At 46.3% G+C, this 70,167-nt stretch overlaps 2 protein-coding genes and 1 long non-coding RNA gene across 4 annotated transcripts in view; 2 read left to right on the top strand and 1 right to left on the bottom strand.

Annotated features, from left to right (window-relative positions):
• ARL8B (ARF like GTPase 8B) overlaps positions 1 to 4,004 on the top strand; it is a 14,282-nt gene extending 10,278 nt beyond the window's left edge. The window contains exons 5-7 of the mRNA XM_014873892.2: positions 327 to 394; positions 596 to 666; positions 2,061 to 4,004. Of these exons, the coding sequence (XP_014729378.1) occupies positions 327 to 394; positions 596 to 666; positions 2,061 to 2,110 (189 nt within the window). The 3' untranslated portion in view covers positions 2,111 to 4,004. The remainder of the gene's footprint in view (positions 1 to 326; positions 395 to 595; positions 667 to 2,060) is intronic.
• Positions 4,005 to 8,853: 4,849 nt separating this feature from the next.
• EDEM1 (ER degradation enhancing alpha-mannosidase like protein 1) lies at positions 8,854 to 21,687 on the top strand. The gene is made up of 12 exons (XM_014873905.2): positions 8,854 to 9,270; positions 9,930 to 10,002; positions 11,466 to 11,569; positions 12,374 to 12,545; positions 13,617 to 13,800; positions 14,290 to 14,464; positions 14,972 to 15,092; positions 15,475 to 15,645; positions 16,294 to 16,367; positions 17,107 to 17,203; positions 17,912 to 18,097; positions 18,999 to 21,687. Exons 1-12 carry the CDS (start codon positions 8,891 to 8,893, stop codon positions 19,086 to 19,088), a joined length of 1,827 nt encoding a protein of 608 aa, XP_014729391.2. The 5' UTR covers positions 8,854 to 8,890; the 3' UTR covers positions 19,089 to 21,687.
• A 9,823-nt stretch (positions 21,688 to 31,510) lies between these two features.
• Positions 31,511 to 38,538, bottom strand: LOC148222455 (uncharacterized). Of its 2 annotated transcripts, none has more exons than XR_015805918.1 (3): positions 38,150 to 38,538; positions 34,963 to 35,025; positions 31,511 to 32,603 (listed from the first exon to the last, which is right to left on the bottom strand). It is a non-coding gene; the product is annotated as an uncharacterized LOC148222455 (long non-coding RNA). The 2 variants fall into 2 exon arrangements; XR_015805917.1 differs by lacking the exon at positions 38,150 to 38,538 and adding an exon at positions 35,119 to 35,256.
• Positions 38,539 to 70,167: the final 31,629 nt, after the last annotated feature.

Genomic DNA, 70,167 nt, shown 5'->3' with positions numbered 1-70,167 from the left:
TGCAGATTAACCACAGTGGGGTACAGAAGTGTAGAGTAAGTTTGGGGAATCTCAGATGAGTGTCTGCAGATGTTCTCACATTTATCTCCTGATGTATTGTCGTGCTTGCTCTTTGCACAGAGCAGTTTATTTGTACCTCCCCCTTTCCCTGTGACTAGGTCAGTCTTTTTTCTTGATCTGGTTTAACAATGAATATCTCATTCCATTAGATTTAGTAGGCAGATGCAGACTGCTCATGAGACTCCTTTGAAGTTTGTTGGTTTTCTGGTTTTGGTTGGGGTTTTTTTTCAGGCAAAGCCACAACCCTTTCCTTCTCTGGATTTCAGGTTCTAGTACTTGGAAATAAGAGAGACCTTCCTAATGCTTTGGATGAGAAACAGCTAATTGAAAAGATGTAAGTCTAACCCTTGCTAAGAAACATTTCTCTTACTCAATAAATTCATGTACATAGGGTTGTTATTAGATCAGGAAGCTCGCAGTAACTGAATATTGCACAGAACAAGTTGTGTGGGAAAGGGGAAGAGGAGCAGTTCAGATTGTCAGTAAGAGTCCTTGTGTCAGTGAAATGTGCCCTGAAATGTTCTTTCTTTCCTAGGAACCTTGCTGCTATTCAGGACAGAGAAATCTGCTGCTACTCAATTTCGTGCAAAGAGAAAGATAATATAGGTAACTATTAACCCAAAACACAGAATTATGAAGTGCTGTCAGAGGGTGGACTGGGGGGATTGTAACTTCTTAAACACAAACCTCCTGTCTTCAGGAAACCAGGAACAAATCCAAGACCAATGTGTGAGTGCACTGATTACATTCAGCATAACTCCTGATAGCAGTGAGGAAGCCTGACTGGTTTTAAAGCTTTAGGGGTTGTAGTTACCAAAAAATGTCAGTGCCTGTGAAATCTGCTCCTTTCTACAGTCAGCTTGCAGGAGAGAGCTGACTAGTCCATTAGCTTGGCCTGAATGATTTTATACCTCTGCCAGGTGCTCTCACCTCTGCCTCACTTGGTGAAGATGCCAAGTACCTGCAGCAAGTTTTTCCTCAAGTCATTCTCTTGGAATAGTCACCTTCCCTTGCTGTGTTATCAGAGCACTTGGTGTTGTGGCATCTGCCAGTCTCTGTTCCCTGCAGCCAAACAGTGCCTTTTTCTGGCACAGACATCCAGTGCTTCAGAAGTTGGGGAGTTCAAAGCAGGAACCACGTCCTGTGTGATCTCTGGTGTTTGCCATAAGCTTTGTGAGTAAACTGAGTCATCTCAGCTGAGTGAAAACCGAATTTAACACTTTCCATCCTTTTCCTGATGCCTTCCATGGCTGCCATGGGATTAACACGTGCATTTCCAGGGTAACAGGACTTTGCTGATGAGGAAACTTCAGGGTGATGCTCCCAGGAGAAGCTCTAAAGGATACCAGGATGGCTTTATAAGAAAAAAAGCTTCTTTCTAGGAAAACTGAATAGTCAGTGGAACAGTTGTGACTTCCAAGGAGCCCATGTCAGCTTAGCATCAGTTAAAGGTTCAGACATGGTGGAGGGAAGCACAGACTCCTTTCTGTGGAGATTCACACGAGGCTCCCAGCACAGCTGAGCATCACTGAGGAGCTGCTGGAGGGGAGCCAGGGCCTTTCCCTTCCTCAGGAGAGGCTCTCCCAGGCAGGGAGGAGCATGATGCCCTGTACCCCAGGGCTAAACTGCTTTGTTCTCATCAGGGGAGGAGCTGCAGCCTGGCTGAACACAGCAATGCTGATCTAAAATGAATTATTGGAGCCACAGTGAAGTGTCTGATGAAGGAATGTCTTTTTCCTTGAGATGGACAGAACTGAGGAACCAGGATGTGTGGGGGCAGTGCCACTGTCATTGTTACCTAAAGGCTGCTGGGCAGTGACAGGATCAAAGCATGGACAGCAAGCATCCTAAAAATCATTCTGTTCATCTGCCCTGGGCCATCCTCTAGGGAAGGGCTTGGATATTCCTGTCCTGTGTTTGGGACACTGGAATACCAAAGCCTTGCCACTTACACCAGTACAGACACCTGAATGTGGAACTTCTCTTCTCTCTCCCTGTAGATATCACGCTTCAGTGGCTTATTCAGCATTCAAAATCTAGAAGAAGCTGAAGTCTTCCTGGAATCTCCAGTACCAGTTGGCCATAATCTCAATTGTCCACTTCCCTCCATAATGAGATACTACCCAAAACTCCTGTATCAAGAATCTGCCTTTTCACAGTTCATCTCTCATGTGCACTGCTGAAGACTTGTATTCCTATTCTGTCACAAAACAACTAGAGTTGTCATGATAAAGTCAGCACAAATATTTATTTTACAACCATCTGTGGTGGGAGGGTTGTGGGGGGGGCTTTTTAAAGAAATATCTCTACCATGTTAACTACGATGGTACACTCTGTTCTGGTTTTTCAGGGCCAGGTTTTTATATGATTTTCAGCAAGTGTTTTATTTCTAGTGTTTAGTGGCTTGAAGATGCTGATGCTTGACAGCATTAAGATTCTGTAAGATGCCACATACAGTAGTTAGAAAACATTTAAGCGTGAGTTGTGGGATACTGATTGATCTCACAAATGCATGTGATGTGTGTATGTAAGCAGAGAAATGGAAACTGTTTGCAGAGGGGAGCACAAGGCATAGATCAGCATCACTAATCTACAGCTGAGATCCTGTCACTTGAAAAAGAAAACTTAATGAATTAGGAAGGTCATCTGTTTAAAATCATTCTGTTGCTTCTGTTTAACCTTTATGTGGGGGATGGGAATGGACTGTTCTGTCAAACTTTCAAAAATTGGAGTATTCCAGCATGAAAACAATTCACTAGGAACATGAGGCTTTGTTCAAATACATTTTTCTATCTCCAGATACTCGTGGTCTCTCTCTGAAACCAGAACATGCATTCTGAGCAGCTGCATGACACCCAAATTACTGATGCTCTTGTATCGAGGCAGTTGTTGACCTTTAGCACAATCTGTGTGTAATTGTCAGTGTCTCTCCTGCTCCTGGAATGGCTGGGCACAGTTTCACCTGGTGCTATGGAATACCTGGGCTATTGTGACAACTCTAGACCCGCCTGCTTTCTCCATGTAACCATGTGCAAAGCCTGTCAGATGCAATGAAATGTTTAGCTGTGTCAAAGCACAAGAGAGCCAATGAATTGATCCTGTCTCTTGACTAGCTCCTGCAGCTTAGGGAAGTGTGTATAAACCCAAGATTGTAATGTTTCTGTAGCTTTACTTCCTCAGTGACTTCAGCATATTTAAAGGGACAGCCTCGCTCAGACTGGTTTGTTCATCCAGCAGTGTCAGTGTAGCTCCTGGTGTGTGCACATCCATGGTGCAGCTGCTTGTGTTGCCTCACACTGTGTGTGATTCCTCCCCTCCGTGTGGTTTGCATCTCCTGGGAGCCTCGGGCTGGGAGCAGTGTTCAGTCCCCCTCAGTTGTGACAAGCCAGTGTTCATGCACACTGCCATGGCCTTCCTGTCGTGTCCCAGCTCTGGCACTGCTGCACAGACACTACACGCTGCCTGCCTTCAGTCTGAAGTTGCATTTTAACTTTTTGTCCCCTTTCAGTTCTCTGAAGCATGATCCAATTAATCCATACTCTGGTGCTGTAGAGGAAAGGGTGTATTAACTTGCTACTGTAGTCCCGAGTTCACCAGAACTGCTACAGTTACTTTTATTTAGCAAATTTGCTTGTGCCTATAATAAGGAAACTAAACTAGAATGTGTGAATCTTCGTGGGGGACCAGGTCACTGTTTAGTTAACTGGCCTATAGCTAAACTTGATGTGTTTGGTGTTTATCTACTTCACTGCTTTCAGCGTTTCTGGCATCCAAACACTACCAATTGTTAACCTGTGCATTACTCTCTGCATGTGAACAACTTATACAATTACTGAACTTTGTAAATACGTGAATTTTTTTATTTAGGTGGATGCATATGTTGGTTTACTGCTCTTCAGCTTTATTCAATAAACTTATGTTTTGAGGGTTGTATTGACACTTAACTGCCTGACTTGAGTTGATGTGGCTGAACTCATGGAAAAACACAATGGGATGTCTGTCTGCTCTGCCAAAGATTACAGTGGGGGAAGAAGGATTGATAAATACCTGAGCTGATTTATATTCTGTGGTTCATCTGTTCCAGTGAAATGCTCACAAAACTACCTTTGAGGCCTGGGGCTTGCTCACCTTACCTGAGCAAGCTCAGATAGTCTGAGCAGATTTCAGAGCTTTTTTATGTGTGTGAAAAGCACTGGTCAGCTGCAGGGTGTGAAGCAGGGGCAGCCTTCTGGAGCTCTGTTTTCAGCAGAGAAATGCATGTGTCTGCAAGCTTGGTTCTTGTGTCAAGCCTAGAGTAAAACCTTTTTTTCTAGCACAAGTGTCAGATCTTGCAGTGCCTGATCATTCACTGCCAATTAAAGCAGAAAGATTCTTATCTCAGTGGAAAGGGAGGCTTTTGTTGGCTGAGGTCTTGAACAAAATCTTTGCTGTGATTTTAATCCGAAGTTTCACCGTTCTTCCCAAAGGTTCTTGTTGTATTAATTTCTCTTAGGACACGGATTAATTTGTAGGACTGTCTATCAGCATCTTCCAATTAATGGTTAGAAATTGGATGTCTTGTTTCAGGCTTGTCTCCATGTAAGCTTTCAGACTTGCTGAGCTGTATCAGGTTAGTTTTTAGTCCTGAGTGCAGGTCTTTGAGCATCCTTCATGTGTAACTCAGCTGGTGGGAAGGACTAGTGAACTGTTCAAAGATCCTGTGTATATTTCTTTGGGAGTTTTCTGCGTGCAGAACAAGCTCCCTGCAGTTCGTAGTCAAAGTAAAATGTCTCGACACAAATCTGAAAACAATGTTAGTGCAGTCAGCCTTGCCAGCCTGGTTGGTGTGATACCAGCACCAGTCATTGAGTAAATCAGCTGTGCTGTGAACTGACCCACAGCTTTTTGCTTCATGTGATATTTCAGTGCCAGTTTTGTTTCTAGGTGTAAATAGCAGGGAGAGACACGGGGCCCCCTATGACGTGTGTGCTCTAAAATGTACATTTGCAATACTGCCCAAAATGCTGTTTCACAGCTGTTCTAGTACTGCTCTGCCAGATGCTCATGGTAACTCCTGTGGCAGGAAGGAGACCTCAGAGTGGCTGTTTGATTCCAGTGCACTTGTTCTGTTTCTGGGCTCCAGTAACTTGCCTTTCCTTTGAAACAAGGGAAGTGGAGGAAGTGTTTCCTTCTCAGCACCTTTCAGCCTTGGACTGAAATCAGTACTCATCTGACACTTTATGTCCAAGGTTAAATATTTTCTGGCCTATAAAGGTGTGGAGTTCAGGCATTAGCAGTGGTTTTTGCTGAACTTGGATGCTGTAGCTGTGTTCTAGAAATGTAATCTCACCATGATTGCTTGTCTCAGGCTCTGTAGTGAGCATGGACAGTAAAAAGAGGATGATTAAATTTCCCTTTCTCTTCACAAAAGTTGCTTTTGGGGATGCATTTTAGTTTCACAAGTTACTGCATTTGACATCAACAGCCCCAGCCCTGGAACTCCTCTGGAGTTGCAGGACTTGACTGTTGGCATGTTAAGAAAAGCAGCTCTTGTGAAAAGGCAAACACTGAGCCAGAGAGAACTGGTGGTGGTGAATACCTGGAGGTTGGACAGCAGTGCTGCCTCTGTGACTGGTGGGGTGTGGGCATTGTGTGCTGTCCTGGGTTTAAATCAGCTCTCAGTCCTTGGTGGTGGCTCTGGTCAGTGCAGGTGGTCCTGGAGCAGCAGTGGTGAGATGAGGAATGGTTGTGCTTGTCCCCACAGCTCTGGCAGTGGGAGAGTTTTCCTTGGAGTGTCCCTGTCCTCACAGCTTTGGTGTGGATGGTGATTCCTTCAAGTTCCCATCACCCAGGGCCAGCTGAGGGACTGGGCAGCTGCACAGAGCACCTCTGTCCCACCACTTGGCAACAGGAAAGATGCACAAATGTGGAGCTGTTCCATCATCCCTGGAACCCATAATCCAGTTTCTCAGTGATTTATGTTTTCTCTTTGCATTGTGATGGAGACAGATTGGGAAAATTTTGGGTGCTGACGTATCAAAATGCATAATCTTCACTTTCTGGTAGAAGAAAAGGCCAAAGAAAATGCCTTAAACAGTCTCTCTGTTGGATCTAGGAATGTTGTGCAGGGATCTGTAATAACCTGAGGTATGTCTTAGCAGGATTACCAAGCTTTTAACTTGCCTGAGGTTTCCTTTGTCGTTGCTGTGGCTGTGCAATGGCACGTCCTGGTTTGCTTTGTGCAGGAACTGTGCTCCCCCAGCATGCCAGCACTGCTCCCCTGCCTTGCTCCTGCACTGACCCTGAGGAGTGTGCATCCCAAAAAGGGCTGGACAGCAGGATATTTATTTAGCTGTGTTTCTAAGCTGACACAGACAGTGAATCGTGTTAAAGGAGAAGTCATGTGTGAGTGCCTGAGCTTCAGGGCTTTAGTTCCCAAAATGTGAGTGCAGAACAGTTTGTCTCACCAGACCATGACCCTTGAGAGGGCTCTGCTGCTTTAGGGCTGCAGCTGCTGGATGTTCCAGCGTGTCCTGGTGAAACAGAGGGGTTTTCTCTCACGTGTCACTCCAATGGCAAACACAAATGGCACTCAGAGGGGCTTTGCACATACTCTTTAAAAAGGAGAAGTGAAATACTTGATGTTTTTATCTCCCTCCCAGTGGAAGGTGGGTAAGTAGACCTTTGTGCCAGGATTAGTGCCTTTTAATTATGACATGACAGGTTTTATTCTGTTAAAGGCAACATCTATCATTGTGATAATTTTGAAGTGCTTCAATAAAGTGTTGTTGAAAACCACTTTTTTTGCATATTCATCTGTAGTAGGACAGCTGCTTTTATTATTGTTAGAAATATCTAAGAACTCTCATTACCTAACTGTGGGAAACATTTGAGTATCTTTAACTACATTACTTAATCTGGAGAGTGACTGTACACCTTGTGCTCAGTGCAGGCAACTTTGAGAGGCCAGGCTATGAAATTCCCATTTCTGGTCATTTTTGTTCTGGTACTGGAAGCATTGGTTGGTCTTATTTGTGTTTTTTTTCTGAAAAGACCCATTGGGTTGAAGTTCCTGAACTATATTATCCATCAAACAGAGCAAATATGTCAATAGAGGAAGAAAATGTTGTGGGGTGTAAAATTTAAAGCTAAACTTGATTCTCACAAGAGTCTCAAGGGTAAGTACACTGTTAAGGTGCTTTTCTGTAATTGTTTAACTTGGGGTGTGGACACTGCAGTCTTTGCAACAAGAAGGAATTTTCCTCTTTTGAGAATCAATAATGAATTCCCTTCTTGGTTTGAATAACATTGAGGAGATCCAAGAATTCTGCAGACTGAGGAAGAGAACTGATTGTTCAGGCTAGAGGATTTTCTCTAAAGTCAGCATCCAGAAGCCTGGCTGAACCAGTGAGTCGTGATATTTGGTTTGGATTTACTCATTCTACTGTTTCTGTTACAATAATTGGAAAACAAAGATCTGATTTCTGAACTACTCTAAAACTACAGGCTGAAGACAGATCATTATTATCTGGTTGTCTGCCTGTGCATAATACGTCCTTTATTTTTTTTTCCTGCATTTTTCATATTCTGTCCCATTTCCTGGTAACAGATGAGGCACTTTGGTGAAAGGCCAGCTCAGTTCAGTGACAAGTGACCTGTTCACAGCCAGACACTCAGATGCTGTTGAGGTTTCTGGAGTAGCTTGGAGCTGGGTTTCGTCTTTACCTCCCCCAGCTGTGGTTTCTTTCTGTTCTTTTGCTTATCTTCAAGAAATTTGGTTTTACCAGAACTGCCGAGTGTGCTCACTCTCACATCCACACCTGGCATTTGTCAGCTCTTCCATTTCTGCAGCTGTCCCCGAGCCTGTCCCACGGGGCCACCAGGGCTGCGGTCACACCTGGTGCTCTGGTCCTTGTTATTCTTGTTACCCAGTCACTTCTGGCACTGTGGGCTGGAAATCCCTGCGTCCATCTCCTCCACGATGCTCCTCCAGGAGCGTGGCCTGGCTTCCTCCCACTGCAATTCCCGGGGAATTTGGCTCCTGCCCCGGCCGGGGCTCGTTCCCTGCCGTGTCCTGGGGCTCCAGGAGCCGCGGGTCACGCGTGTCACACAATCCCAGCATCACTGAGGCTGGAAAACCCCAGGATCAGGGTCCCAGCTGTGCCCGATCCTTACCCTGGCCTCAGCCCAGAGCTCTGAGTGCAACATCCAGGAATTCCTTGGACACCTCCAGGCATGGGCACTCCAAACCTCCCTGGGCAGTTCCAAGTCTTAACCACCCTTTCCATGGAGGAATGCGTGCCGTTGTCCCTTTCCGTGGAGGAATTCCTGCCGTTGTCCCTTTCCGTGGAGGAATTGCTGCCGCTGTCCCCTTCCGTGCAGGAATTCCTGCTGCTGTCCAGCCGCTGTCAGCGGCACCCCCCGGGTCTTTCCCAGTTCTGCAGCCACTGTTCCGCAGCCCGGAGCGCTCCGGGGGTGGTTGTGACGGCGGGGCAGGCCCCGGTGGCGGATCTGGGCCCGGTGCCGGTCGAGGCCCATGGCCCGGCCCTGTCCGGGGAGGCCGCTCCGCTGTCCGGCCCCGCCCCGCCCCTGCGCCCGGGCGGAGCTGCGGCCGCGAGCCGTGCCACGACAGCCCCGCGCCGCCCCGCCCCTTTAACGCCGCCGGGCGCTGCCCTTGAGTGACACCCCGCGTGCCCAATAGCCAGCGGCCGCTCCCGCCTCCGCGCCGGCTCCACCAATAGCAGCGCGGCACGGGCGGGCCTCGCGCCGCACCCAACTCCCGTTTCCCTTCCGCTCTTAAAGGGGCCGCGGCGCGGCGCGGGCGGCGCCGCTGCGCTATGCGCGGGCGGCCATGCGATGGCGGTCGGTGGTGCTGGGGCTGCTGCTGCTGCGGCTCGGGCTGCAGGCGCTGCTGACGCTGCTGCCCGCGCTGGCCCGCGGGCTCTGCCTGCACCCGCGCCTGCCCTGCCCCGGCCCGCGGCCGCCCGCTCTGCCCGGGCCCCCCGCGGGCGCTGCGGGCCGCGGGGCCCGGCTGTGGGGCGCGGCGGCGGGCGGCGATGAGTACGAGCGGCGCTACAGCGGCGCCTTCCCGCCGCAGCTGCGGGCGCGGCTGCGGGACGCGGCCCGGGGCATGTTCGTGTTCGGCTACGACAGTTACATGGAGCACGCCTTCCCCCGCGACGAGCTCGACCCTCTGCACTGCCGCGGCCGCGGGCCCGACCGCCGAGACCCGTGAGTGAGGCCGGGGAGCGGGGCCGGGTGCGGGAAGGGAGGGATGGATGGGTGGATGGGGACCCCGGGCTGGCACCGGTCCGTGTTTGTGTCTCATTCGGGTCAAGCTGGGCCCAGCCACGGGACATTTGGTAATGGCCATAAGCTAAAGTACAAGTTCCACCTCTGTGTGAATCGTAGGATGGTTTGGGTTGGAAGGACCTTGAATCCTACCCAATGCCACCCGTGCCATGGCAGGGACACCTCCCACTGTCCCAAATCCCAGTGTCCAACCTGGCCTTGGGCACTGCCAGGGACAGCCATAGCTGTGCCAGGGCTGCTCCCCGTCCCAGGGAAGAATTTCCTGTTAATATCCAATGGAAATCTATTCCCCTTAAGTTTGAAGCCATTTCCCCTTTATCCCGTCACTCCAGTCCCTCTCCGTATTTCTTGTAGTGTCCCTTCAGGTACTGGAATGAATTTCTTTCCATAGTGGGGCAGAGCTGTGGAACAGCTGCCCAAGGAGTGGTGGAGCCTCCCCCTTTGGAGCCTTTCCAAACCTATCTGGACACGTTCCTGTGTCACCTGCTCCAGGTGACCGTGCCTGGACAGGGGTTTGGACTGGATGATCTGCACAGATCTCTTCCATCCTTAACAATTCTGTGATTCTGCTTTTCCAGCTCCAATCTGAACATCAATGATGTGCTGGGGAACTACTCCCTGACGCTGATCGATGCACTGGACACGCTGGCGGTGAGTCCTTGGTGTGGGGACCCTGCCCTGGTCACCCCAGGGACTGCCCTGGCTGGGGGTGTTCCCCAAGGCTTGCCCAGGTGCTGCAAACAGCTGGATCACAAGCTTAACAGCTGGATCACAAACCAGCAGTGTCCCATGGGGGTAACAGAATGAGAGTGGTTGGAGATGCCAGCAGAGGTTTCCAGATGAGACAGAGGAAGTTTAGGAGCTCCTCCCTAAGTTTCAGAGGAGATTTCTTTGGGATGTGCCATCACTGGTGCTCAGGGTGGGTGGATTTGAAGTGGAACTGCTGTGGGTTGCTGGGAGGTCCATCAGGAGGAAGGTTCATTGTGTGCACAAGAGCTGCAAGAGCTCTGATTGTTTCACTTGGCAGAGGGGGCCTGACTGACACACAGATCTGTGTGAAGAGTGGTGAAAGGAAGGAGGGGAAACGCTGTAAAGCTGCTTCTCACCTGCATTCCTGATAAAACTGGGAGATAATGTGAGGAGCAGCTCATTTTTGTGCAGCACAGGGTATGGGGTCATGAGGAAGAGGTCCCTGCTTGGGCATTTTCAGAGGCCCCAGTAGATTTCATTATTCTCATCTGTGCAGGTTTTGTGCCTTCTGGAGTGTCAGGGCTCACTGATGTGCTGGAGCCATGGGGGATGTGGATCTCCTCTGGTGCAGAAGGTGGTTTGGGCTCTATGGGATATAAAACCCTTCCCATTCTACCATGGGACTGCAGCAGTGATGAGGAGCTGCTTGAGCAGGGCAGCTCTGAGCAGAACTGAAAGCAGAAGTGAGGGAAATGTTTTATTGAGAGAGAAGTTTGGGATCTGTGCTACGTGGCTGATAACAATGCCTTCCTGTCCTCCTTCACCAGCGGGGCAGGGCTTAACTTTTCTCAGATGTAAAGGCTTTGGTTGCTAAAGTCTCTTGAGTTTCAGAGGCTGCTGTGTGGGGGAAGCCTGTTCTGCTCCTCACTGCTCACATCAAACATGGGATGCTTCCCCACTGGGCCTGGGCAATGGGGACAGCTGGCACCTGGTGCTTTGGTTAAAAATTTAGGTATGTCCCAGCCTTTTCATGAGCTCAGGCAAGCAGGAACCTGTGTTTTCCTTCCACATTCCTGCTCCCCTGCAATTCAGTTTACATCTCTCTCTGGATGCAGTGGGAATCAGTTCCTAGGTTAGACCTGTAGGAAGCAGGCACAAGGGAACTCCTAAATGTGCAGTGCTGGGTCAGGAGCCTGAAAGGTTGGACTGGTCTTTGGTCAAATAAACATTAAATCAAACTTCATTGTTCTGCGAGCTGTGTTATGGTTTAAGCTAAACTTAACTCTTGAACTGACAGTTCAGGAAGTTTGAACACTCAGTGTGCTAAATCTGACTGCTGGCTTAAGACTTGAACTTGCCATTCTCTTCCCCAACCCTCTTCTGAAGCAACAATTGTACAAACTAGCTTTGTTTTTCTGTAAAAGGTAATGGGAAACTCCTCAGAATTCCAGAAGGCAGTGAAGTTGGTGATTGACACAGTTTCATTTGACAAAGACTCAACAGTCCAAGTTTTTGAGGCAACAATCAGGTATGTGGTGCTGAGTTCCTGTTTTTAAAGCAGTAAAAAGGTTAAAGACTTGGTGAGTGTAATTCAAAGTGAAATCATTGATTTAGAGGTTTTTGGCAGGCTTTATTCCTAAATTGTTCCTCAAGTAAGCTGTTTCTTAATCTTCTCTGAAAATATTCCATCCTTTCATATTGGAAACAATTTGAATCAGTCCCGTGTGGCCTGGAGCAGTGAGACAGCAGTGAGGTTGGCTCTGTGCTTTCAGACTCTGCTTTTTTGTTGTCACTCTTGCAGCAGAGACTCAGATGTGGGCCCAGCAAACAACCCTGGGACAGCTTTTCCCTGGTTTATTTTTGTTTCGTGGACTTCTGCTCACTTTCACTTTCATTTTAGATGAAAAAGACTCTTCTGCCTTGGAAATTATTTTAGATACTGTGTGATTTTAAAGGGTTTCATTTTCTGAGTGTCTCAAGCAGTGTTTATTCCTGCTGCACTTGGCTAGGCTTTCTTTTTTCTGAGAACTAAGTTTATGTAACACCCTTCCTGCCATCTGCAGGGTCAAGGGGGTCTTCACTCCTAAACAGACTTGTTACAAGAACTCCTGGGTCAGGTAAATTTTGCAGAACCAGGTTTTGGGGTACTGTGGCTAACAAGAACATGACTTCTATGTGTGTTCACTACTGGTGGGGGAAAAGCAGATCATTCTATGTAGTGCCTGTAAGGAGCACAGAGTAATAATTCTGTCAGACATGACACCAGTAAGGTGTTTAGGTAAAGAATGAGGTTCAGAACAGACTGAAAACCTGAATTTCCCTTTTCCCACAGGGTTTTGGGAAGCCTGCTGTCTGCCCACATCATCATTACAGACACCAAGCAGCCCTTTGGTGACATGACCATTAAGGATTATGACAATGAGCTGCTGCACTTGGCTCATGACCTGGCAGTGAGGCTGCTCCCAGCCTTTGAAAACACCAAAACTGGCATTCCCTATCCTCGGGTGAGTGGACAGCAGCCCTGGGGGAAACAGGCTCAAAGCACCTGTCCTACAACTTGAATTTTGTGCCTTTTTATGTGCACTTGGGGTATTGAGCCTGCTCTAAGTTATTCTAAAATAACACAGGGGAAACTAAGTTTTGGTGATACAAAAATCATGCAAGTTTTTGTATGGGTAATACAAGTTGCTCCTTCTGTTTAGTAGATGTTTTCCCTGATTTTTCACTGTGTTTGTTGTTCCCTGTGGGTCAGGAGTCATTTGTTTCTGTGCTCTTTGGCTGGAGCATTCCCTGCCCTTTGTCACACAATATTGTCATTAATAAGGAATACTGTAAAGGCAAATAACTGAGGAAAGTGACTCTATTGCTACTAAAACAATTATATCAGGAAAAACTCTTCTGAAACATTTATCATACTTGGCTTGGAGTTTATAATTTTCCTGTAGACTGCTTAGTGGGTACTCAATACTCTGGGATTCTTGGATGCTGCAGCCTCTTGTTTTAAGCAGGTGCAGTTGGCAAGCAGAAGGATGTCACTGCTACTGGAACAATCCTAAACTGCAAAATTATAATTAGCACTTGCCTGGCTGCTCTTAATTTCTGGAAACAGCAGCACAGCTTTTCCTCCAGACCTGCCAGGCTGTAGAAATGTGAATTTTCACTTCTGTTCAGGGCCTGGTAGAGCAGCTGAGGGTGGTGTAACTTCCCTTCAGGCTGCCCTCCATTGGGGAGGAGCATCCACTGAGGAAACTCTTGGTTTCAACAGCACAAACTGGGGGGCAGCAAAGATGGAAAAGCCTGAATGTTTAGTGGAAAGCAAGAAAAAGTGAAGTTTGCAAGGATTAGCAAGTGTAAGAGAAAAATGAAGCTTGCCCACTTTAAGCATGATGCTGCAAAGCTGGAAGAAGAATGTCAGGAATTCTGCAGGAAAGCTTTCCAAGCAGCAATGTGCTGGTTTTGTCTCTCTGTGCACATTCCACGCTCCACATTGTGCAAAAGCTACCAAAAAGGCTTGTTCCTGAAGGTGAGGGTGCAGCTGTGAGCACAGCTGGCTGAGTGCAGTAACCTGTCCACAGGTGAACCTGAAGAAGGGGGTTCCTCCAGACAGCCACAACGAGACGTGCACGGCAGGAGCTGGGTCCTTGCTGGTGGAGTTTGGGATCCTCAGCAGGCTGCTTGGAGATTCCACCTTCGAGTGGGTGGCCAGGAGAGCTGTGAAGGCCCTGTGGAGCCTCAGGAGCAACAACACTGGACTGCTGGGTAATGGCTGGGGGTGCTGCTGTGTCAGCCTGCCTCAGGCTGTGCCTTCAGTTCCTCCACGTGTCCTCACCTTTGTCCTTCTGCTCCCTCTGTAGCTGTTCAGTCACGTTCTCCTTGTGTTCCCAGGGGTTGTGTTGAACTAATGGCACTTTGGGGTTTTCTAAGAAAAATGGAGTCTCTGAAAGACTCCTTAGGGCACAGGTTTTCAAATGGAATTTTTCACAAGACTGGGGAATGGAACTGAAGGCCCTGATTTGTGTCTCCATTAATGTAATTCAGATTGGCAGATGACTAAAAGTACTTAAAATAACTGCATGTGTGTGGGTGTTCCTCAGATGAATCCACCACAGTAACACTCCATCTGATGTTAGTCTTTGATCCTTCCTCCTTGGGAATTTCTGAACGTGTAATATTCCCAAGTCTTGACTGGATTGTTTTTCTCTGATATACTCAGCAACCTCAGGCTAAACTTTTGATTTGTTCTGAAAGGAAATGTTGTGAATATCCAGACTGGTCACTGGGTTGGAAAGCAGAGTGGACTGGGAGCAGGCTCAGATTCGTTCTATGAGTACCTGCTGAAGTCTTACATCCTCTTTGGGGAAAAGGAAGACCTGGAGATGTTCAATGCTGCTTATCAGAACATTCAGAACCACCTGAGGAGAGGGTATGTGATTCATGTCAGCATCAATTCCTTGAGCAGTGAATCCTCTGAAGATCTGAAACTTACCTGTTTATAGTGCTTTGTGTCGTGCTCTAGAAAATCTGTTCTCCTTTTTACTGTAAGAAACAAAAAATCTCATTTCCATGGCAGTCTGCTCTTTCCTCAGCTACTGATTGGGTGCAGAGAAGCCAAACTGGTTCCTATCCCATTTATAAATGTTAAGGCTGAGAAAAGTCTGGCACTGCTAAAGAAATGCATTAAATTGGCTGCTTTGTTCTTCTGAAAGCCTGATCTTGCCTAGCATGACTTTTTGGTAGAGATTCTGCTGGCAGAGCTCTAAGATAGGATACATCCCTTTATGAATTCACTTCTCTGAGAGCATGACTGGTGTTTGGGTTCCTTTCACCATGAGCCCAGCACAGCAAAGCAGTGGCTGCTTGCCTTTGCTGCTGGCAGTGTGCTGTGCTGTCCTCAGGCAGAGCATTTCCATGTGCTGTTGTTCCCTGGCAGTCGGGAGGCCTGCAATGAAGGAGAAGGTGACCCTCCCCTCTATGTCAATGTCAACATGTACACGGGCCAGCTGATGAACACCTGGATTGACTCTCTGCAGGCCTTCTTCCCTGGGCTGCAGGTAAACTTCCCTTCTGGTAAAAGCCAAGGAGAAAGGCCCAAACTAATCCTGGGCTGGGAATGAGTGTGAGTTCTGAGCTGAGCTCCCTCCTGAGGGTTTGCATCTGGCTGCTCTGATAAGAGCTCAGTTGAGCTCTGCATTTACACAGCAGTGAGGGGAGGCCTGGCCTGCTCTCTGCTAGATCTGAGAGACTTTGAGCTTCCCTCTTTTAACCTCAGCATTTGTATTCTGTGCTGTGAGGCTCTGCTGAAGTTTTTACTGCAGAGAATGAATGCATTCGTACTTTTGGGGGGTTATTTTGTGTGAGTTTTTTCATCTTTGCTGGCTTGCAGAACTAAATGTTTGTGTGTGTGTGTGTTTCTCTGGCTGCTCTCGTGCCCAGGTGTTGATAGGAGATGTGGAAGATGCCATTTGTCTCCATGCCTTCTATTATGCCATTTGGAAACGCTATGGAGCTCTCCCAGAGAGGTACAACTGGCAGCTGCAGGCCCCAGATGTTCCCTTCTACCCCCTGAGGCCGGAGCTGGTGGAGTCCACTTATCTCCTTTATCAGGTATGGGACTTCTCTGAGCTGCACATCATGGCTTGGCCAAAATCCTTTTGTTCAGAAAGTCCCTTTTCCTCCAAAAAAGTCCCTTTTTTCCCCCTAGAAAGTCCCTTTTCCCCCAAAAAATTCCTTTTTTCCCCCTCTGACCTGTGGCCAGCTGAAGTTTGGCAGCCCTGGAGCTGCCTCTTGTCATGTGGAGTCTCTGGGCAGGCACTGCAGTGTTGAGCAATGTTGTGGCTCTGCTGTTTGCTTCAAAAATAGCCTTTTTTTATAAGGCAGGCAAAAACAACACTAAACCACCTTTTCTAAAAGCTGCTGGCAGATTTTTACAAGGCAAAGGCTTGTGACTGCTCAACCAAAATTGTTCAAGTAAATGTACCAGCTTTCCTTGCAATAGTGTCCAGGCACAGATACAATAAACTAAAATAACTCTGCCTACAAGGAAGGGATCAGAGAGTTTGGATTTACTGCAGGTTTTCTAGGATTTGCACTAAAGCAAATGTGAGAAGCTTGCATTGGCTAATCCAAGTCATGCTCCTATAAAGATAAGTTTGCTGTGATACACAAGACTCTGGTGCCAATAGGCCTTTGTTGTGTTATTTTTACAGGATTTAAAATTGCTGACTCTAACTCTTGTCTGTCTTCCTTATTTAGGCCACAAAGAACCCATTTTACCTTCATGTGGGAATGGATATTCTGCAGAGTTTGGAAAAATATACAAAAGCAAAGTCAGTCTTCAATGTTCTTTTCTTCTCTCAGTGCTATATACCTACATTTTATTATACAAATATTATATAGAATCCAGTCTGCCACATGTAGGTAAACCAGAAAACCCAGCCCTCCTTGAGAGCCACAAGTGATGATTAATTTATTGAGCACTTCTTTCTTTCCTATCTGAAAATGAAATTATAGTCCAGTGGCAACTTTATACCTTTGGCATTTTACCACTGCCTTTCAAAATGCATTGTTGATGATCAGCTGCTAAAAACTGCTGAAAATAGCAGTTGGGATTTTTCCTAGGGATCCTGCAGGATTATTTCTCTGCTCATGTTTAGCTGAGCTGAGGGATGGCCCCTAAGCCAGATGCTGTTGGATATCAGCTTCCAATTCAAGACAGCAGCAGTGAGCCCTGACTTTAATACTGAGTAGCTGAACTTTTTGCAAGGCTCGGGGTGAAGACAATTAATTTTTATTCCTTATTATTAATTGACTCGTTATGTAGACAGATGTGTAACAACTGGCCAGGTCAGACATTGCTGCTGAGTGGGGTTCAGGTGATCACAGAGCCCTCAGCACCCCAGAACCAATAACCAGTGAGTGTTTACACAGCACAATTGTTCCATTTGAACTTCAACCCCGGCAGTGGGAATGCTCTGAAGTGAAGGAATATCTGTGAAGGAATATCTGGGCAGCACTCAGAGAGCAGCAGAGCTGGAACTGACCCCAAACCAATGTCCAATGTTGCAGGTGTGGCTATGCCACGTTGCACCACGTGGTGGAGAAGACCAAGGAGGATCGAATGGAGAGCTTCTTTCTCAGTGAAACCTGTAAATATTTGTACCTGGTACGTGTGTGCTCCACTGGGCACAAAAACGGCACGGGAGGGGGCAGGAGGTTATTAATTATTAATTAGAATCTGGGTTGGGGGCAGGCATCATTAATGACAGCCTGCAGGGCTCTGGGGTTTGTGTTTGGGGGTGATTGAGGCTCAGCTCCTCTTCTTTGGCCTCACCCCAATGTCTGAGGTGAGGCAGCTGCCCAGGAGTGGTTCCTGAGCCTGGGGAGCTGCAGATCTTTGGGAAAAGGCTGGACAGGAAAGGGAGCAGGAGTGGAGGGAGCTGCTGCTCAGCTCTCAGCTAATTGCTGCCTGGAGCAGCCTCTGCTTTCTCCCCACTGGCTTTGGCACTCCCAGCAGAAAGAATTTGGGCTGACATTGCCTAAGCCCTGTTCTCAATCTCCTTTAGTGCAGAAAACCAAATAAAACTGTGACTGAGTGGATGCCAGCCTAGAAATGCCTCACAGAGCAGCTTAGAAAAATAAGGGCACTTTAAGTTGTGCGAGAAGTTTTTCTTGTGCTCTCCTCTTCTAACTCCTCCGATCAATCCCTTGCATTAAGGTTATTTATTGCCATTTGCTGCAGCTTTATTTAGCACTAAAAGGTATTTTTATGTGATCCCTCAAAGTGTGTGAGTAGCTGCTTCCAGCTCCTTGTTCCTGGGAGATGAAGGATGTGGCACACCTACAATGACTGTCTCTCCCTTGTCCCCTTCAGTTGTTCGATGAAGAGAATCCAGTGCATAAATCTGGCAATAAGTTCATGTTTACTACTGAGGGCCACATCGTGTCTGTGGACGAGCGATTCCGGAGCTCGCTGTGGGAGGACATCCTGCCCGGAGGGGGGGACAGCGCCCACAAAACCAAACCCCCCGAGCTCAAGGCAGCCAACTTCAGCTCCAACGTAAGGAATGCACGGGCTGCTCCTGCTGGGGAGTGGGGAAGGGGCAGGCAGCGCTCACTGAGCCCTTGGGAGGGGGTGCTGTAAAGGGTTTCCTTTAGAAATGCTAAATATCTGATGAGCTGCCCTGAAAACAGGAATGGGATCGTGTGAGGGATCCTGGTGAAGGTGAAACCTGTCCCCTTGGAAGTATTTTGCAGCAGTTTTTTTGTTCTTTGTTAAATTACTTCCAATTCCTTTCCCCTTCCCATTTTCTTTGCCCTTAAAACTCCTCTCCAGTGTTGCTGTCAGGGGTAAAGGGAGAAGCAGAGGATCTTCTAAACCAAACCATCTAAATTAAGCTTTGTCTTCCTCAGTGTGGTTTCGGGGGTGGAAAGGGGACCTTTCTTAGCAAGGCCTCAGCTGAGAGCTGTGCCTCCAGTGCCCATCACCAACCAGAACAGATCTGGTTTGAATCACAGAATCACAGAATGGTTTGAGTTGAAAGGAATTAAAAGAGCATCTCATTGCACCCCCATGGGCAGGGACACCTTCCACTGGAGCAGTTAAGGACAATTTTTTAAATCTCTGCTGGGAGGTTCTGGTGTGGCTCCTTCCCTCCTCCCCACAGAGCTCCAGGAAAAGAGCATTATTTTAGACATTCACAGTTGTCATAGTGAAGGAAATCTCAGTTGCACAACAAGCTGTGCTGTGTGTTTGGAAGCTGCAGCCTGCACTGAGGAAACACTTGCTGCTCATTTATGGGATTTGTGCTGGAAGTCTGCAAAGAATGAGAGCAAGTTGGAGTAAAAAGTGTTATTTGGTACAATTTGCTGTACTGGGAGGATCTGAAAGGATTGCAGAGGGGATGGGCTTACCTGGGTTTGGATTTGAGTTTTTAAAAAGGTGTTAATTTTCTCAACAGTGTAACAGAGTCCCTGATGAGAGGAGGTACCTGCTGCCCCTGAAGAGCAACTACATGAGACAGATCGACAGAATGGTGGGACTGATCTGAGGGACTCTGCAGGGGAACTTCACAGGAGCTTGGGATTGCCCTGCAGACATTCCTCCCCCTTCAGCTGCTCCCTGCACAGCCTGAGTCCCCCAGGTGTCCCCTGGGCCTGCCTTGGACACAAAGGAGCTGGAGCTCAGTGCTCCACAGGGTAACCTCCTGTGCCACCTCAACAGACAGCTCTTGTTTCAAGACTTCCTATGAAAAATGTTGTTGCAAATGAAGGCTGAATATATTTTAAAAGAAAAAAGAAGGCAAATTGGCCACTTAGCTACCTCTTTGTAGCTGTGTTACAAATGTCCCTCTAGAGCAGGGTCTGGTATTTCATTTGAAATGATCTTGGGGTTTGGGGTAGGAGTGGGGAAGTGCAATTTTTTACACCAAGTCGAATTATTGGATTTTTCTGACTAGCAATACACAACCTTAAGGTCTACTCAGGTAGGAACCCACTGGGTTTGCTGAAACAAAACTGCTCTGTGTACTCTTGGAGGGATAACTGCTGGTGGTGTAAGAGCTGTTGGTAGAGTGTGACATCCCTCCCACCCACAGCTGACAGAACCTGCAGGGTTGTGAGAGCCTGTAGCTGCAGCAAGCAGTGATCAAACCAACCCAGGTGCCTTTTTGGGAGGGAAGGGGGAATTGCAAAGCCACTCAGGCAGAAGTTCCCAAAGTTTCCTTGTTTGCCAAGTTTTAGTGCCTTTTCAGGAGAGATGCTGCTAAGAACTGGTGTCAGTACACGAAGAACAAACTATTCCACATTCCTGACAGGATTCATGTGGTAGTGCCTTAAGTTCCCTTCACTAGCAGGGAAAACTGAGCTTCCTTGGGAAGACAGAAAAGTATTTCTGATGATCTGGTTGTAAAATACAGTGGAACCCAAAGTCACTTAAAGAGAGATGTTTGGGGTTTTTTTTAAGATACTGGAAGAATATCTATGAACTTCCAGGAAGAAAGCAGTTAAGGGCTTGAGGGATGACGACAAACTGAGGCCAAAACAACTATTTTAAATATAAAAAGTTGGGATTATTTTTTTTCCAGTGGTTCCCCATCGCTTATATACTTCTAATTTTTGACTACAGTTGAAGTAGTAGAATGTTATTTTTGGGTTAATGACTTTTAAATTGAGGCATAAATATAAGGGCAACTTGATCTGCTGTATTTTCACCTTCTTACAACAACATTGGTTTTCATGAACCACGTGTTGCAACTCAAAACATTTCTAATAAATATGAAGTTTGGAGAGGTTATTGTTGGAATCTTTTAATGTACAGATGCACCTCAGGGACTTTGTTGTAGAATCTTTTATTCCATGAAAGTTGAATCTTGTATTCAGGCAAAAAAAAAAAAAATCATCAAATCTTCTTAGTCTTATTCTGTGTGTTTGAAGGGTTGGAGGGGGGAGAGGGAAATAGGTTAAAATTTCCCAAAATACTGCAAGACAATGTTTGCCTTGGTGTTTGAGGCAGCTGAGGTGATTCCAGCTCCTGTAGAATTGGCTTTGCCAAAGGTGTTATTGGAGTGTCAGAGTTGTCTGTTTGAAAGGAAAACAGGAATTGCAGGTGTTGTGATGCTGGGAGAGGTCTGGGCTGTGCTTGCAGGAGGAGGAGGATGGGCAGAGGCAGGGATGCCCCCAGGAGGGTGGGAGGCATTTCTGCCCACCCACAGCAGGGGGGTCTGGGCTCTCAAATGCTGCTCCTGGGCCAGCTGGGCCCGTCCAGCCCTGCGATGAGAAATGAAGGGCTGGGAGCCCAGCACAGCATCCCCCACTCTGTGCAGACTCGGGGAGTGGCAGTGCCAGGCTGGGCAGGGTTTGGGGACACCAGGACACCAGGACAGACACACCCTCAGTGCAGTGCTGGCTCCTCCTGCTCCGGCTTTGTCCCACACTCCCTGAATGTGACACTGGCCACTCTCTGTGTGTGTGTGTGTGCCCTCTGAACTCCTGAAGCCAGGGAGGCTCCCAGCCCAGGAATGTGCACAGAATCCATGCCAGAGCTTTCCAGACACAATTCCACAACTGTGAGGAAGTTGCACAACTCTTCTGCCATTGTGTTTTCCTGGTGATTGCCAGGAATAGTGAAAGGTGGCTGAGAGTGGGAGCAGCCCAGACAGGAATTGCAGCTTTCCAGCCAAACATGGGCAGCTTCCCTGGGGAATTGCTTTGGAATTTCTGTTGCCTGGTGATGTGACAGTCATCTTTCCATAGAAATGCTCTTTATCCTCGTGGAGGCTGGTGGTAAAAGATTCGGTGTTCCTGCAGGAGCCAACTTTTCTTCCTCTTTGTTGTAAAACTGCTTGGATACGTTTTTACTCTGTAAGTAAATGAGAGCTTTTGTACAAGTCAATGGAATCAAAATGGAACTGATAACAGTGCTGGAATTACTTGCTGAAACAGACTCTTGTATTTCTTGGTATCATGTGCAATATCAGGTTTTCCTAACTAGAAGTGCCATGTATGCTTAATTGTTATTTATCCATGAAGTATTTAACTGAGGATGGGAAACTTGGAAGAGGACCAAATGTGCTTTCATGAAATGTCCTGAATTTTCAACACTTGGCTTGCATTTTGCAAATCTGCATTAAAAAAAATAGTGTTTGACTACTTGGATGTGTGTTTGTCTTGCAGGGGATCTCCCTTCTGTACGCTGGGATTTCATCTGGTTAGAGCTGGGAGAATCCCATTTATTCTTCCTGCAGGAGAATAAACCCACCCCAAAACCAACAGGGCTCTGTTCCCGTTTTTCTCCATAAGGATTTGGGGGCAGCTGAGAGCAGGGATTGATGTGGGGTGAGTGAAGTGTGGCAGTTCTGGTCTCACGAGCAGGTCCTGACCTCCCTGCTGGGATTCCCAATCCTTTGTTCAACCAATCCATGAAAAACCTGGTTCAGGTGAGAATTCTGCACCAAGAGCCCTGCAGGGCTCTCTCCAGCCCATGGATAACCAGCAGCTCGTGCTGGGTTTGAGAACAGGAACTGGAAATGAGCTGTCTGCCCATCCCTGGGATTTATTGGTTCTCTTTTGCTGCTTTTCCCTCCTGGATTTGTTTTCTCTCTGCTTGGCATTATCTCTTGTGTTTTCTCTTGCTTTGTAGTTCTGCTGCAAAGGCTGGTGGAGCTGCCAAGGGGTTTGCTGTGTGTGGATCAAACTCCACATTCCAGGGAAATGTCTGCTGAGCATCAGCGATGGGAATTTTTGCAGCGGTTTTAAAGTTCCTCTGGGTTTTTGGATAATGAGATCTTTGCCTTTCTTTACTTTTGCTGCACTCAGACTTTTAAGTGTCAATTGTAAAGGGGCTGAAATGCTGATTTTGGGGCCAGCACCCCAGCTCTGATGTTTTCCCTGTGGTTGCACATTTACCAGAGGAGTCACTGCCCTGCTGTTTGCTGTCATTCCTTATCTTGTCTTGCTGCCTTATCTGCTCCCAGAGGGTTGAGCAGCTCTGGATTGGGACTGAGTGCTTTGATTGCAGCTTTTCCAGCCCACATTTAAGAAATTATCTCAAAAAACCCCACCCTGCCATTGTTGCTTTCCTGGTTGATTGGAGCGTAGCAAGATCGCTTGTGATAACAAGATTAAAACTCCAAAATTGTGGTTGAAAACTCGTTTTTTTTTTTAGATTAAAAAGCACGGGACGAGCTGGGTTTTCGAGCAGCACTGAGGTGTGTGATGCTGTAGCTCCGGTTTGCTTCCAGCAGAGCCCTCCCTTGTGCCGCGGTTCGAGGCTTTGGCTGAGCCACTGAAACCTCGCTGCCTGCAGGGTGAGCGCTGAGAAAAGCAGATTATTTACCGATTATTTACAGATTTACAGCTTCCCGGGGAAAATGCGGGATTATCACTGCCCAAAGCTGCAAAGCATCACCGAGGGGGAGAGGGGACACTTGGAATTCCTGGAGTTTTCACCTTTGGAACTGCTTTTAGGGAGGGATTTTGTGTCACTGATCACCTCTCGTGTGATTTATCCATCTCAAAGACACCAGTGAATGTTCCCTGCGAGCTGCTTTGTGCCCCTCCAGCCTCTCATCTGTCCCCACACTGATGAGAGGCCATTGGTTTGGAACCATTTTACTGAAAAGCACCTTTTTCCCCCCCAAAAAAATCTGTGTTTTTTTGTTGCTCTGGAGGAGGAGAGCTGGGGGAGCTGCTCCAGCCTCACCAGAGCATCCCAGTGCCCGGAGCTGGTCACTGCCATTTTCCAGGGGGAAACCTTGGGAAGTTCTTTTTTATTTAGGTCATGATGGTAAGGGGGGAAAGGCACCAGTATGGCCCAGTCCTCAACTGGTGAGGATGCTCTGACCTCCTGCACAAGGCACAGGTGGGAACTGGGAGAACTGGGAGAACTGGGAGCAGCCCCAGGGCAGCCTTGGTGATCAGGGCTGGATTGAACTGGGTTCCAGTAGGAGCTCCAGTCTCCATGGGGAGCAACTGGTGTGACTGGGAGTGCCCCAGTGCCACTGCCCAGGGGAGAGGGGAGAGGGAGAAATCTCTGGAATTGGGAGATTGAGGGGGAAACTCTCTGGAATTGGGAGATTGTGGGGAGAAGTCCCTGGAATTTGGAGATTATGGGGGGAATTGGCACTGGAAAATCATAAGGAGAACTCTTTTGGCTTTTCCACACTCCAGGCAGGTGCTCTAAAATACAAAAAAAACCCAGACAAATTAAATGGGGAAAAAAAAAAAAAGAATATTTCAGTTTATTAATACTTTTGAATAATTGAAATTACTCGCTGGGTAAGGCCCAGGGGCTTTCCAATAATGGCAATCTGCATACTGTTAATTATTAATAATGTTCATTTGGGCTAAGTCATTGCTAACATGAATAGCTCTTGGAAAGCTCCATGAATCATCATCCTCGTGCTGTGACAGCACCGTGGTTCTGTCACAGAACTTCACATGGAATACAAAACTCTGGCCTGAAAAAAAAAAAAAAAACAACCTGCTTTTCCCCCTCCTCTGTTCCAGAGGAGATGGATTTTTGCAGCAGCCTTCAGGAGGAAAAATTAACTCGAGAAGGAGTATTTAAATAAGCATTTTTAATAGATCAAATATCCCCGTGCTCGCAGACGCTGCTTAATGAGAAAACAAATTATGTGGGAGCTACAGAGTCTCTTTTTTTTTTTTTTTTTTAATATTTATGTGCAAATGATTCCCTCTCCTTTCCTTTTGCTTCCCTGCCTGCAGCTGAGTGCAAGGATGTACCACGGCAGGGCTGGGAGCTGGGGGAGAGTAGGGAGGATAATTATCCATAATTTGGATAAATCCAAATCCATATCCATAATTTGGCAGAAAAATCAGATTTAACAGAGTTGAGGTTGTGTGGGGTTATTTTTCCTTTTTTTTCTTTTTTCCTTTGCTTCATTTTTCCTTCACTTCATTTTTCCTTCTTTTTTCTCCCTTCTTTCTTCCCTTCCTTTCCCTTAATTTCTCCTTCTTTTTTTCCCATTCTTTCTTTTTTTTTTTCCCTTTCTTTTTCCTGGCTGGGCATGTTTAGGAGAAGGGAAGGAGGTCTGATGTGACATCTGAGATTCCCTGGAATTCAGGCTTTGTGTGTGAATGGAGGTCACAGAGATTTTGGGATAATCCCCCTTGTCTCAGTCCTGGTTTATGCAGGGCCTCCTCATCCTGGGGATGGGGAGATGGGACATGGGGAAAGGCTTTAAAAAGCACATTTAAAACCTCAGAAATGCCATTTAAAATGTTGAACTCATTATTTTACCTTTATTCCTGCACTTTGTCAGTTTGGCCATGATCATCAAAATCCCATTTTGGGGGAGAAAACCAAGCCCAGCCCATCCTTCCCTTTTCTTTTCCAGTTTTCTCTCCACATTTACCCTGGAATGATTTCTCCTCAGAGCACAGGAATGCTCCAGCTCGGTGATTAATTAGTATTGCTATTAATACAAGCTGCAATTCCATTGGACTAATCTATCTTATTGGTCAGGCTTTAATTAATTAGGTAATAAAAGCAACCCTAAAAAAACCCCTTTGAACGCTGGTTAATGAAACCCATGGATCTACTTATTAAGAATTAAAACCTTTCTCTCTTTGATACTTCTCTGCTTTATTAAACTCTGCTCCACTGCTTTGTGTGGTTTGTCCCATCAATAACGAGGCTCTTTCTTCTGAATTGCTTGGTGTGAGCCAAGAAATCTCATATTATCTAATTAGGGACAGCTCTGCCTGCATAATGAATACAGCTGCAGCAAAAGCCATTTGTTCCAGGCATTTTGTGGTGTTATTATTATTTAAAAACTCTGATCTTATACACCCTACACCTGTTTCCATATTAAAAAAAACCAATTGTGTAAATGAAGAACTGGCCTGGGGCAGCTGCAGTGGGACACGACCTGCCTCAATCCCAAAGGTGCTGCAGGAAAATTCCCTTGGGGAGGAATTTCCTCAGTCTGGGTGCACCCACCCCCTCCCTGCCTCTGGATTTTGGGCTCCATCATTATTTTGGTTCTGGGACCGAAAAGAAAATGTTTTTTTTTTGTTTCTGGGAGGAGTAGGATAAAACAAAGCTCATGTGTTTCCAGGATAAAATAAAGCTCACAGGTTTCCAGGATAAAATAAAGCTCACAGGTTTCCAGGATAAACCAGGCTCCTGCTTTGCTTTCTGCTCTTGCTTTTCCTTTCCTTCCTCCTGCCCAGGGGTTTCCCTGGGATAAAAGTTCAGGGAATTCTCTGCAGCAGCAGCTCAGGGGTTTTAATGCTGGCAGAATGCAGAGATTCTGTTTTTGTGTTTCACCCTCTGTGTCAAAACATTTCTGGCCACAGCAGGAAGGAGCTGTAATTCCTTGATTTCTGGCTGTGTCCTGAGGGATTCCTCCAGCTCTTCTCCTGCCTGGCTCCTCCAGCTTTTCCAGCTGATTTAAATCCATAAATCCATGGTTTTCCAAGGCACAGGCAAAGCCATGCTTTACCCAGGAGGACAGAAGGCAACAGGAGGAGCAGGAAAGGGTTTTTTTTTGTAAGAAACAACAAATTTAGCAAAGCCAAGGAGGCACAAAATGATTCTCAAGATCTAATTATCCCAGGGAATGAAAGCAAGGCAGGCTGCTTGAACCTGCCTGCTCAGGGTTATATTAATATGAAGCATTTAATCATTAGGGAGATGGAATTAGTTCACCCACACTGATCTCTAAGCTGAACTGCAAAGTTGGACACAACAATAATTTCATAAACTTCCTCAGAATAATAATTTTCCTGGACAATTATGCTGAAGGACATCACCTTGTGGGGCTCTCATATCCACGTGGGCTTCACCTGGGAAGAAAAATGGGAAATGGAGCTGCTGGTTTGGAGAGAAAAGAGTGGGGATGTTTTGTCTCCCATGCTGAGGCTCAGAGCTGGTGGGAAGGTTTCCTGGATTTTTAATATTTCTTTTTTTTTTTTTTAAATTGAAGGTTTGGTTGGGGAATATTTAAGGGAAGTGTGTTTCGTCTCTCAGTTTTTAATTTCCAAGCAGGAATTGTGATTTTAGCAGCTCCTCTTCAGTTTTTAATCCCAAGTGTAGTTGGGTTCAACTGCCAGAATTTGTCTGAAGGATGGAAAAAACGGGGATAATAATGGAAGAAAATAGTTGGGAATTGTTACAGTGACATAATGAGAACCAGGGGACTGTGATTAACAAGTAATTATCAGAAGTTCTTTGCAGGTGCTCAGGACCTGCCCTTCCAGCTTCTCCTGCCTTTGAGGGACATTTATAAAGCTTTTTTTGGGGTGAAATGTTGTAAAACTGCTCCTCATCACTGCTGCTTGTTCCCATCCATCTGACACAGGTAGACCTGGCTGGACTCTGATTTTTCTCACACCTAAAATTTGGGAATATTGCCCCGATCATGGCAGATTTCAGAGCCTTGTACTGCTTTGAGTGTTGGGAATGGTCTGGGGAGGTTTGGGGTGCTCCACTGATGCTTTGGGAGGTGATTTCCAAGCTCAGTGAAATGAGCAGTGGTGTCACCCATCAGCTGATCCGGGGAGCAGATCCCCACAGGCAAGGACAAGGGCTGGAATGCAGGGCTGGCCTCACCTGTGTGCTCTGTGCATCAGGAGAGGATTCCCAGTCTGAACTGGGAGCCACCCAGTTGGCCACAGATCCATCAAGGGCACAGCCCGCTGCCTTACCTGAATCAGCAGAGCGATTTCCAAACCTCTCAAATGTGGAGATGCTCTGTTTGTCCTTGAAGTTCAGTGTAAGAAAAGAAAAAAAAAGTCATTTCTAACCTAAAAGTGACTCCAAGTTTTCAAAAAAAAAAAAAAAAAAACGAATGCAGGAGAATGCAAAGCAGAGCTGGAAAAGAAAAGATGCTGCTGCTCCCTGGGAGAGAGAACAGCTGTGCCATCTGCACAGCAGCTGGAAAATGGACAACAAGGGATGCTCTGGAGGAGTTTCATTGCCACAGCGAGCAATATTCAGGGAAAAAGAGAATATTTGAGAGCCTGGAGAAGGAGCCAGGCACCTGTGGCCCCCAGAGAGCTCCAGGGATGCTCTCGGGTGGAGTTTCTGGAGCAAACAAAGGGAGTCTGTAGCTGGCTGTTGTCAGATGACTCAGAATAATGGCAGTGTGAGCAGTAAACAGTTTTAATTTATACAGGTGACATTTAAAATGCAAATCAGACCTTAAGATAATTGCTGGAAATAAGGGAGCCTGTGTTGGTTTAGGGAATATTTCCAGTTTCTATGGAAATTATTTATAATGCAGGGAGATGAAGGAAGGGCTTGGCTGGAGCTGCTCCTGTGTGGAGCCACAGGATTTGTTCACAGGGAATGCCTGGGGACAGGAGCTGGGGCTCAGGGGAGTTGCTGGGGTAAAAAGTTCTCAAATCTGTTGAAAAAAGAGAATTTTTTTCCCTCTCTTGACGTTGCAAATGTAGATGGACCAGAATGAGATTGGGCCACCATAAATGTGTGTGGGGGGTCACAATAAATGTGTGTCCAGGGGATTTTTGGGACCCTGAGCAGTCCCAGGCTGAGATTTGGTGGCCCTGGCTGGGATTTGGTTGCCCAGGCTGAGGTTTGGTGGCCCAGGCTGGGGTTTGGTGGCCCTGGCACAGGGAACAGCTGGTGGGGACAGGGTGGGGCTGCAGAGGGGCAGGGCTCAGGGCTCTGCTCGTCCCCTCTGAGCACACACACCCTGCTCGCGTTATTTAATTCAGGCGTGGCAATTAAGGAAACAATTATCTCCCGTGTCTTGGGCTGATCTCTGGGTCATCTGAGCATTATCCCTTTTGATCTCATTATGAATTTAAAAGATGTAATAAATTGGCTCTTCATTCAGTGGGAAAGGTCAGGCTTGCTTTCTGCAGGAGACAAGGGTGGATTTAATGGGAGGATCTCAAGGACAGGGGAAACATTTGCTGGGGACGGAGGGAATGAGCACCAGCCCCCCCCCGGGAGCGCTGTGCAGGATTCTGCAGCTTCACAACCCCTCCATGGGCAAATCCTGCCTCCAGACATTGCCAGGAGGTAAAACCTGCCCCAGGTGGCAGCTAAAGGTTGGGACCTCATCAGAAGCTCCTCCTTGGTTTTGGATCCAGGACTGGGGAAGCCTGACTGGGTCCAAAAGGGGATTTGAGACTCAGGGAACCTCAGCACTCAGAGATTTTTGGCAGCCTGCTGGAGAAAGGGGGTGACCAGGTGGGTGAAGCTCCTTTTGTGGTCGGTGTAAGCTCAGCTGCAGCCTTGGCAGGTGCAGGAAAATCCACTGCACCCAGCTGAGCTTTGCTGCCTTGCCCAAGTTAAATCCTGATTTCTGTCCTTTCTGTTTGGTTCTTTTTTCTGTATTGATACCCTTATATCAGAATCAAAGCATCCAGTCAGGAAAAGCTCAGTACAAGCAATCAGCAACTGTAAAACTTTGCTTTTCTCTCTCAGAAATGTGACTGCAGCCCTGGGCAGGAATGGGAGGGCTCTGGTGGCACCTCTGGGAGCCACCCAGGTGAGACAGAATGGATTCTGCACCTGGACCATGCAGAACACAGCCCAAGGCCAGGCTGGATGGGCTTGGAACAACCTGGGGCAGTGGGAGGGGTTGGGATGGGATTATCCTTTAAGGTCCCCCCCAGCCCAAACCATTGCAGGGTTGGCAGAATGTTCAATCATTGCAGAAATTCTGGTTTTGTCAGGATGGGATGCAGGGAAGGAAATGTTCTGGGCAAAGATCTGAGGTTGAGAAAATCATCCTGGTGGCTGCTGGGTTCCCTGCTCTGCCTCCCAAATAGAAAATTTTATAAAGAAAACCACACCAAGAGAGACTCTCTGGTTTATTCTTGCAAATGGAATGAGTTGGATAATAAACCCCCCTGATCAAGGCTTTAGCACAAAACCCCTCTGAAGTGTAAAAGGTGCTGCATTTGTGTAAGTGAGGTAAACTTCAATTTGGAAGAAAGGAAATGAGAATTTTTCTCTTTCATTGGTTATTCTATTCACTTCCAGTTTTTATGCTTTCCAGGAGGTAAAAAATAATTCAAAACTGGACTTACTGCAGAATTCTCTATTCAAACATTTGAATATACATTGCCTGGCAGTGCAGAGGACAGGTAATTATGCAGGCCTATCTTTTCTGCAGAAATGAGTTCTTTGGGTGCATGTTTTAAAAAGCACAGAGCACACAAAATCCTGGGTGTGAGGGGCTGGGAGCTCCTTCCCTTCCCAGGCCTGGCTGAGTTCGATATTGATGGTGCCAAAGGTGTTTAGACAATTCTTCTGGAGTTAAAAAATTAAACTTTTAAACATTTTTTAAAAGGTTCACTTTTTACCACCTTTTACACTCAAACCTTGCTGCATTTCCCCAAAGCTGGGGATGAGCCTTCGTTGTCCTTCATGGGGTGGAGAGATCTGCTCTGTGCCAGGCCCACAACCCTCTTTCCATTATTTTAAAACCTAATAATTAATAATAATAATAATAATAATGAACGAACTTATTCAGGAGCTGTTTCACCAAGCTGAAAGCAAAGGAAAGCAGAGATTTGCTCCTGCACTGAGCCAGCCTTGGAACAAACCCCTGCAGAGACCTGGGATTTTATTTCATTTTATTTTATTTTATTTTATTTGAAATCTAGATTCCTAACAAGCTGCAGAGATGAAAAGCTCTCAACTCCACGTATTTATCTGGAGGAATGAGCTGAGCAGGCTGATGGACTCATTTAGCATTCTGCTGGGAGCTGCACAGGGGAATGCTGTGGGTTTTAAATACCTGGAATGTTTGAAAAGCTCCCTCCCAACTTCTCCACCTTGCACCAGGTCTGGCAAATATTAACCCCTGAATCACTGGAGATTCTAATCCATGGCTGCTCAGCTCTCCCATCCTTTCCTTCCAGATGAGAAATCAAAATCTCTGGAGTTTTCATCTTTTCATTCCAGCCGAGAAATCCAAATTTCTGGAGTTTTCATCCTTCTCTTCCAGCAGAGAAATCCAAATCTCTGGGCTTTTACAGCCTTGTCCTGGGTGTTGTGGCTCCATCTGTGTCCAGCTGTCCTGGTCTCTGTCTGTGCTGTCCTGGATGTTCTGCACAGAAAAGTCCCAAGGCAGAGTCTGGGCTCTCGGGGCTCCCAGTTCAAGGAGCCCCAAATGGGCTCAAGGAGCCCTGACCAGGCACTCAGTCACCTCAAGTGACCCCAAATTAACTCAAGTAACCCCAAGCAGAGTCTCAAAGACCTCAAGTGACCTCCCCTGTCCTCATTTGACCCCTGGATCAATTAAAAGAGACTCAAATGACCTCAAGTAACCCCTATGACCTCAAGTAACCCCGTTCAGGTCTGAAATGACCTCAAATAACCCCAGAATGACCCAAATTGGGGTCTCAAGTGACCTAAAGTAACCCCTGGAATATAAAAAAATTCTCAAATGACCTCAAGTAACCCCTGTGACCTCAAATAACCCCAATGACCTCTAAATGACCTCTAAGTGACCTCAAATGACCTCTAAGTGACCTCAAATGACCTCTATGAGGGTCTGAAATGACCTAAAGTAACCCCTGGAGAAACCAAAAAATTCTCAAATGACCTCAAGTAACCCCTGTGACCTGAAATAACCTCAATGACCTCTAAGTGACCTCAAACGACCTCTAAGTGACCCCAATGACCTCTAACTGACCTCAAATGACCTCTAAGTGACCTCAAGTGACCTCTGTGAGGGTCTCAAATGACCTAAAGTAACCCCTGGAGAAACCAAAAAATTCTCAAATGACCTCAAGTAACCCCTGTGACCTCAAATAACCCCAATGACCTCTAAGTGACCTCAAACGACCTCTAAGTGACCCCAATGACCTCTAACTGACCTCTAAGTGACCTCAAATGACCTCTATGAGGGTCTCAAATGACCTAAAGTAACCCCTGGAGAAACCAAAAAAGACTGAAATGACCTCAAGTAACCCCTGTGACCTGAAATAACCCCAATGACCTCTAAGTGACCTCTAAGTGACCTCAAATGACCCCAAGCCACCCCAATCATGCTCTCAAATGACCTCAAATAATAATTTCCTTCCTTCCCTTTGCCAGGAAAATCCACAAATGTCAGAGATTTATGTCCGAAAAGGAGTCAGAGGATTTAATTTTATTGGAATGAATCACTTTGTCCTTTTATCCCAAAGTCCAGCCCTGTGCAGACCCCACAGGATCCCAACTGCCTGGGCAAAGTCAGCACAGACACTCAGAGACATTTCAGGGACATTAACACCCCTTCAACTGTTTATAAAGACATGAGCACACATCATTCCATCAATCCCTGCTCTTCCTGGTTCTCAGTTTGCCATAATTAAACCATAATTATAATATTTATTTATATTATTTATTTATATTCATTTATATTTATTTATATATTTATATATATTTATATATTTATATATTTATATATTTATATTTTTATTTTTATTTTATATATTTATGTTTATATTTATAATAACAATAATTCTTATTGTGATTATTATTATTTTATTCATATTTATATTTACAAACCATAATTCTTATTGATGGAACCATTTTTAACAGCCTGGAACATTTGAAAAACGCCTTCCCAACTTTTCCACATCTGGTCCCTGCACCAGGTGTGGCAAATAAATACAGAGAAGCAAAAAACTACAGAAAAAACAGAGAATAAAGTGGGCAGTGACAGTTCATATTAACCCCTTAATCACTGGAGGTCTGTGCAGATGATCTGTGAGAGCTCAGCTCTCCCATCCTTCTCTTCCAGCTGAGAAATCCAAATCTCTGGGGTTTTTCAGGTTTTCATCGTGTTCCTCCAGCTGAAAAGTTCAAATCTGTGGGGTTTTCATCCTTTTCCTCCAGCTGAGAAGTCAAAATCTCTGGAGTTTTCATCCTTTCCTTCCAGCAGAAAAATCCAAATCTCTGGGGTTTTAATCTTTCTCTTCCAGCAGAGAAATCCAAATCTCTGGATTTTACAGCCTTGTCCTGGGTGTTGTGGCTCCATCTGTGTCCAGCTGTCCTGGTCTCTGTCTGTGCTGTCCTGGATGTTCTGCACAGAAAAGTCCCAAGGCAGAGTCTGGGCTCTCGGGGCTCCCTGTCAAAGACATTTCAGACACAGAATTTTGGCCACTGTGGGGTTTGTGTCACCCAAAACTTAAAAATGCTGCCCTCAGTCATCATTAAAGGTGTGGCTGCATAATATTGCATATGGGTAAATATCTTAGAAAAAAATCCTTCTAAAATATCTCACCAAAAAAAATCCTTATAAAATACCTCACAAAAAAAATCCTTCTAAAATATATCTTACAAAAAAATCCTTCTAAAATATCTCACCAAAAACATCCTTCTAAAATATCTCACAAAAAAAAAAATCTTATAAAATACCTCACCAAAAACATCCTTCTAAAATCATATCTTGCACCTATTACTTTAGCTAAGTACAGTTAACAGGTAGCATGTTAAGTTCCTGTGAGAAAAAAAAATCTAAAAATAAAAATCAGTTTGTATAACAATCTATTCTTACTAATAAAAACAAGCTACACCTGTAAAAAAAGTCTATCCCATAAAAATCCATAAAGAAAAAATATAAAAACCTATATAAAACAAAAGTCTTAAAACGTGTACACACAGAGCACCTTCTAACCAATAAACCGAGTAACAAAAAAGTTACAAACCAATTAGAATTAAACACAAAGTCTTTAAAAATTATATAAAAATAAGCTGTAGCATTAAAGTGGGGTTTTACCACTAAAACTTTGAAATATTGTGCCCATCTTCATTCACCACTATTATTATACAGCACAAGTTAATGTATAATTATTATTATTACAGCACAGCTCTGCAGAAACAGAGCCTCAGTTACCCTCAGAGCAAACAATGGGGTCACTTTTTCATTTCCCAGCCCTTTGGCCCAGCCCTGTCCCCTGGGTACCTTCAGCACAACCTCAAGGCAGCAGAAATAGCCAAGGCACTTTCTGTGTGCAGCAAATTCCTTCCCCAGCCCTAAATTGGAGGATGGGATCACCAGAAAAGCAGAATTTCCAAAGAGTATTTTCACATTCAAGAGAATGTCCACACAAAATTCCAATTCCTTTTCCAGCCCTGGGACAGCTAAAGCTGCAGCATTGTTCAACCTTTCTCTTCTTTTTCTAAAGTTCTGCTCTCCTTCCGTGTCTGTACAACAGCACTGGGGCTGTTCTGGGTTAGAAAGCCACAGAATAATTAATGCAGGTCTTTTAATTCCCTGTTAATCCTAGAAATGGTTACAGCTCCCCTTCAGTCCTGGGCAATGGCACCTCCAAGTTTCACACCCCAAACCTTCAGTCAGAGCACGCCCCAAACATTCAACTTTTCTCTCCATCACCTGCGCCTTCCCTTCACACACTCCAAGCCCCTCTCCAGCCAAAAAAACCCAAAAATTTCACAGCGGCTCCCCCACCAGCTCCTCCCCAACAGGAGCAGTGCCCCAATTCCTGGGCATGGAGCAGATCCAGCTGAGAGCTTCCCCAAAGAATCGCTTCTCCCTCTTGTTCCCACTCCGAGGCAAAGCTCTGTGCTGGGAGTGGGAATCCCCATCCCTCAAAATCGAGGGGAGCTGTACAGGGAGGGACCCCAGCCCGAGGTGTGCAAGATCTGGGACCGTGGAGAGCCTGGGTTTGAGAGTGTGACCTGCTGCTTATAGAGACACGTACAGCTCCAAAAGGGACAGCTTTGGCAGAGACTCAACAACAGCCTGGAATTGAATTAATTTCCCTTTCCCTTTCCCTTTCCCTTTCCTTCTCAGTTTTTGAGGGATGCTGGCACTTCCAGCCCCCCCGTGCTGCTCCCTGCCCATTCCCACCCCTGGGAGCTGCAGTTCCCCCCTTGGCTCTTTTGGATTTATTCTGGAGTGTTTGGATTTATTCTGGGGTGTTTGCATTTGTTCTGGAGTGTTTGGATTTATTCTGGGGTGTTTGGATTTGTTCTGGGGTGTTTGGATTCGTTCTGGGGTGTTTGGATTTATTCTGGTGTCACCCCAGCCTTTCCCACCTGGATTTGGCAGACACACAGCATGGAATCCATCTGATCTCTGATACCAATCCAATTTTTAATGCCTAACCCCAAGCTTCCCTTCCCTGTCTCTCCCCCGTGTAGCACGACCTGCCCTACATTAAGGCGCTAATTAAAACGACTCGTGTCGCAATTTGGCAGAGCAGCGTTGATGGGCATTTATTTAGTGAAGAGCTCCAGTGTTTTATCAACATTAATGAGTGATGGGAGACTCTTTGTGCCCTTTTCACAGAGGTCCTGCTCAAATCACCGCGTGCTCAGCCTTAATTACAGCGAGTTAATTTGCTGTTCGCTGCCTCGCAGATGTTTAGGCAAACATTCCATAGATCATGGCTTGGGGAGGGAGCAGCTGGCCAGGGGTGAGGGGGCAGGCAGTGCTGATGAATGGTTTTGCAGGTCCTTACCAGCCAAATCCATCCCTGATTTGTGAATCTTCATCCCCAGCTCTGTCCTGGTGGTGTGACATTCTAGAAAAATACAAATAATAATGACAATTACAACAATAATAATGATAGTGATGAAAATAAACCCCCCAGCACTGTAGAGGATGTGTTCCTCACCAGTCCTGTGGCACTGATGTGTCTTTGGGGATTGCTGCCAATGCACAAAGAATTTCCAGCTATTCCTCAGTCCTGTCCAGCTCAGTCATTCCCATTCCAGCCCTGCAGTGTGACGTGGCTCTGCAGCAGCCACACATTTCCCATTTTTCATGTCCCCTTTGGCCAAGAGCAAACGGCACTGTGGGAAATCACAAAATCCCAGAAGGGTTTGGGTTGGAAGGACCTTAAATCCTTAAATCCCACCCAGTGCCACCCCTGCCATGGCAGGGACACCTCCCACTGTCCCAAATCCCAATGTCCAACCTGGCCTTGGGCACTGCCAGGGATCCAGGGGCAGCCACAGCTGCTCTGGGCACCCTGTGCCAGCCCTGCCCACCCTCCCAGGGAACAATCCCTGCCCAAAATCCCATCTAAACCAACCCTCTGTCAGTTTGAAGCCATTTCCCCTTGTCCTGGCCATTCCCCAAATCCCTTTCCATCATTCTTGTGGCTCTTATCAGGAAAATCTCGAGTCCAGCTCACCCTGGGAGGAGGAGACCCTGCTGGGCCATTTCTTGTTCTAAGCTGAGTGATGGTTGGATGAATTCCCTGCTGGGTTTGATGAATTCCCACAGCTCTGCTGGAATCACATCCCTGGGTGTGATGGTGACCCTGCCTCTGGTGCTTCCAAAGCCCCATTCCCACAGCACAGCCAGCCAGGAGGAGATTTAGGGTTTGTTTTTTTTGTTTTGGGAGGCAGAGCTCAGCTCTCCAGGCTGTGCCGAGGGGAGGGAGCAATCCCAGCTCCACACAAACCCCAGGGCACCAAATGCCGCCCTGCCCTGAGCAGCACCTTGTACAGGGAGCTCAGCCTCTCCAAAATCCAAGAATTCACATTTACAGCCACTTTCCATCCCGTATTTGCAAGCCCCGAAGGATCTTTACACTGAATTAATCGGCAGTAAATTGCAGATGTGTTGCTGCTACACCTTGGAGGGGCTTTTCCCCAGGCTCTGGGTGCCCGGCACACAAAGGGTGGCACGGTGACAAATAACAGTGACAACCAACAATGACAACCAACAGTGACAACCAACAGTGACAACCAACAGTGACAACCAACAGTGACAACCGGCTGCTTCTTCCTTTTCCCCCCTGTTCTGGCAAAAAAATCCTCTACATCTTGTAAGTGTTCCCAAGGGACAGGATGAATGCTGTAGCCAGATTAAGTCAGCACGAGCAGAATCACATTTTCTGTGGTTTTTTTTTTTTTTTTTTTTTTTGGGAGGTTGTATCTCATTATAATTATCCACACGGCCAAATTGTTTAAACACCCTGTGAGTGTCGGAAAATGAGCTGTGAACTCAAAAAATGAAGACGTAAATAGTGATAACAGGCTATTCCAGACTTGTTTTCAGAAATAGAGGCCTCGATTTTGGAAAAGGAGTTTTATAAGAGCTTCATAAGCCTTATTTAAAAGCGATTTTTGAAGATGCTTCCAAATAGCTGCTGAGACTCATCCACTGATAATTCTGTTCGTGAAAAAAATGAGAATGGGGGAAAATCTGCTAAAGTTTTCCAGCGCTCTGGGAAGGGATCCTCCCTCTGGAGCCTGATTGGGAACCACAACAAGGTGGGAACAAAAAACAAAAGGAAAGGGACTGCAAGCTGTGCAGGCTCTCATCTCCTCCCTTTCATGGAGAGCACAAAGGTTGCAGGCTTCACTAAATCCTAATTATCCCTTGATTAAGCCCACAGCAGGGATGAAGTTTTAAAAGCGCGGTTTCTGCAGGAAATTCCCGAAATTTGGCTCTGCGGCTCCGCAGTCCCTTTACCATCCCCGGGCTCAGGGATGCGCGGTGCCTGAAAAACCAGATTGGACCGAAAATCTGCTCCGATTCCTGCCACCCCCCTGAGCCCCAGGAAAGCTTTTCCACCTCCCTTTCCTTCCCTGCCCCGGGCAGGAAACCTGTTCAGTTCAGGCGGTGTCAATAATCCTGTTTAAAACTCCTCGTGAATGCTGGATTTCCTTTTTTTCTCGATTTTTTTTTTTCCTTTAATCCTCCTTTCTTTCGCGTTCAGGAATCTCAAGAGCTATTTAGAATAAACTCCAGCCTTTCTGCCAGAGCACTGAAGCTCTGAACTCCTCGTCTCTCTCCCCAGGTACTGGGATTTTGGGGGAATAAGCGCCCATGGCGCACGAAACCTCCGCTCTTTGCATTACAAAGAACAGAAAAAAACAAGTGGTTGATCCGAATTTGATTCCCCAGGTTCCTCAGAACGCAGCTGAGATAAAAGTGCTCACATCCCTCAGCCTGGCTCTGGTAAGCAACACCCCATAAAAATAATGGTATTTGCATTTTTTTTTTTTTTTTCTTCCTAGAAGGAATTGCACAGAGTGGTGTTTTGGGCTGGCTCCAGGATGCTGTTGCCCATCTCCAGTGATTTCTTGCTTTGTTAAGCACCGTAATTCCATGTGGTTCTTGTGGCAGGAATGAGATGGTGCCCGGGCTGGCAGCACCAGCTCCAGCACGAATGGAAAGCAGCGCTCTCTCTTAACGAGCTTGGGTTTATTTACAGCGGGTGAAGATGGAAACAAACTGAAAAACCTCCTGGCACTCTTTTCACGGAGTTAAAGAAATAAATTCACTGCACACTTCAATGCAATAAACACGTACAAATACAGCTAACACATGGAATAAATACAAATTATCTCTGGCCGCTGACTGCTCTGATGCCCGGGGAGTGCGGGCAGCTACTCAAGGAGCATCAACGCAAATAATACAAGTACTGAAATTATTAGAGCAAATAATTACAAGGGCAGCGAGAGGACAAGGGGGAATGGACTCAAACCGACAAAGGGCAGGGTTAGATGGGATAGTGGGAAGAAATTGGGTTGGATGAAAAAAAAACAGCAGCAGTGCCAGCTCCTGGCTGCCTGGAGAGGGAGGCACAGCCTCAGGAACGGCAGAGACTGAGGAGGCAGAGCCGAGCCCTTCCCAAAATCCCTGCGGTGACATCTGAGCGGCCACAAGTGCCTGTTGTGGGTACTCACCCAAGGCAGCGTGGGTGCAATCCCCTCTGTGCCCATCTCGGGGATTCCTCATCACCCGGGCTGGTTCTGCCCCAATTCCTCATCATCCAGGCTGGTTCTGCCCCAATTCCTCACCATCCAGGCTGGTTCTGCCCCAATTCCTCACCATCCAGGCTGGTTCTGCCCCAGTTCTTCATCACCCGGGCTGGTTCTGCCCCAATTCCTCATCATCCAGGCTGGTTCTGCCCCAATTCCTCCTCACCCAGGCTGGTTCTGCCCCAGTTCTTCATCATCCAGCTAAAACACGACTGGAATTGAAGGAATTGTCCCCTTTTCTCCAGTTCTGGCCACTGCAGCCGTGTCAGGGCTGTTCTCCAGAGCTGAGGAAGGAACATCCTCAGCCCAGCTTTGCCTCTCAGCCACAGCTGCAGCCAGGGGGGAACGAGATGAGATCCGTGGGCAGCAAGGTGAGGTTCGTGAGGGCAGCCTAATGAAAAACATCAGTGCTCCGTGTGTGGCCATGTCCTGCCGATCCTTTGGTAAAAAAAGGGATAAAGCAGAGCTTGTACACGGAGAAGGAAAAGGAATGGAAAGTGGGGTTGAACAGTAAAAATGGCTTTTTTTAAATAAAAAAAAAAAAAAAGGATCAAAATATTTTTGCTCAGTAATTAGAAATTTCATTTCGAGGCAGTGCCTCGCTGGGTAATTTTTAATTAGAGGCTAGGACATGGATTCAAGCTCCAAAACTATCTCCTGTTTATGCTCATCCATTTTCTCGACTCTTTCTGGAGATAATGAATCCTGCCTCCCTTCCTCACTGTCAAATTTGAGTTCGACCTCTTTGCTTGTAAATAGATTAGAAAAAATTAATCCCAGGCTGTAATAAGGTCTTTCATTATGTTGTGGGGAAGGTTATTTATGCTTTTAAGGCTTGTTCCAACCTAATAGGTGTGAAAGGAAGAGCACTTAAGCTCTCCAGTGCTGACAGGGATGTCGTCTCTGAGAAATGAAAGTCATGGCGGGTTCATCTCGCTGCTGGTGTTTAAGATGAATATCAGCATGAACTGAAGATGTATCTTGGAAGAGAAAGGAAGTGAATTTTCCACTGCTTCAGATGGAATTACAGCTGCACATAGCTGAGGGTGAGAAGAAGAGGGAGTCAGGAAAATGAATCCACCAACACCAGAGGTTTGTGTCCAAACAGGACACAGAGGAGTCCTTTCACTTTATTGGATAAAGGCAGAGGCCATGGGACATTCCCTGGGGTCTATCAGATTTTTGGAGGACTCACCTCCCTTTTATCCCAATTTCCCATCCACATTTCCCTCTCTCTTTCCCCATTGCTGAGGTACCTGAGAGGCTCAGACTTCCCAAACCCCTGACACCTGAGATTCCCCTCTGATGTACAACCCTCCTTTGCATTTTTAATTCTTATGGAATTCATGGTTTTTCCCCATTGCTTCTTTCACCTGTCAATATCCAATTTCATTGATCAGCAAACCTACAGTTTGTTTGTAAAGACAAATATCTTTGTTTTTCCATCCATCAATCAGTGGAATCCTTCCCATTGTTTCTTTTATCTCTCAGTGCTGGTTTTATCCCCCAGCAGACCCAGAGCTGGTTTGGAAAGACAAATCCCTCATTGCTGTCGTGGGGGAACTGGGAGAGGAGTTTCCTTCCCAGCTGCTGGGTGCCTGCATGCAGCTCTCAGCTCCTGGTGGCATTTCCCCCAGAATTTGTTCAAGGATCTTTTTGGGATTGCAGTGAGGAGCTGCTCCATCCCCCTGCAGAAACCAGAGCTGTGATGGGAACAAACAGGAAAACAGGGAAAGGTCCCCAAGGGCTGCCTGGGCTCTGGCCACCCTGATCCGGGTGACATCTGGTTTTTATGGATCTCTCTGGGTGACATCTGGATTTTATGGATCTCTCTCCTGGGGAAATCTGGTTTCTATGGATCTCTCTTTGGGTGAGATCCAGTTTTTATGGATCTCTCTCCAGGTGAGATCTGGATTTTATGGATCTCTCTTTGGGTGAGATGTGGTTTTTATGGATCTCTCTTTGGGTGAGATCCAGTTTATATGGATCTCTCCACTTGGTTTTATGGATCTCTCTCCAGGTGAGGTCTGGTTTTTATGGATCTCTCCACTTGGTTTTATGGATCTCTCTTTGGGTGAGATCTGGATTTTATGGATCTCTCCATCTGGTTTTTATGGATCTCAGCGGGTGAGATGTGGATTTTATGGAGTGGGGAGTGCGTGTGTGCCTGGGAAAGGAGCGCGGTGCTTTCGGGACGATGCTGTGAACTCAGAGCGCAGCACCAGCCCTTCCCTCCGGGTCCTGCAATTCCAATCCGGCTCCGGAGGCAGAAGCGGAGGTGTCACCGCTGCTAAAGCACTTTTTATAAAAATCACAAAGCCCACTGCTGCCCCGGGGCAGGGGGAAGCTGAGAGGAGCAGAAGAATTGATGACAGACATGAAAAACCCCGAGGCTTGGCTAAACCTGGCTTTGGTCATTTGGGGGTTTGGTCATTGCGGTTTCCACCAGCGCTTTTTGTTTTCTTCACAATTGTTCTTTTAAACCACACGACCGTCCTAAACTGTCCCCTAAAAGGTGAAGGGAAAGGCGGCTCTAGTACAGATCTTACCACGGGCAAAGCCCAAATCCTCAGTGGAAGCATCAGTGGCCACTCACCGCCCTTTTAACCCTTTTTTGTCGGGATCCGCCTGGGGAAAGCTGCAAAATGCCTTTGGAAAGGTGAAATCACTGATTACTCGGGGTGTTTTAAATTCGTGTGAGACGGTGCCTCTGCTGTATTATTAATATATATTATATATATTGAATTTGATATATTTTTATTAAATTTTATGTATTTTAATTATATATTAATATATATAATATTAATAACGTCACTGAATGCCCAGGGAGAGGCAAAAAACAAGCACTTCTCGATTCGGGGTAAGAAATGTATTTATGTCTTAACTGGGTTGTTTAGGTGTTGATTAAATGATAATGAGTAAATTGCAGGTGCTGTGTTGATATAATTGATGTCACCAACTGGAATTTATAGTTACTGAAGCAGCAATAAAAAGTAACTTATAACAACCAGATAACATAAACTTTGAGATTATATCGGATAGGCTTGAATGGCCCTTCCAACCCAAGCCATTCTAGGATTCTGAAGCTTTTAAATAATTTGCTGACAAGCTGTAGGCATCTCACCCTCTGGAAAACTGGGATGGACATCCCTTGTTGAGGAATAAACCCTGTGGAAAGTCGGAGCTCCTGGCACTGCCCTGCTCCTGTCACAGCTCACACCAATATTTTGGCTGCCAGCTGTGCCAGGGTCATTGCTGCCTTTGTCACCCTCACACCCACGGGAAATTGTAGCCGTGGGAAGGGGTTTTAACCCTTTAAGTGAGGCAGAAATAAGATGCACAGCTCCATGGTCATCTGTCATGACAGGAAGGAAGAGCCAAGTTTATTCACAAACACTCTTGGTTTTATAGCAGGACTGCAACTCCCAGAGCAGAGAAAAGGAGATTGGTTCAGAGAGAAGACACCCCATGGCCAGGGCCTGGGCACACACCACAACAGGGCTTCTCTCTTGTTATTAATTCCTTTTTATTGTGACCAAATGATCACCCTGGGAGAAATTCTCCCTGGCCTTGAGCTGGAGCAGCTGATGGGCTGGGAACAGAGCTGAGAAGCTCCAGCCTGGAATATTTTTCAGGCTGTAATTTTCTTCCTTTCTCAATATACGTCCCACAGCAAATGAGCCCAAATCAGGCTTCTACCCCAGGGCAAAGCCTGAGGGATGGCTGAGCCCAGCTAGGCTCGACTCAAAGTCCAGCCTGTCCTCTGCTCCACACTGCAGCTGGGTTCTATTTATACCCACATGACTTGATTCATTACGAAATTTCTTCCCTGGCAGGGCAGGCATCTATCATTAAATCAAAATCTGTCTGGAAACAGAACAGAGACTCCAACTTCAAAGGCTGCCACTGCTTTCCGTGGAGCTCTCCTTGCTGGTTGCCTGGGAGGCTTATTTGAAATTATGCACGGAGACAGGCAGGGAGGAATGAGTTCCAAAGTCACCATAATGATGCCCTTGAGTGGGCGAGACTTGGAAACGCTCAGAGTGCAGGAGGCAGCTCCATCCCTGCACCCCTGGGGAGAACCAAACCCCCCAGAGATGCTCCAAACCCCCCAGAGATGCTCCAAACGCCCCAGAGATGCTCCAAAGCCCCCAGGGATGCTCCAAACCCCTTAGGGATGCTCCAAACCCCCCAGAGATGCTCCAAACCCTCCAGGGATGCTCCAATCACCCCCCAGGGATGTTCCAAACCCTCAGGGATGCTCCAAACCCACAGAGATGCTCCAAACTCCCCAAGGAATGCTCCAAACCCCTCAGGGATGCTCCAAACCCCTCAGGGATGTTCCAAAACCCCCAGAGATGCTCCAACCCCCCTCCAGGGATGCTCCAAACCCTCAGGGATGCTCCAAACCCTCTGTGGACACTTCTCACCCTCTCTGTCAGCAGACCACCCAAGGATCCCTTGTTCTGTATCAGCTTTCCACATCATCTCATCCTTTTCACATCTCCCTCATCCTTCTGGAGAAGGCTGGGGGTGCAAAGATAACAAAACTCTCCCTGACAGGCTGCCCTTTACAGCCCTTTGCCAAAAAAACCCCATCCTTGCTTCGTTACTACAGCCTGGAATCTGAGCCGTGCTGTGCTTAAAAAGTATTATTAAAAGGCCGTTTTGCCTTGAAATATTTTCACTTCTATATAGCCTTGAACATGCAGGTGTGTGCATTTCAGGTGGTATAATCACGGTGCAAGGAAGTGGAAGGTGATTAAGTGTCAGACAGAGTTTTCCAGTGTCTGGGAGAATTCAGTGCCTGGGTAAACACAGCTCAAACCCCATCAGGTGGGGCTTGGGTCAGGAGGGTTAATTCTGAACAAGTTTTAAGGGCTCATTAATTCAACCAGCGATCCAAAATGTCTTTTTTAAATGTATACAGGATTTCACGTGTATTGCTAGCTGCCTGGGATAACTGAGTGTGTACAGGTTTCATTTGGTTTCCATGGAATCACAGAATATCCCGAGTCCAGCACCGGGGTCACAGGGCCCAGGGAAGCAGCTCCGTGGTTTTGCTGGGATTTGTGTTGCTGATAAACATTGGGCAGACAGATTTCCTGCAGAAAATGGAATGGCTCTATCATATTTTGGGAGACTAACACACAGTCGGACAGTCTGATCTCATTAATGTCTACTTAATTAGGCTCAAGTGGATGATTTCAGACCAGGAAGCCCAGTGGAGGTAGAGTTGATAACAGAGTTATTTAGAAAATCCAGAGTGTCCGGGTTTGCCTCCATCTGCTCTGAGCACAGCTCCTGCAGGGCAGGGAGTGCCCAGCTCCTTCAAATGATCCCGGCTGATTCATGAGCCCATTCTCAGCTAATACCAAAGTTATAAGATATTTATTCACTCCTGGCTACTCGGGCTGTCCCCAGAGTTCACCTTGGGGGATTGTGCTCTCACTGAAGGTTTTGATAAAAAATTGAAATGCCCTTTTTGTTGTCCTGCAAGTCATTATGTTCACCTGATAAAAATGATTTCACACCTAACTCCACCCATTAATCAAAAAGGTCAGTACAATAAATAGTTTTTATCTTTCCTGCCAGAAACCTTTCTTCCCTGTGGCCTTAGGAGCTGAGTGCAAGAAAAGACATAGACAAAAAAGAATAGGATCTCAAAGACTGGCTGATCAATGCCATACAGAGACATGAGTTATTGTTGAGAACTCCGGGGAGAAATGGAGTGCTCTGATGCCAGAGAGAGGCAATATTGCCTGAGTTTTCAACCTCCAGGCTCTAAAGGGGAATGAAGTAGCTTCGTTCATCTTAATAAATTTATGTCCAGCATCTGGTTCTGAATGAGATGGATTTCCCTTTTCTGGAGATCTATAGGTGTGAGAATATATAGATATAAAATATGTATATATCCCCCACATCACTGCTTTCATAAACCTGACACTCCTGACTTTTTCCAGCGTGTTCTGGTTGCAAAGTTGGGCTCGAGATGGAGTTTTTGCTCCTGGGCTTTGCACTGATTATCCTGCTCAGTGCTGACTGCGATGCCCCCAGTCCCAGAGCTGGTTTCCAGCAGGGCTTGGCAGGGATGTGATCCTGGGACACCTTTGGAAACGTGGGATTGGGATCTGCACCTCCTCCTCCTCCTCCTCCTCCTCCTCCTCCTCCTCCTCCTCCTCCTCCTCCTCCTCCCTCCCTGGTCTCTGTCCTGTGCTCCATTCATGTTTGCTCATCCTCAGCGCTCCCCCATCTCCATTTCCCCGAATTCCTGGAAGGTTTCAGCAGTTTGGATATGCAGAACACCCAGCCAGGGCTGCCCTGGGCCGGGCGAGCTGCAGGCAGAGCGAGCTTCTGCAAATGTCAGGAGATAAAATCCCTAAGTGGCATTTACCTTTGTGATTATTCCCTCTCATCCCCAGCGCGGGGGGCACGTTTCCATTGCAGGATTCTGTGTGACACACAGAAGAGTTCGATTTGCACTGCAAATGAATTTTGAAATGTCCTGGCATCCTCCCACGAGCAGCACCTGCATCCTCTCCTCTGTGCCCAAATCCCTCCCCAGACATCCCCTGCTCTGCACCCTAAATCTGCAGGAATGGCACAAAAAGAGAGGCCACCCACATTTCCCGAGGCACCTCTGCCTGTCCATCACCCTCTGAGCTCCCCTTCATCCCCCACCAGGGTAACAAATGCCGTGTGGGGCTCAGGGGGGCTCCGACCTGTAGTAACTTACTCAGAGGAGGGGAGCAGGCTCTGGACAGGTGTCCTGATGGACACAGCTCTCAGTTTACCTGCCAGCAGCCGGCTCCTGAGGAGCAGATGGCTGTTCTGCCATGTGATGCCTCCCAGAACACAGATTTGATTCAGTGCACCACGCCTGTCTGACTTTTCAACTTGTGTTCACAGGATTTCAGGAAGGCAGAATCCACACAAAACCCTCAGTGAACACAGCGGCGGGCAGGAGGTTACAGAGCTCGGAAAATTATCAATTAATTCTCCCTTCATCCAGAGGGGCAGATGGGGATGAATATTTATTGACTTTGACAGCTTTTATTAGAGGGGAGAAAGGTCTTCATTACGTGTTTTGATTTCACAGCACAATCAGGGAAATTAGCACAATGTATAAAACAGTAATTAAGGCTCTTAGGTTTCTGAACTCACACTGGCACTGCAGATCTTCCCCCTGTGCTTTTCCTTGCCGTGCTCCTGGTGCCCAGGCACTGAGATCATTGTGGAATGCCAGCTCCTCTCTCCTCACAGTGCATTTTGCAGGTTTTGCCACTTCTGAGCTGTCTCCAGGTGCCCTGGCCTTGGCAGCCTCGGGAAAGGCTCCACGCTGTGCACTAATTACCTGACTTTTGGGACATGCCAGAATAATGGCAATAATGGCCAATTTACAGCTGTTTGATGTGGGGAGGTTTGATGTGGGTTCAGCATCGAGGGCTGGTCCAGCTGGGCCGAGATAAATGGAGGAATCGCCCCTGCCTTTGCCTGAAATGCTCATTTATTGGGTTTTTTGGGGCTCCCTGTGGCTCCTGGGCTCCTGTGTGGTTACACAGCTACTGCTCAAAGGGCTTCAGACCCTGCTGAACATGTGGTAAATATATTAAGATAGAACATATTTATTCATTAGCTTCTATAAAAATGTATTTATTAATTAGTTAGCTTCCTAACAGGAAAAATGGTGTTTTAGCAATATTGTTGGCATCTGGAATCAGACAAAACAGGGAATTGTCACCGTGAAAAAAAGAGAGAGTTGAGATCAGGCCCTTTATTTTGTGGACAATGTCACTTTGGGAATGCACCATATGTGGTTTTTAATGTTGCAGTGAAGTGGGAGAGAGGAGGAAGAGTGGATTGCCCTGGATTTGGCAAATCACAGGCACCAGCATGACCTGTTCTCACAGCTGAGAACCTTCGGCCTGCAAAGTTCTTGTTTAAAGACTTTATCTCACTGACCAGATGGTGCAATTTGTCTGCCACGGACATTTGGGAATATCTGCTGAATTTTGCATAAGGACAAGTGTTTTAATCATCCAGTGTCTTGCTGTGCTAATCTTATTTGTCTGCAGTGACCAACCCTTCTCTTTTCCCTGGCAATGCTGGAGCTGTTCTGTGGGGTTTTTGTTCAACCACCTTCCCATCCCTTTTCTTTTATTGCCTGTCCCTCGGGAATTTCTGTGGGTTTGACTCCTCCTGTTGAAGGGCAATGAAACCCTATGGAAAATAAAGCAGATGTGTAGGAGCCTGGGGTATTTTAAAACCTCTCTCTCAGGTTAATCCTTTCACCAGGATAAATTCTCTCAGAGATGGGAGCAGCATTAGGGCAGAGGAGGAGCTGCTGCATGAGGGTCAGGAAGGATGCAAAACGGGCAACTCCAATATTTGAAGAAGTATTAAAAAAGAAGCAGTATCAGAGGAAGAATCAGCACGGTGAGAGATAAAGCCATTGACCTTCTGTGCATTATCTGAAGGAAAAAAAACCCTTTCTGAGCTCTCTGGTGCTTTCCCAGCTGTGGGATGCTGCAGCAATGGAGGGGCTGGAGCTGAGAGCATCCCCTGGCTTTGGTGACAATCCCAGTGTGGGGACAGAGGCACAGTGACCCCCAGCCCCCTCCTCCTCACCTGCCCAGCCCTGTGTCCCCCCCGAGATCAAGGGAGAAGCAGTTCTGTCCCACAGCCCCCTGTGCTGCCCCATCCTGCTTTGGGATGCACATTCCAGTTCGATTTGGGAGATCCAGGATGGGATTTGAGCCTCCTTTAATTGCTGGGATTGCCTGGAGCAATTGCTCTGCATTGAGACAGCACAGGGAAGTGTCACACCTGAGAGCAAACCTTGATTGCAGTGGGAAGGTTTCTTATTTCTTATTTTTCTTATTTCATATCTAGGCTGTATCTGTGGCCATGCAAGGCAGGGAATTCTCCAGCTGCTCCCACATCCCAGAGCAGATCCATGCATGCTGGACAGTGGGGCTTGTGGAGCACCTGTGAGGACACAAAGCTGGTGCTGGGGTGCTGAAGCAGCTCTCTCTGTGCCAAAGCTGTGGAATTTCATGGCTGAGGATGTGTTTAATGTGCTGTTACCACTGGAAACTGTGATGGATTATGTGCAACAACTCCGGTGCACAAGTGAACAAGCAGGCAGTTAATTACTGCAATGATAACATGTTATGAAAAGGAATTGCACTCGTGGCCATTCATTATGATGATGAATTTCCCATAGTTCGTCACTGGTCATCTGCAACACTTACATGACAAATGGCCAGGCTCCCAAAACAGGAGGAAATCCCTTCCCTTCCCTTCCCTTCCCTTCCCTTCCCTTCCCTTCCCTTCCCTTCCCTTCCCTTCCCTTCCCTTCCCTTCCCTTCCCTTCCCTTCCCTTCCCTTCCCTTCCCTTCCCCATTCCGTGCTGTTGTTAATTAGACAGTGTCTGATTGCTCGGGTGCCCCAGTTCAATATTTATGTTCATTTTTACATATTAGTCCCATCAGAATGTGCTGTGGCACACAGCATTGCTGCCTTTTAGGGATGGATTCATTCTGGGCTTTCTCTGAGCAGTTCAATTCATAAACACTGGTCTGAAATCCTTGGAAGTTTTGGCGAATTGCGTGGAGCGAGTGGAATGACAGCGATTGGGAAGAGGGAGGATTGCTCGGTGTGAGATCCTCCACTCTTGCTGAGTGATGCATTTGGCAGCACTGAATAGCTGCCACATTGTGCCACACGGGGCTGATGGGTGCAAATTAACAGGCAGAATTTAATTAACTGCAGGGGAAGGCGGCTCCGGGCCAGGAGCAGAGTGGGAACCTCTGGGTGCCTGGTGCTGGATTGTAAAGGGAATTTTGTGTGTGCCTGTTGGCACCCACCAAAGCCACATTGAAAGGGAAGAAATGGAGCTTTTCCCAATAAGGACCCTGATCACAGGCACAGTATCAGAGTGCCTCGTTAATTAGACACAGCCTGTAATCAATAGCTCGGCTTCCTGCTGCGCTGAGGTCCTGGTGCTTAAAAAAAAAAAAAAAAAAAAGGCTGCAGTGATGTGATAGGAAAACTTAAAGGGATAAATATTTTAGAGAGGATATGGAGCTCCGTGGTTGGAAAAATCAAGGTGAGAGCTCCTCAAATGCTCGGGTGACCCCTGCCCATCCCTGCAGCTCCTCTGTGCCCCAGGAGCTGGGTTTGGGTCACAGCTCTGTCTGGGCTGGCTGCTCACATCTCCCTGCTCTTGCAGTGACCTCCAGAATGTGCAGCCTCATGTCACGGTTTAGGGCAAATTTGGGACAAAACCTTTGAATGGGGTCTTCCCAAGGGCCATTCCTGGGTGGCTGATGTTCATGGAAAGTAAAGCCATGGAAAAATTGTTTTTTCTTCTTATAAAAAAAGTCTCTATAGCCTAACAAAGAAAAATCTCCTCTCCCTAAAGTAAACGAAAAAACCTATTTCTAAGTTAGTAACTGACTAAAGTATTTCCATATGTTGTTGTTAAAAAAGAAAAGAAAGTGTAGGGAAAAAAAAAGGAGGGGTAGTCTAAAAGTTTTATTCTAAATTTATTATTTCTTTATGTTATTAATAAAGCTTTCTTTACACCCTTTAAGTTTTAAACCTGCCTTGCTTTTACTCCTAATCCTATCTCACAACAAAAAATAAGTATATCAAAATGATAAGTAAGAGTATTAAAATTAGCAAATCTAAACCACCACACTCACCCAGCCCAGCCCCACACAGCAGCCCCTTCTCACACCCATTGATTTTTGGCAGCCAGTGTGCAGAAATTCTGAACCCCAATGATATTAGCTCAAAAATGTCCATGGTGTGAATACCCAGCAATGGAAAATTTCCCTTCTTCTCCTCCAAGCTGAGCAATGGTGGAAGTCACTGGATTTTCTCACTCCTGCAGCCAGCCCCAGGTCTGAACTCATTTCTGAAGGTCAGCACCTCCAGCCCCGAGCAGCTTTTTATCCCTGGGATGTTTTATTCATGTTAATGCTGCCAAATGGAAATTCTCCTTTTCATGTTAATGAGGAGTAATTTGAGAAATCAGAAGAATCATCATTTCACTGAGGAAGGTTGGGGGAGTCCGTGCCAGGAGAGAGAGCAGTGGGTGACACCTGAGTGGGTCATGGCAGGCTGGGAGAGCTGGGGGTGCTCACCTGGGGAGGAGAAGGGTCCAGGGAGAGCCCAGAGACCCCAAAGGGGCTCCAGGAGAGCTGGGGAGGGACTGGGGACAAGGGACAGGACACAGGGAATGGCTGTAAGTTGAAAAAGCAGGTTTAGGTTGGTGTTAGGAAGAAATTCTTCACTCAGGGAGTGCCCAGAGGTGCCCAGAGCAGCTGTGGCTGCCCCTGGATCCCTGGCAGTGCCCAAGGCCAGGATGGACATTGGGGTTTGGGACAGTGGGAGGTGACAGGGGTGGCACTGGGTGGGATTTAAGGTCCCTCCCAACCCCAAACCATGCTGGGATTCTGTGATCTCAGAAGTGTTGCTGGTTCCAGATGAATACACAGGACATGATATTTTCCAGAATTTTCAGAAATCTGACCTTTCAGGATCCATGCAAAGAAATGTTCTGCCTTTGATCTCTCCTTGTCCAGAGTAAGAGGGAATTTCTGCTGCTTTTAATGTGTTTTATCCCTCATGTTTATAAAGAAAAAAAAAAAGATAAAATAAAGTCTTTTGAACTCCTTGTTTGATGAGTGAGGTTCATTTAAAAAATGACTGAGATTAAACAGAGACAAAAACATTGTGGGCATGACTTTGAGCCTGTTGCAGAGTGGGGGGATTGAAAAGCTCCGTGGATGTGGCACCTGGGGACGTGGGTGAGTGCTGGGCAATGGCTGGGGTTGATCTTAAAGGTCTTCTCCAAGCTAAACAATCCAATTCTGTGATTTTGTGATCAATCAGAAGGAAGAGTCTCAGCAGTGCTGTGGGGATGGGGATGTGTTTCCATGGCTGCTCTGATGTCCTGGGAGCTGCCCAGGGACAAATCCTGGCCCTGGGGACACATCCTGGTCCTGGGGACACATCCTGGGGACACATCCTGGTCCTGGGGACACTCCCGGCCAGGAGGGCTGGGCTGTTTCCATGCAGGAATTCTGCTGCCCCTGAGGAATTTCTGCTCAGAGGCTCCCAGGGCTGTGCCGTGGGTTCCTCCTGAGGCAGGAGATGTTTTTTTCATTCCTCACATGCCAGAGGCTCCCCTGCTCCTGCCCCAGGCACAGCTCGGGAGGATTTCCATGGGAGCAATCCACTGGGATGGTTGCTGAGGTGGTTTCTAAATTCTGACTTTGTTTTCCACAAGTTTGCTACTCCTCTGCTCTGATTTCCTCCCTTTTCTGGGTGAATACAGATTGACATCTGCAAACTTTCTGCCTATGAAAATTGTGTCTCCATCAGCATCTCCTTCTGCAGGAGCCTGGGTAATTTCTGGAAGCTTTTTGTCTTCCCCAAGTCTGATCTTAGACAATAAACAAAGCCAGACAAATGCTTTTTCAGTCTGGGAAAGGCACAAATAAGCAACCTGTACTTGTTAAATTAAGCACTATAAAAATGCTGAGCTTTAAATCATTGTCCCAGTAATTATTGTCATCATTGTGGTTATTAGATGACATAAGATTTTATTGCTGATAATTTGGAGGCTTTGATACATTTATTTGAACTGACTGCTCCTTTGGCTAAGAATAATTGCTTAAATTTCTCTCCTGGGTTTTTGCTTCTATAAAAAGATTGTTGACCTTGAAGCTTTTGCTTTATTTTGGAATTTTGTTCAAATGCAAATACGGAGAAAATACCTAGAGAAAAAAAATGTTAACTCACCATGTAAAACACGGCATTTGGAGACTCGGAGAGAGAAGCCAGATTTTGGGTTATCAGAGACCCCCCAGCTTCTCCTCTACTCCCTTTTTTATTACTATTTTAAGAGTAGAAAGTAAGAAGAAACTTTTCCAGAAGCAGATGTTGATGTGTGTGAGTGCTCTGAGCGCTGAAGCTTCGCCCTGGGGGTTGCTGGAATTGATGGCTGCTGTGTGGAGCTGCAGGTTCCGTGGCCAGGAACCTGTCCCAGCCCAGCTGTTGGCCCAGGAAATGCTGTGTTTGGGGGATGCACCTATTGAGCTGTGCTGAGAACAAAGAATGAGTTAGGAAATAAATTAAAGAAGGGGAAAAAAAAATAATAAAAAAAAAGAGCTGCATAACAACATCTAACGGTGCCAGGCAGGGTGACAGACTCTGGAGAGCTCTGAAATGTCATGGTTTCGTGCAGTGTGCAAATAAGGATGAAATTGAAAATCAGCTCTTTTAGGAGAGGTAACTCTTAATTTGCATGAAATAATAATCAAATCATTATCAGGCCACCTTCGACAGCCACACTGAAGGTCACTTAGCTGCACAGAGAGACAGCACACAACAAGATTTGTCTGGCATCACTTTGGAAGGAGAAGGATAATTACCCGTGGGATCTGTTAATTTTTTGTGTCGATTAATCAAGTGTGTGTTTCCAGCTAATAACTGACTTTAGTCTGCAAACACTGACAATTGTTTGGCTCTCAGATGGTTTTGTGGGACTGAACAATGCCTTAGCCTGAAACTGTGAGAAACTGAGGCAAAGCATGAATGGGACACGAAATTCTGCAATAATTTTTAATCAGATGAGTAAGATTAGAGAATCCAACAACAAAGAGACTCGTTGTGGATAAAGGACCAGATGAGTCAAAGACCTTCCATCCATAATGTAAAATATTTATTTTTGTGGAGAAGGGAAGAGGGCACCTTTGTGGCAGAGAGCTGCAGTGCTGAGAATTGAGGAGAGGCTTCCCAAGGGCCATTCCCAGAGCTGTCAGCAATGACATTCCTGTGGGACACAAATTGAGAAAGGAAGAAAATCATAGCCTGAAAAATATCCCAGGCTGGAGCTTCTCAGCTCTGTTCCCAGCCCATCAGCTGCTCCAGCTCAAGGCCAGGGAGAATTTCTCCCAGGGTGATCATTTGGTCAAAATAAAAAGGAATTAATAACAAAATCAAACCCCTGTTGTGGTGTGTGCCCAGGCCCTGGCCATGGGGTGTCTTCTCTCTGAACCAATCTCCTTTTCTCTGCTCTGGGAGTTGCAGTCCTGCTATAAAACCAAGTGTGTTTGTGAATATACTTGGCTCTTTCTTCCTGTCATGGCAGACGACCATGGAGCTGTGCATCTTATTTCTGCTGCACTTAAAGGGTTAAAACCCCTTTCCATGGCTACACATTCTCCCTGAGCTCCTGCTTCCCTGGCCAGGAAAAGGTTGCAATCTTGGCAGCACACAGAAATAATCATGTCTGGTCAAGTGTGGCACAAAGGAGTTGAACTCCAACAAAGGGGAAAACCACCTGGTTTTGGGTGATTTATAACCATGGCAGGAGAGGGTCAGGCTCAGCTCCAGAATCAAAGCTGGAATAAGCACTGAACAAATGTTTTCTGTTTGTATTCACTGATTTAAACTGCACATCCCTTATTAGGCTCAGACAGAAATGTGGGTGTTATCCCAGTGATATGGTCTAAGCTGTACATTTGCATTGTTATTCCTCCTATTCATGCCTCAGATGATTTTTCTATTGGGTTAATGGCAAATACTCTTAAGTAATGACAGGGGTGCAGGTTAATTATTCAGTAAGTGCTGTTAAAGACAGCAGAGTTTCCTCTCCTGTTACAAAAAGGCTTCATTTCCCACCATGTCATTAAACATCCTCACTTAAGAGGCCTGAGAATGAATCATTGCCTCTGATTTAGGATCATCAAAAAGCACAGAGCTGCTGCCTTTATTTAATTGACTTGTGATTTAATGTTAATGAAACCCACGTTTCCCTGCTGTCAGATGTTAGAGTGGAGCTTGTCTGGGTGATCTCTGAGCCAGCTGGGCTTGGGAATCTGCTGCTGGTGATGCCCCACACCAGTCCCAGTGCTGGAATTCCCTGGGAGCAGGCACTGAGGGCTGGGCACCACAGGCTGCAGAATAAAGCCCAGCCCTGTGCAGGTGTTGTTGAAAGTCCCTGCATCCCTGTTCCAAATCTCTACTGGGTTTAGCAACTAAAGGAAGATTGGACTCGAGGACTGAAAGTTGCACATGATGATCTTGGAGGTGTTTCCAGCCCTCATGGTTCCATGACTCCATGAAATGTGGTTTTCCTGTAAAAGAAGAATGCAGTGGAAGTTCCAAGCGAGGTGTTTCCCCATCTCCCACGGGTGAATTTCTCTGCTGGCCTGGGGGGCACGAGAGGCTGTTCCCTCCCTCCTCCCTTTGCCTTTCCTGCCCCTCGTGTCTGCACAGAACTCAGAGGCTGCAGGAGTGCACCAGGGATTCTTCCCTTCCAGGGCCAGGCATTCGTAGCACTGTTTAATTAACAGTGATAATGATAATAGTAATGATAATTATGGTAATAGTAATAATAATAATGGTAATGGTAATGATTTTTTTAAAATCCTCTCAACCTTCCCCATCTTCCACAGCTTTAGCTGAGCATTAGCCCACAGCCAGACTGGGGGCACTGGGGTTAATTAATCTGCTCTGGGCTGGTGCTCGAGCCAGAAGAGAATCTTCATTCAGGAGAAGGCCAGGCTCAAACAGCAGCAGCTGAGCAGTGCTGCACAGCCAGGGCACTCACAGGAGCAGCCAAACCACAAATGAGTGCACAGAGCACCAGCAAATGAGGGGAAAAGGGGGAAAAGCTCAAAGGAGGAAGGTGGGGTTTTGTGGGATTGGACTCCAAGCAAAGACTTTTCTTGCTCCTTTCCCCTCAGCTCCATGGTGAGGATGGTTCTGCTGGGCTCCCCCTGCCCTGCTGCCCTGAGTGCAGTGAGATTTTCTGGCAGAAATTGTCACCATTGCTCAGTCCTGGTGACCTGTGGGATCTCCAGTGAAATTTTACTGGCACAAATTGTCACCATTGCTCCCATCCTGGTGAACAGTGACCTGTGGGATCTCCAGCCCAGCCCCATTCCACCCCCAAACCTCCCACAGCTGCCTCTGGAGTGGATGACATTCCACGGGATGATGATTTCTGTTTCCTCCTCTGAGTTATTATCAAAGTGTAACATTTGTTCAGATTAACATCTCAACCCCCTCTTCTATTCTGGGGGGCTCTGGAAGCCTGGGTGATACATCAATGACCAAATGTAATTGCTTTCTCTAAAATATGGCTTTTTAAAAGGAAACCTGACTGGGATGCATGTAGTGAAGGATTTAATTTATGTTGAAGCAATGGGTCTGAAAAAGGAGGAGGAGGAAAAGTTGTGATAGGGAGGCTGAATTCATCTTCAGTTATGAATAATAGATGATTCACTTGGGAATATTTTTTTGCTGGATTTAAATGAAACCTCATCAAAAACATGATAATTGGATGTATTTATAAACCTGCAAAGCCCACTCAAGGGGGTTTTAGTAATATTGACAATACTAGAGGTTAACCATAAAACCAGTCAGAATGTGTTGTTTCAAGGAGTTGTGCCTGGCTGTGATGGCAATTCCTTGTGGTAATCCCTGGAAACTGAGGGTTTAACAGATCTCATTTCTGAATTGTCTCCCAGAATGAGGAAATGCTGACAAACGAAGTTGGCCAACAAATTCAAATTATTGGCCATATTTGCCCTCCTAGAAAACGATTGATCTGGGAATGTTTTCCCTGTGAGGGTGAGGAGGGGCTGGGCTGGAATTCCCAGATTTGCTGTGGCTGCCCCTGGATCCCTGGCAGTGCCCAAGGCCAGGGTGGGCATTGGGATTTGGAGCTCCCTGGGATTCTGGGAGGTGTCCTGGATACAGGATGAGCTTTAAGCTCCTTCCAACCCAAACCATTCCAGGTTCTGTGATTTCTTGGTTCTCCAGGAGCTGCTGTGGTGTCCCCAAGGCCAGAGAAAAGGGAACAAAAGATTGATCCCAGCTCTCAACCTGATCCTTCCAACATTTTATCTCAGGTTTTCTATGGAATTTCTCCCCTGAGTGCTACAGCCTGTCCCACATCTGGCCCTGCTGTATTTTCCAGAAGAGAGTGATGGTTATTTCAACACGAAATTACAAAACATTTCAAAACTCTCCTTCTGTTAATTTGGCCTCTCTAGGTCATGTTGGCCTCATCTGCATGCAGGGAGGCACCTCCTCCTTGGTTTAAGAGCTGTAACATTCTCTACTGATGAAAATACTTTGATAGAAGTTTTTTTTTCTTTTTTTTTTCCCTCTCACAAATTATCAGGTCATTTAAAAAAATGAGCTCATTTTAATCTAATTCTGCATGTGCAACTGTCTGGAGAGTTATTTTCAGCTCCAGTAGTTGCAGCTTGCAATTATTCTGCTTCCTTTAAGAAAAGAAAAGTAACAGCTCTATATTTTATGCAAATTGCTGGTGATCTTTCAGAGCAACTTGTGTTTAGGGGAAGTAATAGGAAAAATAAGAGGCCCAATGGATGGTAATGTAGATTTGAAACAGAGCAGAGGAAATAGGAAAATATGTAAAGATCACTAAAATATTACCATTTGACCACTTAGGCAGGAATATTTCAATTAAAAGCCATGTAATTCTTGTTGAAGTGAACAGGTCCTAACTAACCGTGGCTTCTTGACGGTGAAAAAGCAACTTTTAAATTTCATTTCCTGACTTGCTGTGGTTCAGGTGTGCACCCAGACACTCCTGCAGCTCCCACCCAGCTCAGGGAGTTGAGGTGGGGAGTCAAGGAGAGCCTCAAGCACCTTCATCCATTCCCAGCAGGGGTGTGGAGCTGGGGATTGGTATTTTGGGAATTTCCCTGGATTTACATCCACCTTTCAGCCTTTCTTGAGTACAAGCTGCCAGTTTGTGTGTCTTGCTCAGGTGCTGCCAGCACAGGCACGGCTGAAGGTCGTGTCCAGTCCTAATGTGCTTTAAATTTGATGCTTCTTTTGTGCATTTCTGTGGAACCTGCACTGATCTGGACATAATTCAGCAGCATTTTGTTGGTTTATTTGCTGGAAAAAAGCTGCTGACTGGAATATGTCCTTAAGGCTGCCTTACACATCACAAATTATTGCTTTTTAAGGGCATAAATCACTTTTTCTGTCCCTTGTAGAAGAAAAGTTCCTCTTATAATATTTCCCTTGGAGCTTTCCTCAGGTCCATGGATGATCTCAGGCCCTGGCACAGAATTCCCAGAGCAGCTGTGGCTGCCCCTGGATCCCTGGCAGTGCCCAAGGCCAGGCTGGACATTGGGGACAGTGGGAGGTGTCCCTGCCATGGCTGGGATGGGATGAGACGAAATTTAAGGTCCATTCCCAGCCAAACCATTCTGGAATTCCAGGATTCCATGCCAGAATCCTCATCCCCCCAAGCAGCAATGAATCTCCTGCCAGGGACCAACCCTGCAAAACTGAGGAATGATGCTCCAAACCAACCCCCCCAGCACTGATATTCCCGAGAAACCCCCGGAGCATCCCAAGCTGCTGTGACCTCCCCTTGCACAAGCAGCTCCTGCCTGGCTCACTTTTCCTCCCCCAGCCCCAGGAAGAGGCAGGGAGGATGTGAACACGAGGAATTACGAGGCTGGGAAAGCAGGGAATGAGGCTGGAAAGACTTGGGAGGTTTGAGGCTGCCACGGGAGGGACTGAGGGCTGCCAGCACAGGCAGTAAATACTTCTGGCTGCTCTGATGAGATCCAAGATTTACCGAGGAGGATTTTTCAAAGCGTTGTCTGCTGTGCTAAGGCAGAGATTTTTTTGATAGCAAAGAGGCACTTTTGGAAATGTAATGCCCGTTCTCAACAATCTGTCTGTGCTCAGCAGGGGGACAGGGATAACGAAGGGAGGGTGAGGCAGGATGGGAATCCCGGAGCTGAGGGAGGGAGGGAGGCAGAGGAGGCAGGGAAAGGCTTTTCTGTGCCTTTGTGCGGGGCTTTGTGGATTTGCTGGGTAAAGCAGGTGCCTGTTCCCTTGGATCCCTCCAGTGCCTGCTCGGAATGTGTGTCCCAAACCTCATTCCTGCTCCTGCTGTAAAAGCAGAACTCCTGGTGTAAAACTCCCCCAAACTTGGCTGTGCTCTGCAAACGGCTTCATTGTCATCTCAGCCTGAAAATTATCCCCCCCCCCAGCTCAGCAAGAATTAAGTTTATTTTTCCTGCACCCAATGCCCCAGCAGGGTCTGAGAGGGGACGTTCTGCACATCCCAAAAACGTGAGGGCACTCCAGGTGTGCTCCTGCAGATCTCTTCATTCACTTCGTGCGAGCCGCAGCGCAAACGAGCTGATGGCTCCTTAATTAGATTTGAGCATTCTGTTGTTAATTAATTTACTGGAATGTTTCAGGATGTTTTCCCCCCACATCCCCTCTCCCCGAGGAGCAGCGGGTGCCACGTAGCACAAATTAATCCTTACAACTGTCACATGTCACTTCCCCAGCCGAGGAACAGAAGCCACCATGGAATATTTATTCCCTACAAAGCACAAAGCGACGGAACATCTTCCTTAACAAGTGAATAATTAAGTTTAAATAACAATGTCAAAACGCCCTGTTGAAAAAATTCTGTTTGCTTGGCTAATGGTTGTAATTTAGTTTTCCTGCTGGGGAACTGGGTTTTGGGAGGTCCTATAAGATCCCAAAGGGCTGGTTTGGTTTCTGTAGGTGTGGAAGTTTTCCCCCATGAAAGGGGTTTGGGATGAGATGTCTTGAATGTCCCTTCCAACCCAAACCATTCTGGGCTCTGTGCTCTAGGAAGGTTTTATCATCTCTCAGTGGTTACTGGTTAAATGAGACGGAGTCCAAAATCACGAATATCTCCTCATATGATAAAATCCAATGTTAAATTGTTCCCAGGAAGGAATTTCCCAGATTTTCTGAGAGGATTTCTGGAAAGGCACCGTTCATTGCCCTCCATTGTCCAGCTGACAATCAGGGCTGTGCACTCCCATGTGGGATTGGGAAGTAACATTTTAAAACCCCTTTCTGTGTAAATTCCTGCTAAATCACCTGCTTGAAATGAGAAGGGTTTAAAAACCTGGTCATTGAAACTCCTCTAGGTTTGATTTTTGTGTGTTCTTTCAGGCACAAAATGGCAGAGTTTTCAGGAAAGCAGCTCATGCACTCATAGAGTCAATAATTTGTTCTCTTAAAGCCTCCAAAATTCCTGATAAGGAGAAATCCCCACCTTGATCTTCTGGGGAGCTGCTCTGCTTGGAGTGGGGGGTGATGATGGTGAGGATGAGGAGAGAGGAGGAAGGAACCTGAAGGAACCCAGTTAGTTCTGGATGGTTGGAACTGGTCTGGGGCACAGCTGAAGGATTTGTCTGAGGCCTAAAAAAACCAAAGTTAAAGACACTAAAACTTCAGGGTGCCACGAGACTTCAGGGGTGAGGATTTGGGAGCACTTGGGGCTAGGTTTGGTTTTGGAATCCCAAATGCAGGGGAAGGAGGAAATTTCCTGGAGTCCAGCACTGTGACAGGTGAAAGGTTTTAGGTCTGAGTTTCTGAGTCATGGTAACCTGCAATTTATCGTGAACTTCTGTTTTAATTTACAAAAAAACCCCAAACCAGTATTTTCCAGCAGCAGGAACGAGAGAAATGACAAGCCCAGGTTTGGCTGAGGATGACAATGGCCAAGGAATAAGCATTCCTTGGAATTCTAAATGGAGGAGTCTTGAGAAAAATGCCAGAAAGGAAGAGGCTTCAGGCAAAAAGGAGATGATTGAAGAGCAATGGATTTGGGATTTTTTTTTTTGTGTCTGTATCCAGGCAAGTGCTTGCTTTAGCTGTAATGACTGCAATAAATCACAGGCTGAAGGCTCTCACCCCACGAGGAGCCTGGGACTGAGCTGCTGAGGCTCCCAGCTAATGGAGCAGATCCCGAGTTTGCTGCCATTGTCACTCACCTGGGGACACGGTGACAGCTCCTGCAGGGACACCTTGGAGCAGCTGCACCTCCCTGCCAGCAACACCAAAAGGCTGAAGGAGCCCTCTGGCACCTTCCAACACATTCCAGTGCTGCCTGGAAAGGCTGAGCTGGAACAGAGGCCAGACAGGGCAAAAGGAGTAAAATAGGGATTCATTGAAAAGATAAAATAGGGATTCATTGAAAGGATAAAATAGGGATTTATTGACAGGATAAAATAGGGATTTATTGAAAAGATAAAATAGGAATTTATTGGAAGGGTTCACCTTGGGCAGTGCAAGAGCCCGGCCAGGGCTGCACCCAAATCAAATCCCAGATGGATCCTGGTCACGAGTTTTACACTTTGATAAGTTTTGGTTCATCTTGGGGTAAATGATCCACCCACAGCCCCAGGCTATGAAGTCTCAGCCCCCTGGTTTGCCCCATTTCTCTCATTTTATGATTTTGGGGTCCCAGTTGTCCTTGATTCTCTGCCTAGAAAGGAATTGTTTTGTCACCACCCTGTGAATAGAACTCACTAACACCTGACATGAAGTTCCAGAGTTACACACCAAGCAGCAGAGATTCTGAAAAATATAAAAACTAAAACCCAAGGCATCACCATCACCCGACCTGTGAGCTGCTGAGCACCCAGCAGGGTTTGGGAGGGGTGGCTGGAGCTGGCTTCTCTCTGCCAGAGCTTTGGTTTGGCTCCCATTGCTCAGCAGTGAGGGATCCAGAGCCTGCTCCACACGGACTGGAGCAGGAGGGGGTGAGTGAGTGAAGCCTGAAGATGAAGGTTCTGCAAGAAAAGTGCAGCCACACTCCTGAAGTTGAGCATTTTCTGTTATTAACTCTCAGATCTGGATGACTCCTTGGGTTCCTCCATGGATGAATGGGAAGTTCCACTGGACAGGAGGCAGAAATTCCCTGAGCCCTGAGCAGGCTGTGGAGCCTCTCCCTGGGAATATTCCAGAGCACAAAATCCCTGGGATGAGCACAGGGTTTGGACCTCTGGTCCCTCCCAACCTGACCTGTAAATGTGGTTTTTGCACCAATTAATTAGTGGCTTGTCTTCATTTTCTCCTGTCTTCACTCAGAGTCAGGATTAAAAACACCAAGGAGACAAATTTCGGTTGTTTATTAAATCTTATTTAAGTACAGAGAGTTCTGTAACATTTTCACCAGCTAAAAGTGAGCAAAATGGAGAGTGAATCCAGCTGGTTACAAGGTCTTTTAAAGCTAAACAGCTCAATAGAGAATTAACACCTCTATTATTGATACTTTTGACCCAATAACCAAACTCCTGTGACCCTGTGTGTGACACTGACTGTCCAACCAAAAACTGCCTGAAATCATGGAGAAAGAAAAAGACAGAAAGAGACACCACCCAAAATCCTCCATCCTGTCCCAACCTATTACTGTAGTCTAAAAACCCCAATTTTAAAAACTATTTAGCACACACACTTCTATTTAACTCCACACCCGTGATTTTAACCCCATCACTCAAATTTGGAGCCTTCTCCAAGGGCTCAGGTCAAAGCAGTGTTTTCTGGGGGGTCAGTGCCAGAAAGCAGAGAAAGCTCAAAAATCCCAGGTTTGTGGGATCCAGCAATGACCCACTCTGGAATTCAGTGAACTTTCCTAATTCTAAATCAGAATTTTAGGATTTCAGAGTTTCCTATTAGGCACCGTGCTCTGCCTGAGTTTAAAAGACAAGCAGCAGGCTCTGTGGCTACTCAAAAAACCCCATATATAATGCTCTTTTTCTTTTTTTTCTTTCCTTTTGTGAATGAAAAATGAGTTGCCCATTGAAAGAAGAGCCTGTTCCACACCACTACATGTGTTTCATGCATATTCACAAAGAAGCAGTTTTGAAAAATGCACTGCTGTGCTCTTGCTGCTGGAGATAGAGGAGAACATTACAAATTCCATTTTTTTTCCCCCTGCTGCCTCACTTGTGCTGCTGTGTAAACACCGAGTGTTTGTTGTGCTGCTGGGATTAACTGGTGTTTGTTTAAGGTGGGAGAGGTGTTTTTGGAAAGCAGATGGATTTGGACTGTTTGTTTCCCCCAGGAGCTGGAGGAATGGAAGCTCATTTCGAATTGCTCTCTGTAATTTTTGCTGCTGGCTCTAAGGGAGATGCTGAGAGTCTGCATTTCCCTCTGTCCTCTCCACCTGCCCTGCCCCAGCTGAACTCTGCCTGTGGGGCTCTGGAGGGTGAGGAATGCTCTGGAAATGCACCCAGAACTCACACACATCAGCAGATTTGGGGGCAATTCGGATCTTTTATTCCAGGCTTTGCTGGGGAGAAGAGCATTGCCCTGGCACAGGGGGTGGCTGTGCAGGTAAATGCAGCCACCTGCATTTTAGAGCTGTGTGTGTGAGGCTGTCAGAGCTGCTGAGAGGTTCAGGACGTTTGTATTTGTGTCATCAAACAGGAATCTATTTTTAGAAGCAGGAGGTGGAAGGAGTTTGTCCCTGTTTGGCTTAGGGACAGAACATCAGGCAGAAATAATTCTGTTCCTCTCATTGAGACATGACAGCAGTGCTGCTCTCACGCTGCTAAAAGAAACTTTTTTATTTATTTATTTATTTATTTTCTTTCCCCAATTTTCTTTTTTCTTGGAGAAAACCATAATTCTAAATCTATGCTGATATTCAGCCAAGTTTCTCCTCCTTCTCTCCCATTTCAGCAGAGCTGGGGACTACAGAGCTCACACAGACGCACTTCTTTGATCACAAATATGAAGATGGTGCATGAGAGTAATTAAATTTTTCCTCTCAACTAATTTAATTTGCTAGTCAAAGAGGGGGAAAGGCTTTATTGCAAACAGGAAGAGGCAGCTTCTTCCACCTGACTGTACTTGTACTTGACTAACTACTTCATTAGAAGCCAGGCAAGTCCAGTGACAGATCATTAATTTCCAGGGCTGTAATCTGGGAAGAGAAGAATTAAGAGGGGGCTGCTCTGCCAAACCCAGCCTAACTGCATTAATGCTGATTAAAGCTAAGCCTTAAGTCTGTCCTCGTGCTGCCTCTGTCATGTTATGGATTAATTGAATGTGTGAAGACATTAAATGCACAGAGAAGACATCCCTGGGGGTTTTAGCAGAGGTGATGTCTGCTGAAAAGTGGGGCCACAGCTGATGGGTGTCTGGGCAAAAGCAATTTTATTTTGCGTTATTAAAGTTTAAATAAAATAAATAAATAATTTTATGATTGTGTTGTTATTTATTTTGTGTCATTTGTTTATTTTCTGTTATTATTGTGTTATTATCCATCTTTTTAAGGCCTTGGCAGCCAAGTTCCTATCCCTGGAGGGATTTCAAAGCCACGTGGATGTGGCACTTGGGGACATGGACTGGTGATCTTGGTGAATTTTGGGGGGTGATTTCCTTCCATCCCAAACTCCTGCAGGACCTGAGAGACCACCCTGATGTTACAGAAACCTGTGCAGGAACGAACAACTCTATTTAAAAAGGAATAAATTTATTTAAGAGCGTACATAACATTTCTTCTCCTTGGCCATCAGCTCATTAGAGCCTCTGCCTGTTTGTTTTATTGCACATCTATTACTGCAAGCTGAGGAAATTGGTGCTGGCACAACCTTTCTCTGCAGTTACCTGTTGCTAAAACCCTTTTATTTCGGTTGTAACTGGGTTTTTTTTGTTGTTTTTTTTTTTTTTTTTTTCTCTCTGCTTTTATTGCATCTGCAAGGATCCAGTTCAGCTGCCAATAAAGCCGTGTTGGTAGGGCTGGAAGGTTGTTTGCACAGAAAGGAGCACTCTGCCCCAAACGTGCTGTAAAATCGGGACAGAGGCATTGTTTTCTGAAAAACACACACATGAAATTTGATGGCAGCACTTCCAGCTCCATTGAGTTCTTTGCAGGGCCTGATAAAAGTGGCATTCACGGGCAAGGATTTTGGAGGAGAAGTTTTGTTGTTTGTTTCATCAGGAGCAGGGGGCACAGCAAGAAGAAAAGAACATTATTTCATGCACAGGCAATGGGTGAAGCTCTCTAATGTTAGGCACAGAATTAGGGAGCACTTTGCAGGATTTTTGCATCTCACAAACCTTGCCACATTCAAAACCTAAAAACCTTTCCAGATTTTTTTTTTTTTTTTTGATGTTCATTGATTTAGGCAAAGTTACAAAGGCCAGGAGAGGAAAAAGTGAATCACAGGGGATTCAGAGAGCTTCCATTATTTCCACAGTCATGCCAACCATAAACTCAGGGGAACGTGACAGGTTCTCAGCAGTGGGAGGGTGGTTTAAGTGCTTTACACGATTGCTCTCCAAGCTGCTATTAGATGATGTGTGATAGAAGCAAATGTGGTGCCCCATAGACTGGGGGTAGTAAACATAATTATGTTTAGTGTTCTGCAGCTTCACAAAAGGATTTGTTGATTCCCACCGTGGCTCCATTGATTTTATACCTTTCTGAGCACACAAAACAGCAATTAGTCAATGCTGCACATTGCATTTCTGACAGGTATAAAATTATAGTGCCAATTATTTCGCACAAGCTGATGAAGAACAGCAGAGGTTTCTGAACAGTCTCTAAGACAGTGCTGGCAGAGAAATCTGTCACTTCAGTGTTTGAAAGGTGTGACTGTAATTTCCAATAAAATTGAATAAAAACCTTTGTGGTGTGTGCATGCTGTACAGTTTTTATTATAATGGTGGCCTCCTCTTTAGCTGACACATAATCACATTTGTTAAATCTTAACCACTGCAGGGTAATTTAGTACTAGCTGAGGTCTCTCTGACTTTACCCTTCCCAGAGGAATAATGTAAGGAGCTCTGAGCTTCCACTTAAAAGGAAATAAATCTCTATCACCTGACCACAGAAAATCTTTACCCATTTGTGGCACTTATTCCACTTCCAGGCAGCTGAAACAGAACATTTTGCTCCAGGCCAAGTGGAATTCCACACCTCCAAAAAGGTGGGGTTAGCATAGAGGTTCAGTTTAACTTTAATCTTTATTTAATTTGAATTATTCCACCTCTTTGTCAAACGAGTAAAAGACAAACCCAACGAGCTCTGCCACCGGTTTGGGTTGCTGAAAACTCACGAGTTCTCTGTGTCCTCCAAGGGAAGGTGGCATTTTCCAGGCAGGAATTCACTGCATGGGAAGCTGCTGAACTCACACAGCTCTCGCTGTAAAGTCCCACCAATTACAGCAATTTTGGGAATTACCTATTTCACAGATTGCCCTGTGAGTCTGCTGCTCCCAGAGCAGCAGCACCGAGTTCAGCTCTGCTTCTGAGAACATTCTGCAAGCAGCAGACACTTGGTTTTTTGTCATTTCCCAGGGCGTGTGGGGAATTCATTGCTGCTGAGCTGGGATGCCAGGACAGCCCTGCAGAAATCTCCCCACATCTCCTGCTGGGGGTTGTCCCAGACCAGGGCACTGAGAATTCCCTGCTCTGGAATTCCCTGCTCTGGAATTTCTTACCCTGGAATTCCCTGCTCTGAAATTCCCTGCCCTGGAATTTCCTGTTCTGGAATTCCCTGCCCTGGAATTTCCTAGCCTAGAATTCCCTGCTTTAAAATTCCCTGCCCTGGAATTCCCTACTCTGGAATTTCCTAGCCTGGAATTCCCCACTCTGGATTTCCTTGATCTGGAATTCCCTGCCCTGGAATTTCCTAGCCTAGAATTACCTGCTATAAAATTCCCTGCTCTGGAATTCCCTGCCCTGGATTTCCCTGATCTGGAAATCCCTGCCCTGGAATTCCCCACTCTGGATTTCCCTGATCTGGAATTCCCTGCCCTGAAATTTCCTAGCCTGGAATTCCCTGCCCTGGAATTCCCCACTCTGGATTTCCCTGATCTGGAATTCCCTGCCCTGAAATTTCCTAGCCTGGAATTCCCTGCCCTGGAATTCCCTGCCCTGGAATTCCCCACTCTGGATTTCCCTGATCTGGAATTCCCTGCCCTGGAATTCCTCACTCTGGATTTCCCCGATCTGGAATTGCCTGCTCTGGAATTTCTTACCCTGGATCTCGCTGATCTGGAATTCCCTGCCCTGGAATTCCCTGCTCTGGAATTTCCCACTCTGGAATTCCCTGTCCTGCAGGATTCTGGTCCTGATGGGACCCAGAGTGGGAAGGAAAATCCTGCCACAACTGTGGGATGTCTCACCCAGAGGGAACAAAGGCAGGTGGTGTTCCTGAGTTCTTTATTGCTCAGGATCTTGGTTTGTGCCCCCTGGATTCCTCTGGCCCTGGGATCCTCCCCCAGCTGGGCACGGCTGGTCCAGGAGGGTCCCTGGAGCAGAGGGTGGGGCTGGATCTCACACTCAGCTTTAAATTGGGGAAATTCTCTCTTTTGAGGACAGGGATGGAGCCAGGAAAGACATCCTGTGCCTGGAGAAATGAATTGGTGAAAACATTCGTGGGAAAAATACAGAACGTCCCATTTTTATGAATAGTTTCTCTCTCTCCAAGGTTAAGCTCGGTTTTGCCACCCCAAGGGTTAAAAAGAGAGAACTCCGTGTCCCGTAAAGATTGTGTGACTGAGCTCAGGATGGACCTGCCCCGCAAAAGGCATCGTTTCCTTTTTGCACACACATGGGATGGGAGGCAGGATCACTCCAGAGGGGTTTTCACTTCTAAGCACAATTCCCAATTTTGATAACCCTCATTAGGTCACAAACGAATCTGGGTTATAACGAATGCTGTGCCGTCTGATTTCTCATCCTCAGCTGGCACCGCGTTCATGGAGGAGAATTTCCCTGCAGTGGCAGGGCTCGCTAATTAAGGCATCATCAACGCTAATGAGGGTGAGGTGAAGGCAGTTTAACAACAAGGAGCTGGAAATGGGGAGAAATTCCTGCGTGGCCTCTGGCAGATGCCATAGGACATGCCAAGCTCTCCCAGGTGTTTTTTGGTTGTCCCCATGGGATGGTCCCTCCCAAGGGTGGAGGCAAAGCCAATTTAAGGCTCCCAATTTCCTCCTGCTCTCATTTTTTCTGAGCTGGGATCTCGTTTGTTCCTTTCCTGCAGACAAGGATCTCATCCAGCGTCTTCCAAAGGTAATTTTTTACATCTTAGGTTGTGCCAGCCAACCTAAGTGCCAGGGGTGAATTTATTTAACCCAGACTGAACAACAATATTTAATTTCTGTGCCCTCTAAATTCATTTTTATAGCCTGAGGGTTGCCTGCTCTGCCATGCTGCAAGCGGCTCTGTGGTGTAGGTTATCCCCTAGGGAAAAGGGAAAGAGGTCCTAAAACTTTATTCTTTTTTTGATGGTGTTTTAACAATTTGATAAAAATTTATTAGGTAGAAATCTGGGCTGAAAATATAGATGTCTCCTAAATGAAAGCTTTTTATAAATGTGTTTAAAAACCTGAACTACACCCAGCCGTTGCCTTTTGGTTAAGGGGAAAGTTTTTCTTGTGCCAGTAAAAGTAAATTCTCTTCATTCCTTTCACCTTCACACACTTTAATTTAGGAGCTGTCTTTAGCAGCTTGCTGAGTCTGTTGAGTTTTCTCGAAATCATTATTTTATCTTTCCTTTGGGAGAGTCGGAATTTTTAGGATGAAAACTTTGTGTTTTTGTTCTCGAGCGGCTGAGTCAGGTTCTGTGGCTCACTGAGCTTGTGCAGTACCTGGTTGTTTTTAGGGTGGGTTTAAATTTGACCTTTTTTGTTCCATTCCCAGCTGGGGAGCCTGGAGATGCTCCGTGGGGAGGGATGGGATGGGATCTTCCCGACACTGCTGGCACTGCCCTGGGCTGCTGAGATGGGCGTTTAAAATCCAATATAAACCAGCAAAGGACGGATGTAAAAAAATCAATCCCCGCAAAGGTGATGATCGCTTCGAGATAAACAATATTCTGCTTTTTGCTGTTGTTTTCCTGCTGCATTGATGATGTGCACCTCGATCCAATGCGAGCCCCAGCTATTGTTCTTTAGATCAACTTTTGATTTTAATGAAGTGGAATAAACGGCTTTGAATCGGTTTTCAAGCTGAGGAAAGAAAGGACATGGAAGTGTTCAGTTGATTTGACGGGTCAGGTGAAATATTTCACAAATTGGCAGCACGTTTAGCTCCCAGGGGGGATGAGGAGTGAAATTTCCCTGCTGGGAGGGAATTGCACCAGCACAAGTTGGCAGAAGCTGCAGCCTGAAGTTCTTAGAGGAGCAGAATAGAAAAGGCAGGTGCAGAAAGAGATTTTTGTAAATTAAAAATGAACCTGCTCGGTCTGGGGGGGGGGTCTCAGCACATTTGGTTGCCCAATAATTCGGAGCTGCAGCTGAGCGTGGTGAGGGTGAATGTCTGCGATTCCTCCTGCGATTCTGGGGACAGAAATGAAGGGATTTGGGACGTGTGAAATGTTTTGGTAATTTGGAAATGCCGCCATCAGGGCCCTCTGTGACTTCTGTGTGAATTCTTAACACTGGATTGTTTCTCTGCATTAACTGCAAAGAAGTTTCTCGCTGAACTTTGTTCCCACAATATCTTTTTCTAGAACAAAAAAAAAACCCCAAACACCCCAAAAAACTTGGTAGGAAATCACTCAACGGGTTTCTTTTACCCTCCTGTGCTCTGTCCCTGTAGCAGCAAAACAAAAATTGAATAAATTCTGTTCCCCTCCACCCTGCCAGAAATGCAGAGTGTGCTGGGCACTGATCTTTGCAGATTTACCTTGGGTAAGGATGTGCTTCAGCCTCATTAGTTGTACAATTCATGTAGAAAGTTCTCCTTTAGGGAACTGCTGCTTTATTGCTGAAAAAGCATTTGTTTGGATGGCCAGAAATTTTGGGATTTTTTTTTTTTTTTTTTTTTTTTTTTTTTGTAGGGAGTCCAGAGTCTGGGTTTATAATTCACTGAGAATGAAATGTTGGGGTGGAGAGAGAGAGAAACAGACCCAGGGGAAAGCAGGTGTTGGATCCCACAAACCTGGGAGTTTTGAATTTTGTTTTTTCTGGCACTGACCCCCCAGAGAACACTGCTTTGACCTGAGCCCTTGGAGAAGGCTCCGAATTTGAGTGATGGGGTTAAAATCACGGGTGTGGAGTTAAATAGAAGTGTGTGTGATTTCACATGGTGAAGGGTTTGGAATTTGAAGGTTTTATAATATAGAAATAGCTGTGGGCCAAGTTGGAGCGTTTTGGGTGGTGTCTCTTTTTCTTCTTTTCCATGATTTCAGGCAGTTTTTGGTTGGACAGTCAGTGCTGCACTGAGGGTCACAGGAGTTTGGTTTTTTGGTCTAAAGTATCAATAATATTGCTATTAGCTCTTTATTGGGCTGTTCAGTTTTAAAAGACCTTGTAACCAGCTAAATTCAGCTCCATTTTGCTCACTTTTAGCTGGTAGCCAGAAGTGTCACAGAACTCTCTGTACTTAAATAAGATTTAATAAACAAGCGAAATTTGTCTCCTTCATGTTTTTAATCCTGACTCTGAGCGAAGGCAGGAGAAAATGAAGACAAGCCGTGAATTAAGTGGTGCAGTGAGCACATTTTACAGGCAGGGCAGTGTCTCATTCCAGCCCCACATTCCCAATCAGGAGGGTCCCGAGTGCTCTGTTCCCTCCGAGAGGGATTTTAGGATGTGCATGTTTGTGTTGGCTCCCATCAGAATTCTCTGCCCTTGCTGCATCGGGAGGAATTTCTTCCCTTTTGTTTGCTGGGTCCCAGCAGTTAAATGTAAACAGCCTGTTCTTATTTTCTTAACAAAAACAATTTGAGGCACTTCCCAGAAGTTGGAGATCATGAATAATGAAAGATTTTATTTTTAATTTCCAGAACAAAATAGGACTATGAAATAGTTAGGCAAAACACTTGAATCCAATTAGGAAACAACTCGGTGAAGAAGAAAACCTTGACACTTATTTTGAGTATTTGATTCCCTACAATATCAATTTAAATGTAAATTGTGCTTTGGAGAAGAATGCTTCCATCAGAGGCTAAAAGCATGTGGTTTATGCTTAGTGTTTTACAGCTGGATTATCTCAGACCTGGGTTTATAGTTATTGCCTGTGGGCAGAATTCCACCTTAGCACTTAGAGCCCAGGCAGTAATACCCTTGTGCATCTATTTTTCAGCAGATTGGTGATAGAATTGTGTGATTAAATAAGGAATTTTATGATTTCTTTTTCCCGTGGTAGATTGCAATCGGTATTTTTAGGTTTGATTTTGGCTATAAAATTTGTAGGCTGCGAATAAGTGGGATAAGAAGTCGCAGGCTGAATTGTTCCTGGCAGAATGGAAGTGCTGAGATCTCAAATATTTAAAGATGAAAGGTCTCAGGGGGAGCCTTGAGCCGTGTTCAGTGCCAGGTGATGAGGTGTGTTCATGGCTGTGTTTGATCATCTCAGAGCTGGGCTCTGTTCAGCTCGACCCTTCCAAAAAATTCAGTGTTCAGTGTTTCCTCATGGCAGCTGAGATCCCTCTCAGGTGCTTTAGGGACCAGCAACAGCCCCAAAACTGCTCCAGCTCCTGCCTGGAGATCAGAGCAGCCCCCAGGTCACTTGTGAGAAATGTCACAAGGACTGCTAGGAGATGCTGGGAATAATCCCTGCAGCTGGAGATGGAGAAATGGCAAACAAAATGACAATGACTGTTACTCCCAGAATCTAACGAGGGATTTTTTTCAGGTATTTCCAGTGTTGGAATGAGTTTCAGACAAGCTGTAAGTGCAAGGCTTGGATCTCTCACGAGCCTGCCCGTTTCAGCTCCATCCAAATATTATATTACTGTAGAGCTACACTTTGAAATAATCCTTTAAAGCAGCGAAAATGTGAAGATATTTCACGTTTCTCGTGTGAAACGTGAGCAGGCAGTGCCATGGCAGGGAAGGGTGGTGACCTCTGCCATGAGCTGGGGAGCACCAGCCTGGCCATCCCCTCACCAGGGACGTGTCCTGTGGATCAGGCTTGGGTTTTATGTTATTTTGAAAAGGAGATTTAGCTCTTTATATTTTTGAATGAGTGCTGTCAGCCTCGTTTTCCCTTGTGTTTTCCCTGAGGACCCTGTGGCTGTTGGATGTGGAGCTGAGCAGGGGCTGCTTTAGAGCTGTTCAACCAGCCAGGAATTGCCTTGCACTGCCCTGCAAAAAGGGATTTGTCCATTCTTATTT

Source organism: Sturnus vulgaris, chromosome 11 (genome assembly GCF_052056855.1).
Source record: "Sturnus vulgaris isolate bStuVul1 chromosome 11, bStuVul1.hap1, whole genome shotgun sequence".
NCBI classification, from domain to species: domain Eukaryota; kingdom Metazoa; phylum Chordata; class Aves; order Passeriformes; family Sturnidae; genus Sturnus; species Sturnus vulgaris.
This window is presented reverse-complemented; position numbering and strand designations above follow the sequence as displayed.

What these genes read in the sequence shown, in the direction of transcription:
- EDEM1 (XM_014873905.2), top strand. Translation starts at nt 8,891, where the DNA reads ATGCGATGGCGGTCGGTGGTGCTGGGGCTGCTGCTGCTGCGGCTCGGG. An exon ending in CAACAACACTGGACTGCTGG is followed by an intron (nt 13,801 to 14,289) that starts GTAATGGCTGGG and finishes TTGTTCTGAAAG; the next exon opens with GAAATGTTGTGAATATCCAG. An exon ending in GAAAAATATACAAAAGCAAA is followed by an intron (nt 16,368 to 17,106) that starts GTCAGTCTTCAA and finishes CCAATGTTGCAG; the next exon opens with GTGTGGCTATGCCACGTTGC.